Genomic DNA, 55,320 nt, shown 5'->3' with positions numbered 1-55,320 from the left:
AGTTTCTCCAGTTTCAAATAGCTTCTCTCTGCTTTTTGTCATTGTTCTTTTTTTAAAAAAAAAAAAAAAAAAAAGAATTTTCCATGCAGAATAGGTTCCCGATAAGGAACAAAAGGAATCAAGAATGAACAACAGGGAAGTTCAAGCCAGTTCTAAACAGAGAGTTGCCCAAGCAAGGAAGTCAGCTGCAGCACAGGAGGTGAATTTTTAGCTTGCTTGTAGCTTTTGCAAGGAAGGATCTGAGAAGTGTGAAATTACTAAGAGTTAATTCAACTGGGGGTTCATCCCCCAGCCAATTTATTGCTAGTCTTCTGAAGGGAAAACCAAGATGCCCATCTTGTGGGTACCTGACGCCTCTGTTTGTGTAATGCTCAGTGTGGGGTGGCAGGTGGGACAGGCACGTGTCACCATGGCTCGTGTGGGAGTCTTTGCCTTACATTTATTAAACGAGAAGAAACATTTTTCCACAGAGCAGCGCACACAGAGTTGGCAGCAGATCTGTGTAGGCTTTAGGTCTTCCTGGATCAAGGATGTTCTCCCAGACTGGTAAACAACAACTCTGTCTCTGTGCTTCACTGAACATGTCTGGGTACAGAGTTATTAAGCAAATGTCCTTTGATTCATGATGGGGAATATAAGTAGCTCTCTATGGATTTACCAAATGGCGTGCTATGTAAGAAGACTAATAATTTATCAACATACAGTATGCATTTACTGCCCATCAGGACTTAAGCTAAATTGGTCCCAGATCTGAAATAAAATATGAAAAGCAAACAGATGAGAATAAAAACAGTTTTAGTGCGAGGCTTCTGATCCCACGGGCACAAAGATGGGAGACTTGAAGAACTATCCACTGCTGCTCCCATCCGCTCGGGAATGTTTCACTGACCCGGGGAGCCCAGGAGGTATCTAATTGACTCTGCTTTTTTAGCAAATGGGTAATTGATGGGTTGTTTGCTAATGACATTCTCATGGTTGGTTGGATACCCAGTGAAATCCGTCTGAAGTGATGGTTGGAGGCACTGGTGAGCTCCAGTCTGTTCGCAGAGGAACTGCGGTAGGTAGAGCAGAAGTGCACATGGTCTCCTTGGGGGTGCCCGGGCAGAAACGTAGGGAGGGAGGGCTTCTTGGGCCAGTTTCACTGTTCTGGCAAGGAGAAGGTTTTTCACAGCCAGAACAGACACCTGCTGAGCACAGGCCAGTCAGCTCCTGTGCTGACCTCCCTGCGCTGCAGCATCCCCCGCCTGGCAAATGTTCGCTCTGTTGCGCTCTCTCACTGCCATCACCAGCATTTTTCACTCCCTTTCCTGCTTTTCCAACTGCTTATCATTTGTCCTTTTTCAGGGCATTGCTCTGTTAGTCCCCTTTCTTTTCTATGGTGCACAAAATTCCCTTATTGTTTGTGTTTGTCTTTCTACCTGCAGCATCATGACGCTTGAAAGGACCGTTGTGAAATCCTGCAGTTTTCATTAATTAAATGAAGTGATGGGAAAGCAAACGGATCCAGGCCTCTCAGAGCAATTGCTTGGCTTACAGCATTTCTTCGGCTTTCCAGTTCACTGTCTGCTGGACGTGGAGAGAGTCAGGCTCCCTGGATAGACAATGCTGGGTTTGGGAGTTTGCTGTCCTTGCACGAGATGCCTTGTGTATCTTCCAACAGGTATATTGGACCTCTTCTCCTTCAAGCTTCTCACTTAGTTGCTGAACTGAGTAGTCCCTTCCTGTCCTCTCTGCTCAGCCAAGGTGCTCAGGAGCATGGTATATTGGACCTCTTCTCCTTCAAGCTTCTCACTTAGTTGCTGAACTGAGTAGTCCCTTCCTGTCCTCTCTGCTCAGCCAAGGTGCTCAGGAGCATGGCAAATGGAAATCAATTTGGCCTGGGAATAGGTGCCAAGGAGCCTTTCCAAAGGAACAGAAACGCACGTGCAGACTCGTGTTTTCCAGCCCAGGCCTCCAGCAAGCAGGGCTGTGTGTCATGCAGAGACTCTGCAGGGTGATCTTCACCATGGCAAATGGAAATCAATTTGGCCTGGGAATTGGTGCCAAGGAGCCTTTCCAGAGGAACAGAAATGCATGTGCAGACTCTTGTTTTCCAGCCCAGGCCTCCAGCAAGCAGGGCTGTGTGTCATGCAGAGACTCTGCAGGGTGATCTTCACCAGCAGCTCTGAAAGGCCTCCTTTATCCAAAATGTACAGATGTCTGTGCCGTGTTGGAATTAAGAGCATTGCTGTCTGATTTCTGTACCTCATTTGTTGAACTCATTTATATGAGTCACTTGATTTTACTAGAGAAACAAGTTTGTCTACCTTCTTCCAGGTATTTTTCTATCAGGCAGGAAGAAAGGCTCTCCAGTGTTTCTTTCAAGAACAGCAAAACTAAATGGTGAAATATTCTGAAAGACTCATGGCACTTCATTGACAAGTTCATCTGCAAGTTCAAATAGCTCCTCACCCTTCTCTCTGGGCAATGTTGGTACCCTCCATGCCTACCACGTGCAATCAGAACTGCAGGTCCATGCAGGAGCAGCTCTTGTTGCAGAGGTACAGCCACCGATGTGGAAATCAATCTGAATAGAGCCTTGTGCAAGGAGTAGTGCAAAGAGGACCACTGTCCCACCAGCTGCTGCTGCTGCTTGGTCCTGCTTTCCTCCATCTCCACAACTCAGGACCTCTCTGGCTACTTCCCAGACCCCTTTGCACGTCTCCAGTGAGCCCAAGCTCCAGCCCTGGCAGAGCCGAGAATTAAAGACAGCAAATCCCACACCCCAGCCTCCTTTTGGGGGGACTCATGTCAGATAAAGGAGGTGTGGAAGGCTTGGAGGGATGGATGTCAGAACTCAGAAAGCAGCAAAAACATACAGATGCAAAGGAAGAAACAAAATTTAGGGAGCTGAAACGATGTAGAGTGTCTCTGGACAAGCAGAGTATGGGAAGGATTTATCCCAGCTTTGAAAATAGCAGAGAGTGAAACGTAGGGGCTCTTTGTACAGCACTCTTCACCTCAAACCACAGTCCAAAGAGGTTTTTACGTGCTTTACCCCATCCCAGGATTTTCTGGTGTTTCTAATATCTGGTCCACATGGTAACTTTCTCAAAACTGCAGATTATCAGCGCAAATCAAGTTGGCTCAAGCTCCTTATGTCAGATGTAGACTTTTTTGATTAGAAAGTAGAGTCAGAGAAAACCTCAGCTTCAAATCTGGCACACCGACAGACAAGTGGCTTCTTTGCAAAATGACTAGATCCAGTGAAATAATATTCATCTGCTTTAATTGTCATGCAGCTGGGTTACGCCGTGCCTCATTATGTTACCTTTAGGGGCATTAATATTTTTTTGACTAAGCTACATAAAAATGGTAGATTGATCTTGTGGTGCTGCGGAGACCATGCTGGTTTTCCAGAGTGCCTGGAAATGTAGTGCGTTTTGATGTGAAAGAAGATGAAAGGACTGAGAGTCTATCAGAGAGATGTCCTGTGTGGTACCACGCCATTTGGTAGCTGATGTTGTCAGGGAAGGGTTTGACATGCAGTATAGTGGAAGGAGTCCTTAGCCAGAATAAGTCAGGCTACAGTAGCAATAAGACAAAAGATACATAAAATGAAATGCTGCAAGTTCAAGTGACTTCAAATTTTTAATGCAAGATCTTTGATTTGTAAAAAGTCCAAAGTCTAGAAGTGAAGGGTGTGGTTATCATGAATTTCAGCAGTTGTCTGTTCTCCTGCATCCATACACCCAACATTGACTGAAAATCTGGCTCTCCGCAATAACTATGCGTACCAAAAATGTTCCCATGGTGGAATTTTATTTTTTTTTATATTGGGATGACCTTATTAGCTGGATTAGCAGATGGATCAGTCATCTTTTCCGAGGAGAGGGTGGCCAGGGTGCAGGGTAGTCCTGGGAACTCGGGAAGCTCAGCCTTGCGGTAAGCCCAGCTCCGCCTGGTAGTTATGGAGATTAACTTGAAAATCTGAAGCCACACGTAGGAAAGAATGATTATTTTTAAAGGTGTTGATTTGAAGAGGGAGGGCAGATTATTTGTACGTTTTTTTAATATAACTTTCACTTAGAGAAAGATAAGCTTTCTCAGAGATCAGCCTGATTGTCACCGTGGGGAATTTGTAGCAGGTTCCTTGATTTCTGGACACCGAGACGTTTTGTTCCTGGCTCTGCTGTACGAACAGCAGTGATGAGCTTTAAGAGTGCTTGTGAGTGGGTTTTAGCTCTCTTGACTTAGCCAAGGGAATCCAGCAAGGACTCAGCCTGCATTTTAATTACCATGGCACGAAATGTGTGCAGCAGCAACCGATGCAGAGTTTAGGTTTCAGAGCTGAGGCTGGTATTTGACAGGAGTCCACGACTCACTCCTCACCGTTGTGCCCAGAGCAGGTCTCCTCTCTCATGCTGAAGACACCAGTTGTACCTTGGTTTCATCTCTGGTTTCATTAAACATCTAGAAGCACTTTGTTAGCTGTTGTTTAAGGATGTGACTAAATATGGATCCAGCCTCTCATCTCTTGCATGTCCTTTAAAGTGCAATTTCTCATTGCAAAAGCTCCTTGACTGGGTGGTGTTTTCCCTTCTGCTCTGTATCCACTCCGAGCATCATTTTGGGTTCCTTCTTTCATGGTTGTGAACCCCAGTTCAGGTGCCTTCAGCACATTATTTACAACATCCACTGAGTGCTCTGTTCAGACTTGGAGAAAAAAAAAAAATCATCTCTTCCCCTCATAACATAATCTTTACTCCATTTTATCTGTTAAAAATTTACCTGACCAGCTGGGATCAAGGCTAGAATATTTCTAATATCTCTTTCTCCTATCAAGCAAATTCAAAGCTGCTGAACTCTGCGGGGCTGGCTGCTGATTGAAGTGCAATCACTCTTAATCATTGCAGCTGGTGGGCAATTGACTTCTGGCACTTCTGGGAGCCAATGGCCAAAGCTGGCCACAGGACAGGCTTGAAGAGCCCGATGGAGATGAGCATCAGGTGGCTTTGGTCCTCTGGCTCGGAAAGACTGGTGGAAAATGCAAGCAGCAGCTAATGGACTAAGGAAGAGCTGCAAGGAAGCAATTAATATGAGCCTGAGACACAGAGAGAAATTGGTGGTTGATGCTGTCGGGCTGGAGCAAGCAAGAGGAGACTGGGAGTGGAAAGGTGAGAAACAAGGGTGAAAAGAGAGAGGTGTAACAGCAATCCTTTTCCTGGGGAGGTGAAGGTACCCAGCTCTTTCTAAGGTTATTTGCTGTGTGAGAATCAGCGACCTGAGGTGCTGCTGGGTTTGCTCCACACCTTTAGTTTCAGGGTGAGCTTGAATCACCCTTGTTTTAGAGAGGAAGACCTTTCTTTGAGGCAGTACTTGAAGCAGAACTCCCCAGCCCTAAAAGCATGGCCTTTCCCTTTGCTGCCTTCTGGCATCACTCAGCAAGGGGGACAAACTGCTGATTCTGGCCCCCATTTCTCTAGCTCTGTGCCATGTAGACCCCAAGATTCGAGGGATATCGAGGTGATCAGGGACCTGAAGCCCCTTCCGTGAGTGTGGTGTCCAGTCTGGTGGTAGTGAAGACCTTGTGTGGTGAAATGGATGGTTTTGGTGCTGTGGTGGAGGCTGGCAGGGTGTGAGGGGGACACTGCCCAGCTTGGTGCTGGAGGGCAGCCTCCTTTGGAGGAGAATTAGCTCCTATTAGGACTGAGCTTCAACTTAATTATTTTAGCTACGCTGGGATAATTTCAATTAGCTCTTCACATCTGATGCTATCTCTCCTGTTTTGCTTAGGCAGCATTTGCCCTCATTTTTTTTGCTCTTGTGCGGGAGTTTGCCATGATTAAAAGTGTTGCCTGTTTTGTAGGTGCTTTGTATTTATGCTCTGCGTCTCGTTGTTTATCACATTGTTCAGGACACTGAAACAGCTTACTGGAAGCAGTTTCTTTTTGATTAAAGCTCATCCGTGCTGTGGAGGCTTGGGTTCATTTCTCTGCCTCTCTTATCGCACCCGAATCAACTTTGAGCCAGGCTCATCCTCTCAGATGATTACAAACATTCTTATAAAAACCCTGTCTGTCCCCCCCCTCCATGGTAGTCGCTTGGCAACTGCATCCCCATCATGTCACATGTGTGGTGGAGCTGATGTGCAGGTAATATCTCTTCATTTGGGGGAAGAGGTGGGCTTTGAAAAGGAAGAAGGTTAAATAGAGAAAATAAGCTCTGTGAGCTTTCGTGGAAGTGACTTTTTTCCCCAGGGTACAACATTTTAAAACTTCACCCAAAAATCCTTGCTGGGGTTTAGGTTGTCACCTGCACAAAGGTGATGGGAGAGTGGCTTCTTCTTGGCCAGGTCACAGTCCCTGTAGGGCCTCGTGGATCTGTTCTCTGTCCAGGGATGGAGCTTCTGACTCCCCATGCCATGGTTTGTCCTGGGGAGCATCCTGTTATGGGTACTAGGGTTAAAAGGAAAAAAAGATAGAAATTGTATTTTGTTTCACTTCCAGTACCATCTACAACTCTGGGATGGCTGTACCTCCTCTGTTTTATCTTCCTTCTTCCCCTCCTTCTTTTTTCTATTTATTTCAGGTTCTAGGATGATGTGTGATGGTCTCATTTATTTCCTTTTTTTTTTTCTTTAAATATGTTTTAGCTGTATAATTACATGATTTAAGCCACTCAGCCATTCCTACCCTGCTTTGAGGGGCCAGTTGTTACACAGATGGCTACGGCTTCTTTACCTCACAGAAGTAAAGGATCTGTTTCAATCTCTAATCAAGGACAGAAGCTCTGCCTGTGTCAGGCTGGAGATTCTGTTGATTTTATCCCAACCAATCTCCCCAGTGACTGGAAATGTCAGAGAGGTGTGACAGTGTGATCTGAAGGATCGTCTCTGTTCAATATCAAAGTAAACTTGTGGTTGACTTGTAATAATTAAAACCAGCTCAGCTAATCAATATGTCTCAGTTTAGCTAACTCTTGCTCAAGTTCAGACTTTCTCTTTAATTAAACTTGCCTCAGTGACCTTTTATTCCTCTGCTTGCATCAATAATGCCATCCATTCGCATATATTAATGCAACAGGAAGGATGCACTCAAGCCAGCTGCATGGGAAATCTTGATTAAACCATTTTATGAGGAAAAAGATGATTTGCCAGGAGGTTTCTCTTTTTCAAGAAAAAGACAGACTCAGCTAGGAGAAACTAGTTCAACTCCTTCACAGGAACTGGAAGGGTGTTGGCAGTGAATGCCCTGACTCCTGGCACTGTGGAATACTGCACGTTACCTCTGGTGACCTTCCATGGGATCTTGCTTTGTTTGCCCCACAAATAGATGCTCATTTGTTATGCAGTCAGCAGGGATCCCCATTCACTATAAATCTTCTAGCCTTTTCAGAATCTAAGACCCCATATGGTTAAAGCTAAGCAGCTCCATATCCAAAACCACGGAGTAGTTTCAATACCACATGGAAGGTGATCTACGAGTCTGCTCTGATGTGTTTCTTCTACCGCTTCTGGGAATGGCCTGGGTTTGCAGACTGGGAATTTACCATTTCTTAATTCTTTGCCCTGTGTGAAACTGGACAAATCAGGAAACCCTTTACTATGACTGTAATAAATATACATGTTAAATGCTTCCATGGTAAGAAGCTGAGTAATATAGGTGCCATTTCATCCGGCTCTGGACTTGCAGCCTCTGTTGGTGCGTGCCATCCTGAGATCTCTTGGCATTAATGAGACATCTATTCAGCTGTTTCATTTCCTCTCCCCAGTAAATACAGACTAATCTTTCTTGAATGCACAGCTGGAGAATTTCTAATAGAAATAAGTCTGCTTTGTGTGAGCCAGCACAAAAACCCCAGTTCTACATCGTGACCCACTAATTTGGATATGAGAGGTCAGAGAGGCTTAATAGGGCCAGAGGGGTTTGGGCAGGGCTTAACGCCAGCCAGCCCAGTGCTGGATTGGTGTTCTTAGCTGGTAGGCAAGTTCATCACACCGTGATTCATCCTCAAACAGGGAAAAGAGCTGAACTTTTAAATGACAAGAGGGTGGCCAGCTTCGAATTGTTTAAAATCACCGTTGCACGCGCACTGTCTAGTGCATGAAGCCAAACAAGTCCATCCACACTTTATCCATCTCCTGCCAATCTGGTCCCTGGCCCTTTGGCATTAAAGGTCACTGGGTACTCTGCAAAACTTATCAAAACCTTACTATATGATGTCTTTCTTTCAATCTACTCCTCCATCATTGAAGGAGGCTGCCTGGGAGCGGGTTATGGTTTCTCTGCACCATCTCTGCATGGTTCCTGGCAGCAGGAGCAGAGCTGGGCACAGAGAGGGCTGGTGGGGCAGCAAGGTTCTCTTCTGTGGGAGCTGGGGTTTCAAAAGCCACTTGTGTCCCATGCTGGGACAAAATGAGGAATACACTGAAATTTCTGAGAGTGAGAAAGAGATGTTGACCAGCTCCAGAGTGGCCAAATGGCTGGTGAGTGCACCCAAAATGAGCATTGGCTGTCAGCTCCCCTGAGCAGGGTATTTCTGCTTGGGGTGAAGTAGGACCTGGTGCTTGTCCCTTCCTGCCTTTCCTCTGCTGCTGCCCATCCTTCTACAACAGCCACCCAAGGTCGATTGAAAAGACCCCATTCTAGAAGCTTAATTGCAAAGACAGTGATTTTAATGTGTTTTTTGATGAGGTGGGGGTGGGACACAGGACATGCTGTCTTGTTCTTCTTGACCCTGACCTGCTGTCCAAGATCTCCTGCTCCTTATATTTTTAGATGATTATCAACGCTCTGTTATGTGGTTTCCTTACTGTCAGAGCTGCAGGTACTGACTGTCAGGGGCCAGAGTTCATGCTGTGTCACGAAATGACTGGCTTTGACACCTACAGAGTCAGGAGAACTGGTTATGAGGTTGCTGGCATGGGATGTTTTGTTTTGTATTGTTCCTGAGCGTGCTTGCTGTGCTTAGCTCAAGGTCAAGGTCAGAAAGAAGCATCTACCCTGCCTGGCTCTTCCCCTGGCTGCAGCCAGAGGGATGCTGAAACGGGAATGGAGATGAGACCCCCCCAGTCCCCTCACGTCAGCAACCTGCAGGTCTCTCCTGATGCTGCACATACACCTTTCTAAGTCTCCTGAATGCACTTTCTGATATTATGACGCCCTGTTCAGTGGGATCCAGCCAGACTGTGTGTTTTCCCCAGGGAAGGGCAGTGCGGTTGTCTTAGGTCTGCTGGAAACCTTTCTGCTTTTACAAAGCACTCAATCTGTTCCTCTAAGATTTTTCTGCTGTTGTTGCTTGTCAACTCCCTGTTCAGTGGGATCCAGCCAGACTGTGTGTTTTCCCCAGGGAAGGGCAGTGCGGTTGTCTTAGGTCTGCTGGAAACCTTTCTGCTTTTACAAAGCACTCAAACTCCCTGTTCAGTGGGATCCAGCCAGACTGCGTGTTTTCCCCAGGGGAGGGCAGTGTGGTTGTCTTAGGTCTGCTGAAAACCTTTGTTTTTACAAAGTGCTCAGTCTGTTCCTCTAAGATTTTTCTGCTGTTGTTGCTTGTCAGGGCTTTCTTCTGCTTTCTTCCTCATTTTCCTAGGCTTTGAGATCTTCAGTTCTGGTTTGCCAGACTGTGTGTTTTCCCCAGGGAAGGGCAGTGCGGTTGTCTTAGGTCTGCTGGAAACCTTTCTGCTTTTACAAAGCACTCAATCTGTTCCTCTAAGATTTTTCTGCTGTTGTTGCTTGTCAGGGCTTTCTTCTGCTTTCTTCCTCATTTTTCTAGGTCTTGAGATCTTCAGTTCTGGTTTGGTTTTGTTTTGTTTTAACTAGATGTTTCTCCAGTTCTCAGGGTTTGGCCTTAGGTTTTAAGGCCTCAGCCGAGGTGAGGCTGTGCAGTGCGATGAAGTCAGGGGACTTCTTGCATGTTTTAATTTGAAGCTGAGTATTGAGAAGAAAGTTCCTGATTTAGTTATTTTTAATCTTCTATCAGTATTTCTAAGTACTACAAGACAAAACAGCTGATTTCAGAGTGGTCACATTGTGTTCACATTATACCAAACTACAAAATTACTTGGCTTTGGCCAGGAGCTGGGTGAGAAAGGAAAAAGAAAGTATGAAAACATGTAAACTCCATAGTCCAAATGCATCTTCTTGTTCCCCTAAGCTCTGCTGTAAAATATATGCACTGTGCTGTGCTATTTTGTCTACCTGGTTTTAAGGTCCTCCAGAAACCAAGACCGTTTAGAAAACCCATGCAGCCATCGAAAAATCACTACTCTAATGCTGTACAACAGTTACCTTCTCCATCTAGAGATGCAGCCACCTGGGTGCTGTGTTCCCCTCACTGGAAGCTCTTGCTATGAGGTGCGCCGAAGATTTCGGGTGCCTAAAGCTAAGGATAAAACTCAAGCTTTCAGGGAATGTTCTGAAGATATTACTTGTTATTTAAAATTCGTAAGACATTTATTCAATTAGTAAAAAATTGGTTAATGGCCCCTTATATACAGCAGGGTTTCCAGCATTGAGCGGTGACCTGTTAGCAGTCCTGTCTTGCCCAGAAAGCTTTCCCATCTCCTCAAAAGCAAGAGCGTTTTCCATTTTGTAGAGTTTGGCCAAATGCTCATTGGGTTTGGCCAGGAGCTGGGTGAGAAAGGAAAAAGAAAGTATGAAAACATGTAAACTCCATAGTCCAAATGCATCTTCTTGTTGCCCTAAACCCTGCTGTAAAATATGTGTAAAATATATGTAAAATATAAAAGGAGTTTTTACAATGTCACTGATATATTTGACAGAACATGAACCCTTAGTGCTCCCACCTATAGAAAACCATTTTTAGGCAGCACTGGGAGCTATAAATAGGGTGCAGTTAGGGGCAGAGACCCCAGGGGAACTCATGGAATCCTCTAGGTTGGAAGGGACGTTTAAGATCATCAACCCAACTCATGACACAACTGAAAGCTTTTGAGCCCTAAGAGCCCCTGCAATCAGCTAAAAAGTAAAAGGAGTTTTTACAATGTCACTGATATATTTGACAGAACATGAACCCTTAGTGCTCCCACCTATAGAAAACCATTTTTAGGCAGCACTGGGAGCTATAAATAGGGTGCAGTTAGGGGCAGAGACCCCAGGGGAACTCATGGAATCCTCTAGGTTGGAAGGGACCTTTAAGATCATCAACCCAACCCAACTCATGACACAACTGAAAGCTTTTGAGCCCTAAGAGCACCTGCAATCAGCTAAAAAGATCTTAGTTGAAATTAAACCCAAGTAGAGATGACTATGGCTAGTCTGAAAGCGAAAAGGAGGCTTGGTTTTGCGTCAGGTTTCCAGCATTGAGCGGTGACCTGTTAGCAGTCCTGTCTTGCCCAGAAAGCTTTCCCATCTCCTCAAAAGCAAGAGCGTTTTCCATTTTGTAGAGTTTGGCCAAATGCTCATTGGGTTTGGCCAGGAGCTGGGTGAGAAAGGAAAAAGAAAGTATGAAAACATGTAAACTCCATAGTCCAAATGCATCTTCTTGTTCCCCTAAGCCCTGCTGTAAAACATATGTAAAATACAAAAGAAGTTTTTACAATGTCACTGATATATTTGACAGAACATGAACCCTTAGTGCTCCCACCTATAGAAAACCATTTTTAGGCAGCACTGGGAGCTATAAATAGGGTGCAGTTAGGGGCAGAGACCCCAGGGGAACTCATGGAATCCTCTAGGTTGGAAGGGACGTTTAAGATCATCAACCCAACTCATGACACAACTGAAAGCTTTTGAGCCCTAAGAGCCCCTGCAATCAGCTAAAAAGATCTTAGTTGAAATAAAACCCAAGTAGAGATTACTACGGCTAGTCTGAAAGCAAAAAGGAGGCTTGGTTTTGAGTCGGTCTGGGCCAAGCTTCCCACAGCTATTTCCTTCATAAATATCAACATACAGAAGCTGGTGTTTTGAGGAGAAGCTGAGAGCCTTTTCTTCAGGCTCCTCTGTGAGGACGGTAGGGTAGGGAAAAGTTTAATCCAGTGGAGCAATTCTGCTTGATCTCCTACGTCTGCTGAATTTCTGTTTATTTAAATCTGTGTCCGTAGATGCAGAGTGCAAAGGACACCTGCACAGCTCAGGGCAACAGCCCCCTCACACCAAAGGGGGTGGATGGGGGTTGCTGCCCTTTGGCTGCAACGGAGGAGTTAAGGGCAACGTTCACACGGTGGCACATGGACTGGCCCTGTTGAACCAGCTGGGGATGGACCATTGAAAGGAAATAATTACTGGGCTTCTCATTTGCATGAAATATCCTCTTTTCTAGACATGCCACTCAGGGTTGGTAAAGCCACTGATTATATTTAGCAAAATTGTACACTTCTTCCCCGCTTCTCTTTTCATTCTCTACCTCCTCTTTTTGACACTAAAATTAAAGCAGAGTAGGATCTCCTTTGTTACTGAATAGGGAAGCTGTAATTAACTAGTCCATCATGATTGCTTTTTATACCTGAGATCATTATAGGTAAGGCAGAGTCACCTCTGTTCCTGTGATACGCTGCCATGTTTTTGAATGCAGAGATACTTTTTGAACATTTTCCTGTGAGAGTGCTAATTTAACAGAAAGTTCCAGCAGCCATAGGCCTTTTTTTCAGCAGGAAGTTTCTATGTGTGCATATATATATAAAAAAATATATAATGTATCTATGTATTACCAGAATTATGCAAGTATATGTCAGTAGTTGCGTACTTTATTATAGGGTTGGGGGTTTTTTTTGTTTTGTTTTGGGTCATGACCTCTCCTTTTCACTCTGGATCACCACCAGTTTATTTGGTGCAATGCTATTTTTCCTAATCACAGACTTAAAAATCTTCATTTGTGTTACTACAGAAGTAAATGCCCTCTGGTTAGAAAAGACAAGATATTCTTCACAATTCTGTCCAGTAAATGCTGTTTGGACTGATCAAGCCATGCAAAGCAAACAAACAAAAAAAGATTGAATAGACTAAATTAAAAGATCCAGTCTGAAAAAGCCCCTCCACTCCCACAAGAAGTGGGAGGACTCGTTGAGTTTGTGGTTAATTTTGGATGACTGCAGTTTTGTTATCTTTATTGTGAACCCTGGGCTCTTGTGTATGTGTCTTTTAGCTGCTCCCTGAAGAAAAAACAAACAAACCAAAACAAAACTCTCCACCTCCCAAGAGCACCAGGGTTTCTCATTTTTGGTTAGGGCTGTGTTTCCCCAGGCTGCAGTGCAGCCAGGACACCTACCCCAGGTGTATCCCACCCCACTCTCCTCCTCCTGGCCTGTAGGGGTCAGAGAAAATAATTTAAAGAAATATCCATAGATGAATGAGAGCTGGACAGACAATTTTCAGCAGAATTCTGTTAGAAAATGACTATGTCACAAGCCTTTTTTTTTTTTTTTTTTTTTTTTTTTTTTTTTTTTTTCATGTTTTGTTGAAGCAAATTTGCAAAGCTTTCCTCCTGCTGGCGCTGCAGGTTCTAGGGCACTGAGGGTGCAGGACCCTCTCTGGATCCACGGGCTCTTCTCCCCCTATAGCAAGGAGACCCCAAAGCCTGGAAGTCCCAGGAGGAAGGGGGAAATTGTGAGGGTGCACCTCAAATACTGTGTCCAGTTTTGGGCTCCTCATGACAAGAAGGACCTTGAGGTGCTGGAGCGGGTCCAGAGAAGGAAAACAGAGTTGGTGAGGGTTCTGGAGAACAAGCATTTTGAGGAGCGCTTGAGGTGCTGTAGTGGGTCCAGAGAAGGGAAACAGAGCTGATGAGGGTTCTGCAGAACAAGCCTTTTGAGGAGCGGTTGAGGGAGCTGGGGGTGTTCAGCCTGGAGAAAAGGAGGCTGAGGGGAGACCTTCTTGCTCTCTCCAACTCCCTGAAAGGAGGGTGTAGCCAGGGGGGTCAGTCTCTTCTCCCAAGGAACAAGCAATGGGACAAGAGGAAACAGCCTCAAGTTGCACCAGGGGAGGTTCAGATTGGATATTAGGAACAATTATCCAATTAGACCTTATCATAATTGTTTCTATTACACCGGTGTGGGGAAGAGGATGCCAAAGGAGAGACGTGAAGGTTTTTCTGTAGGGTAGGAAGAGAGGAGCCATTAGGAACAATTATCCAATTAGACCTTATCACTAATTGTTTCTATTACACCAGTGGGGGGAAGAGGATGCCAAAGGAGAAACGTGAAGGTTTTTCTGCAGGGAAGGAAGAGAGGAGCCGTTGCAGGTGAATGCCCTGTGTATTTGATGAACGTGAGGATGGAGCAGGCTGTATGTCGGCGTGGGTCTTAGGGACAGGACTGGCAGAACCCTGGCCAACAGGGAGCCCTGGGGCCACCAGCCTAGCACAGCAGGTGAGGAGCAGAGCTGGGCTGGCTGGTTGGCTGCTGCTCAGCCCCAGACCACCGACACAGTGAAAGACTCAATAACCGGAGTTATTAAGCAGGCATTCTTTATTTGCGGTGTCGGAGATGTGGGGATATATCCTCCAAATACGCATACGGATGCTCAAGGGGTTCAGGCTTATACTTCAGCAGTACATGCATATTCATATTACTTCCCCCATAACTGTTTAATGTATTCGTTATCTTGCCCAGAACTCGTTATCATAGGTATTCACCCCTATTCACAGGCGTGTTGCAATGTCTAGGGTCACGTTCTGGAGTGGTCTTTGTAGTCTTGCCCCAGGAGATTCAGCCTAAAGTGATTTTGCTCAGCTGTGTCAGCTACTTCCCTTATCTCTCAGGATGTTGTGTTCTCTGCGATTGTGGCTCTTGCTCACCCCAGCCCTCCCTGTCTAGCAAGCACAATTGCCTACCTGATCCTCCACTAAGCCCCCTGCTCTATGCCATCACCACCCTTCCCAGAGACCTTCTGGCACCATTAACTTACCAAACCGAGAGTTTTCTGGCACTATTAGCTTACCAAGCCGAGGCTTTTCTTTTCTGGTGAATCATGAGACAGAAAGGGGCAAGTTCTGCCCTTGTCTTTCCTCCTGCCACAGCCACAGGGCTCCTGTCTGTGTTTTTGAGCTGGGCACCCAAACAGTCCAGTGCGAGCCCAGAGCCCTGCTGAGGCTTGGCAGTGTGAGTGTGCATCATTGAGTGCTCTGACGTGGCTGTGTTCATTAATGTTGGCCATCAAATGTTAACTAGGTCATAAAAATGTCTGTGGCTGTAATGAGTTTTCTAACGAGCTGCTATTTCAGTCCAGAGACCGTGCTTGTGAGGAGGATGACTTCAGAAAGGCTGTGTTTATGAAAATTGCGGAATTCTTGGAGTTAGAAGGGACCTTCTAGAGTCCAGCTCCCCTGCCAAAGCAGGGCTGCCCAGAGCACATCACTCAGGAGCATCCAGGCAGGGCTTGAAGATCTCCAGAGAAGGGGACTCCACACCCTCCCTGGGCAGCCTCTGCCAGGGCTCTGCCACCCTCACCCCAAACAAGTTCTTCCTCACATCCCAGTGGAACTTCCCATGGTCCAGCTTGTGCCCGTTGCCCCTCGTCCTCTCACTGGGAACCACTGGAAAGAGTCCGGCTCCATCCTCCTTCAACCCACCCTTGAGACACTTGTCAGCATTGATAAGGTCTCCCCTCAGCCTTCTCTTCTCCAGGCTCAAGAGCCCCAGCTCTCTCAGCCTTTCCTCATCAGGGAGATGCTCCAAGCCCTCCATCATCTCTGTTGCCCTACGCTGGACTCTCTCCAGCAGTTCCCTGTCTCTCTTGAACTGGGGAGCCCAGCACTGGAGGCAGGATTCCAGTTGTGGCCTCCCCAGTGCAGAGCAGAGGGGGAGAATGACCTCCCTCCACCTCCTGGCCACACTCTTCCCTCTGCAGCCCAGGATCCCATTGGCCTCTTGGCCACGAGGGCCCATTGCTGGCTCATGGATACGATCCACCAGGACCCCCAGATCCTTTTCCCCAGAAGTGCTTTGTTTTAGGGTTGTGTTTTAGGGTTAGTAATCATTTTGTTCTGAGCAATGACAATGGCTGTAGGCTGTGAAATGGTTTGTTTTTTAAGGCTTGCTTTGGTCAAATGTTTTCCTGTCACTTGGCATGAAGAGATGGTGTGCAGGATGGCTCGCTTCATATGCAGACTATTGCATTGGTCTTCTGAGAGCAAGACAGTGGTAGGATAATAGTCAAGTATATTTTCACAGCTCTTACCCCAAGCCCCCTGGATTTATGAATGATAGCATTCCTTTATGAAAATTTGTGGTTTAAAAAACCCCAACACAACAGCTTTTCTATGCTGTGGAGAGCTATACTGAGGTTTTTTGCAACCTGGCTTAAAGCTAAATAAATTGAGAAGAGCCAGTGAAAATGGTAGAAATGGTATTTCCTAGGCAGAAAACAGTGCGAGAATGTCTACGGGAGTCAAAGGTGAGAAGTTACTCATTTAAGGACTCGTTGCACATAAATGAATGTTTGCTAAACTGGCCCTTCCCTTGGGATTGCCCCTTCTGCCTTCCCACAGGTAGTATTGGGTGGTGGTGGAGAGGACCATGGAGGACATGGAGTGCCTGTTTGCACTGCTCACTGCTTCACCCGAGCTCTCCTCATCCTTCCCATGAAGCCATCACCCTTTAGCTGTTCTGCAACATGGGTTTTGCTGTAGCAGCACAGAACAACTGCCTGCAGCGTTGGCCCATCTTTCCACTCCCACCTGAGCAAACAGACTCCATGGTGCCAGAAGGGGAGGAGAAGTCAGCTGCTCATATGCTGACACCTCTGTTGAGCTCTGCTGGGAGAGCTGACTGTCCCTAAACAGAGTGGCCAAGCCCCAGAGTGGAATGGTCTGAATTTGAGCACCTGAGCCCAACACAGCAATTTGGGAAGGAGGTGGAATTCAAACTCCTGAGTGACCTGTTATGAAAGGGGCTGCGCTACTTTCACAAAGGCCAACTGAGGACAAACATGTTTTGCTGTTGTAGGTCACTGTTTTGCAAAGTATTTTGTTGTCAGTAGTTTTTTTGGTTTTGCTTTTTGGTTTTTTTTTTTTGTTTTCAAAAGTTTGCATGTATTTTTTGGTTTTTTGTTTGTTTGTTTGTTTTCAAAAGTTTGCATGTCTCACTGTTTTGCAAAGTATTTTGTTGTCAGTGGTTTTTTTGGTTTTGTTTTTTGGTTTTTTGTTTGTTTGTTTGTTTTCAAAAGTTTGCATGTCTATCAAGTGTGTTTCCATATCAAGGTCCAGAGGTGAGGTAGGATTTGATGGTGCATCCCTCCACTGCTCCCTGGCTTCAGGCAGCATCGCTCTTGAGCAGTGTGAGCCATTGCCCCAAAAGCCAGCCTCCTGCAGACACCATGGTCCTGTTGTCCTGTGCACAGCTTGGCCACGTTGCTCTCCTAGTGGCAACCATGTTGTCCTAAAGGTGGTGGGAGCCAGAGGAAAGCCAGGCCTCCTCCTTCCCTCCCTTCCACCTTGCCCCACAGAGGGAGCCTCCCGCTAACTCCAATAATTGAAGCCCTAATTCAAACCCAGTGAAAGCAGTGGGGGTCTTTCTGCTGACTGCCTGACATCTGCCTGCTTTGGGTTGCTCTGGGGACTCCAGGGAACTCTTGGTTTCTACCCTCATTGCACCTTTCCTGGCCTCGGGCAGTGCCTTGCTGTGCAGGGCTGCTATAACTAGACTTTAATGAAGCATGAGTTTGATTGAGGCAGGGACCATGTCCCTTTGCAGCGGAGCAGGGAGGAGGAAGCCTTGCTGTGACTGCCTCTGCAGACTAGCTGAAATGAGCTTCAGGTGGAGCATAAAGTGCCACCTATCCTGCAGGGGAGGCAGAAGGGAAAAAAAAAATATATATAAAAAAAATCTTTGGCTCATTGAATTCAGGAGTTTTTGTTCTCATGCTTGTCCAGATTCAGAGCATGTGTAGATTCTTGAGAGATGGTAAGTTAACCTCTGGAAAAAAAATCTGTTCTTCAGAACGGGAGTTTTTGTTCTCATGCTTGTCCAGATTCAGAGCATGTGTAGATTCTTGAGAGATGGTAAGTTAACCTCTGAAAAAAAAAAAAACCCTGTTCTTCAGAACAGCTCATAAAAAATATCTTTTGACAGGAGTGCAATTTCTGCCATTATTTAATTCTGCCTTTCCATCCTTTGGAGCTAAATGATCAGTCAGGTTATGTGCTGTGCTTCGTTACTTGGGAACACTGCAGCAACAAGCTGGAATAATGAGTGCAAATCTCCATTCAGGTGGTAGCTGAGATTCTCAGACCTTCAGAAGATCAGATTTATCAATGGGAAATACGGAAACATCCTTATTTAAGAAGTGTGTATTTTCTAGGATGGTTCTGAAAATTACAGCAAAATCAGCCGAGATGACGGGCATAAAAAGAGATACAAAGCCTGGAGATGGTATTAGTGGGAGTCACACGGTCCCTCTGAACTGTGTCTGTCTTGGCTGCCCTTTCTGACACTCAGCGTTTAAGAGCTCTAATTTCCAGCTCTTTATATAAACAGCTGGATTTGGCTTTATGTCTGAGTGAGAGCTCTCTCCACCAGCAGTGGGAACAGAAATAACTGGCATACTGGGAGCAAAATGTAAAGAATGTAATCAGCTTTGCAAGCTTTAAAATCCTTTCTGGAGGGGAGAAACGGTAGTACCCATCAAACTATTCTCGTCTCTTTCAGCTTCTAAATATAAGGTTTCAAGCACCGTGTAATCCACAAGAATAAGAACAATATCCATTTCAAATGCGCAAGGCTGCCAGGCTGCTTTTGTTCACCTGAGCTATTGTGTAAGGAAAGATTCAGCTTGCCCTTATCTCCTGCATCTTCTCACAGCTAAAATACTGGCATCACTTTTCCAAAAATCCATTTTATCTGTGCAGAAATGAATTTAAATGTATCTATAAATGATTTTTTGTCAGTTGTCTTTCATTATAGGCTTGGGAGAGTATCGTGAGCGAACTGGCTTAGTTTCCCTTCTTCAGACAAAGTGACACTAAGAAACTTCAGGCTTCATCCTGAGATATCTTGTGGCATTTGTGGTCTCTCAATGGGCATTTTGCACATAATTTTGTCCCTTCCTGAATTAGTCCTACTTTCCCAAATCACTCAAAGATTATCACTTGTACCTTGTGTCCAGTAAGACTCCTAATTCTCTGGTCTGTAATTCCCACAAAGTACTTGATGAACATCTTGAGCTATTCTGGATAACGTTTTCTTAACTCTGGTTGAATATCCTCAAAGCAGTTTAGCAAGCCTTGCTGCCTTCACAGTATTAATGTTCTCTAATGTTGCATTCTGATGATAAACCTTATTTTAAATAAGCCCACAACACTGAGTGTGCATTTTCATCAGACTAACACTGATCTCTCATGCATTAATATGAATGAGCAGGATTAGCATGGGAAAATTTGCAATTTCTGTAAACGCTGGAAGTCTGAGCCAGACTAACAGCAGTAACATTTTGCCTTGGCTCGTTCATCCTTAAAGTTTTGGTGGGTTTTTTTCCAAGTTATAACCAGGCATATAAACCCAGCCAAAGGCTGAGAACATGGAACATATTTAAGAAGGTGAAACTTTAATGATATAAGTTGGAGATGTGATAATCAGCAGGCATTTTTATTCTGAATTTCCCACATGGTTGGTTTGTGGGTTGGGTTTTTTTTTTGTTTGTTTTGTTTATTTTTTTTATTGAAATGCATATCCTGGGCCGTGGCTGGAGATGGGATGCACGGGGAGGGCTGAGGGATTCTCAGCCTGGAGATGAGGAGGTGAAGTAGGAACTAATTGCCACCTTTAACTACCCAAAGTGGGGGGCACAAAGAGAGAGGAGCCAGGCTCATCTGGAGGGCACACAGTGACGGGCCATGAGACACCCTCCCACCTAATTTGTTAAGTGGCTATACGAATTAAACAGATATTTGCATGCAGAGCAGTGCCTCCAGCCATGTTTTCCATGGAATCATGGAATTGTAGGAGTTAGAAGGGACCTCCTAGAGATCATCTAGTCCAACTCCTCTGCCAAAGCAGGGTTGCCCAGAGCACATCACTCAGAGCTGCATCCAGGTGAGTCTTGAAGATCTCCAGAGAAGGGAAGGTTTTTCACATGTCTCACAAAACCTCGGGAATGAGGATTGTTCACTGTCCCAAAAGACAGTGGGAAAGGGGATGTGCTGGCTGCAGATGGTGACGGGGCTCTTGTGCTACACGGGCTTGTCCACCCCGACGTGCAGAGGGGCTTCTGCAAAGGTGTGGGTTTTCATGGTCTGTGCATTCACTTGGACTTAGGGCCCCCTTCCCACATGGAGACATCAGGCAAGCTTCGGGAAACTGCAGTGACAAATGTTTTTTTTTTTTACTTTTCCTCTTTGAGACATCTTCCTCTAAAACTCTGAGCAGCTGCAGTCTCCTTGCCCAAACAACTTAATTGTAAACTCTCTGGTGAGCCAGACTCTCCTCTTTAGGCCATGACAACGAGGAAACAGCTTTGTCAGAGCATCATCCATCAAGGGTGAGCACAGTGTTGGTGGCAGCTTGGAAATGGAACGGGCTTCACTAGGGCAGCCGTATGAGCATCACTGCACTTCCCACTGCCCTGACACTGATTTATCAGGGGTTTCTCTGGCACTTGGGCCATAACACACAAGGAGCTGGAAATTGGAAGAAAACATCATGGATTATATTTGCCACTCGGAACTCTCCTTCCTCTGATGACTGCCTTCTGCCTCCCAGCATACGTTAACTTTTGTTACCAAATCCACATCAAAGCATTGTATGTTGTTACCACTCACAAATATTCCCTATCATTATTAAACAAATGAGGTGCAACTGCCAGATGAAGTTAGTGAGAGTGCCTAGCTGGAGGGAAGGGGGAAAAAATTGGGAGAAATTTCTCCTTTTTTGTTTTTTTTGGGTCTTGTTTACTGTTCTAGGGACACTGGATAATTAGGACATGGATTTTCTTGACATATCATCTCAGACTGCGCTGTCAGAAAGCGCTCGTCTCCCTCGGGGTCTGGAGCAGGAGTGGAAACACAGAGGCATACACCAGGTCTGCCAGGAGGAGGGCTGGCCCTGCAGCTCCTGCCCAGGTGAATCTGACCTTTCTTTTGTTGTTCTTCAGTTGTGATATTTCTTGTTTGCGGGGTTGGGGCTGATCCCAGAGCCGAGGACGTGCCGGGGAGCAGGGCTGTGCCACCTTTCCCGTGAGGGAGCAGAGTGCAGGGGATTTAAAAATCACTTCCAGGGATATTGAATATGTATCTCGTATGGAAACTAGGCTCAGCGAGGGGCTACAGTTGCATTAAACCAATATGTTATGATTTCACCACAGCTCTGTCAGTTTGACTTTCCACGTGTTTCTGCAGAACCTCTCATATACATATATATAATAATAGATTCAACTCCCAAGGCTGTTGCTGGGAGCTTAAGCCACGAGGAAATCATATTTTCAGACGGAAACAACACAAGAACAAGAAAATTCAGACACTGTGGGATCTGTTTTGGACTGAGCCTGCCGCTTTTTCCAGTTCCAGCTCTGTTTTGGGAAGCTCCACGGTGGCCCTGCTTGTGCAGAGCCAGCAGAAATAGTGTCTGATTTTTTTTCTTGCCAATTTTCTCCAGCTCAGAAGGGGCTGCAGATTTGCTTTCCTGCTCTTGGGAAGCGTTAGCTGCTGGGGATGGCTGCTCTCTCCCAAACCTGTTGCTTGCTCAGCCAGGAGAAGGCTGAAAGATGGTTGTGTGGAGGAGGAGGAGGAGGGTGCAGGTTGGCTCTTTCTTCATTCCTGCTGCTCTGTGTTGGTGCGTTGGGGTTTGCAGCAGCTCTGTAGGTTCCAGGACTGCAGGGGAGCTGAGAAATGCTGCAATCTCTCAGCAAAGCCTCCCTGAACGCTGTGTAACTCTCTCCATGGGGGAGAGAAATACTTACGGGCACCGTTACGGTGCTGGAGGCATCAGGTATTTGTGATGCTGACCTCCCGTGAATTTTTTTTATTTTATTTTAGGATACTGCAGCCCACAGGGAATCACCAGGCTCCTGCAGCACAGCAGCCCTGCACCCTGTGAAACCAGCCTTTGTGCTTAAAGGTTCCCTGGCAACCAAGGTGACATATCCGGTCCCCTTTTCTTTTAAATGTTAATATAGTTTTTGCAATTAAAGGGGAAATGCTGGGAAGCACAAAAAGCGAGGCGCTAATGGGTTGTTTTGCAGGATTTATTTGCTTGCTGGAGTGATGGGGTGGCTCAGTCTGGAGGCAGAGTGAGGGTTCTCCAATTGCTTTCCTGCTCACTCAGGGTTAAATCTCGGGTTTCTCCGGCATTTGGGGACTGGAAATCCCCAGCACTGGGTGAGTTTGCAGGTGGCTTTGCACTAACACCCCTGGTGACAAGAAGTCAGACACCTGTAAAGACCTGGTGGGACTGAAGGGACAGAGGTACAGCAAAGATCCCGCATTGCCCCTGTGCTGAACTTCGCAAACCAGTGACTTTAGCAGGCAAAATTTCCACCTTTTCGGGGGAGAACGGCCCTGCTGCAGAGGAGATGATGCAGACCCTGTGCCTTCGTCCCTTCGTGCCTTCGCTTTCTGCAGACTCCGTCACTCCAGGGCTGACCCCGGGTTCCCAGGCAAAGGGCAGGAAAGGTAAATTTGGGGATGAGCCAAGAGTGCAGCGATGTGGATTTACTGGTCAGGGCAGTTCCCACCCCCTTGGGTTTGATACAGAAGCCTTTCCCCATCCTCAGCAGGATCTAAGATCCTAAGGGAAACCTCTTTTGGTGGACGCCCAGCTTTGCAATCGACTGACTTTTCTGTGGGCTACTGGGCTGCATCTTGTTCCTCCTCTCCCCTTGCCAGGGCAGCTGTAATCTTGGTGGCGTGTTACGAGGAGCGTGTGTGTGTGTACATACACAGACAGAAAAAAAGCAATTTGGGACATTTATTCAGGCAGCGCAGTGTGAATTCAGGAAATTGGACCATGGGGTGAGAAAGCAAAGGCCTTGCAGAGCGTGAAGCAATGGGGAATAGAGCCTGAGGAAGGTGGGAAAGCAAGTAATGAGTCTGCTATCTCCTGGTGCAGAGTTCCTGCTGAAGAAGCAGAGCTGGGAGCATGAAAAGTGAGTGTAGCCGGATGGAGACACCCTCCGGTTCTTCTGGGCTTTTCTGGAAACAGCCTGGAGAGGGTACAGCAGAGGGTACCAAGATGATGAGGGGCCTGGAGCATCTCCCTTACAAGGTGAGGCTGAGGGACTTGGGTCTGTTTAGCCTGGAGAAGAGAAGGCTGAGGGGGGATCTGATCAACACCTATAAATACTTCAAGGGTGGGTGTCAGGAGAACGGGGCTGGTCTTTTTTCAGTGGTGCCCAGGGACAGGACAAGAGGAAACGGGCACAAACTTCAATATAACAAGTTCCATCTCAACATGAGGAGGAACTTCTTTGCTGTGAGGGTGGCAGAGCCCTGGAAGAGGCTGCCCAGGGAGGTGGTGGAGTCTCCTTCTCTGGAGACATTCAAACCCACCTGGACATGTTCCTGTGGGACCTGCTCTGGGTGGCCCTGCTCTGGCAGGGGGTTGGACTGGATGATCTCCAGAGGGCCCTTCCAACCCCATGTGATTCTGCGACAGGGAAAGCAGGCTGTCTTTCCCAAAGCTGAGGTGGGTTAATCAACACTTGACTGTAACTTTCAATTGCTCTAAATACTAGTAATATTTGGAGGCAGGATGGTACAATTTTTAAACGTGGATCTTGTAGACAGTGAACTATAACAAATACTAAATGATAAACATGTGACTGATATGAATTGACAGACAGGTAACTGCTAAGTCTGACAAACTCTGAAATTTGTGAGTTCTTCTAAAGGACATGCGAGGCAGAAGACCCCTTGGGAAGAGCTGGTTGTGCTGCCACCCTCCCCTCCTTGGAAGAGCAGTGGACCAAGGCAAAGAGCTCTGAGAGCCTGGGTGTAAAAACTTGCTCAGCAGAGACAGAAATTGCCGTTTAGAAGCTGCATTGGCGTTCAAGGAAAAAGCAAAATGAGGGTACAGAGGGTGTTGAGGGCAGAGCAGGAGATACATGGCGTGTGTCGGGCTACCTGTTCTGGTGCCCGTAGGTGTTTTGCTGTGCTTGGTGTCCACAGGCAGGGCTGCTGCTGGGTTACTTCAGGATTGAGGGTTTGCCTTGTATGAAGAGGAAGGGAGATTTCCCTGGATTATATCAGACAACACGAGCAGAGATTGTTCATAGGGCTGTTGTGGCAGAAAGAGCAATAAAAGTGGGATATTCTCAATCCCACTGCAACTACGAGCATCAAGGAACGTGGCGGTGGAAAGGGAGGTCATTCTGCCCCTCTGCTCTGCACTGATGAGGCCACAACTGGAATCCTGTGTCCAGTTCTGGGCTCCCCAGTTCAAGAGGGACAGGGAACTGCTGGAGAGAGTCCAGCGTAGGGCAACAGAGATGATGGAGGGATTGGAGCATGTCCCTGATGAGGAAAGGCTGAGAGAGCTGGGGCTCTTTAGTCTGGAGAAGAGAAGGCTGAGGGGAGACCTTATTAATGTCTACAAGTATCTCAAGGGTGGGCTGAGGGAGGAGGGAACCAGACTCTTTTCAGTAGTTGCCAGTGAGAGGACAAGGGGCAACGGGCACAAGTTGGAACATAAAGGGTTCCACTTGAATATGAGGAAGAACTTTTTCACGGTGAGGGAGACAGAGCCCTGGCAGAGGCTGCCCAGGGAGGGTGTGGAGTCCCCTTCTCTGGAGATCTTCAAGACCCGCCTGGATGCTCCTGAGTAACATGCTCTGACAAGCTCTGGGTGGTCCTGCTTTAGCAGGGGAGTTGGACTAGATGATCTCTATGGTCCCTTCCAACTCTAAAAATTCAGTGAAATTCAGATCTTCAAATTGATTTAACGTGGGGACCATCCAGATGCTTATGCACTGGGTGGCATAGCACGAGTGTAACCAGTGTGAAGCCCAACGGGGCAGCCTGGGCTGTCTCCTGTTCCTGCTGTGCTCGAGCAGCTGGAAAAAACCTCACAGCAACAAAAAGGATTTTCATGGTGTAACCTTAAACATTTCCAGTCCTTCCCCCGGAGTGCCACCCTGGGTTGTACTGGACTCTTAAGTTAAAAAGTTCAATTTATTCTTAGGTTTAATTTGAATTAAAACATGCTCTCTAGATTTCCACTGGGAATTCTCTGATACCTGATGTGGATGGTGAAAGATTGGAAAGGGGACTCATTGTGAGCGTTCTTGGATTTGTCAGTCACGCTGACAAATTCTCCCAAGTTTTTGATGAATGGGCTCATAAAAGTAGCTGCCTACGCAAATGTGGGATCTAGATCTCATCTGCTGGTGGAGAGACTGGCAAAAATATTGATGATGGGAGCGGTGTGGGGCAAGTAACTGGGCTGCCACCCCGGGGACAGCACTGCTCGATGCTTGTAATCTATAACTTGCACGTAATGATTTTCCTGCCAGGAAAATCCTGCTTTGTGGATTAAGCATATGAAACCAATCAATTTGTGTGCCGCAGGCGAGAATTCCAGTCTAAATATGGTCACCCAAAAATTATTTTCCTAGTAAGTGGCTTGTTTCCTTCTGGAGGATTTTAGAGGTGCATTTTAGAGGTATTAATTTATGGGTTGCTGTCTGTAGGAGCTGCATCAGTTGGGAGGGTTTGCTGGCGAAGCAACAGCAGAAAACCACCTCTGATAGCAGCAGATAAAGGCGGTGAGTGGAAAAGGGAAAGCACAGGCAGCAAGTAAAGACATACTCATTTTCCTCCACTACTAATAAATTAATACAGCCGGTGTCCTGTGAGGGCTTCACATGATTTCAGTGCGTGAGCTCACAGGGCATTAATCACAGAGCCTTTCTGCGTGTCACCGACGTGTACCGCGGGAGGAACAGCAGCACCGTTAATCAGCCCTCGTTCTGCAGGAGCCCAGAGCCTGGATAGTCAAGAGAGTGGGTTTTTTTCATATTTTTTTTTTTCTGTCTTCAAAACCGCAATTAAACTCTTGGAAGATCCGTAGGAGACAGTTCTCCTGCTGAGGAGCAGATATTTATGCTCTGAGAAGCTGCCCACAAATACTATTAAGTAACTAACAAAAATAACTTAACCAGTTACTCTCTCATGACTCCATTTCAGGAGGATTTCAATAATCTCTCATGACAGGCTCTAAACGCAACATGATTATCCAGACAGGAGTAATGTCCAATTTCAAATAACGTCCATTTCACTGCTGAATATAAAAATCTAAAGCTGCTGAGAGATAAGGAACACGTCGAGATTAGGTGGTGAATCGCTTTGCTACTGGAAAGCTTTTCTTGTCAGGTTTGCAGCCAGGAAATGTTTGTTTAGCTCCTTTGATCTGCAGATGCCGAGTCGTCTTAGAGTGGGAATAGCCATTTCTAGTTGCTTTAGAATTTCAAAAAGTGTTTGATCCGGAAAGGTATTAGAGATAGACTCAGTGAGTTTCAAGGGGTATAGATAATACATCACACGCGGGAGGAGACACCGCTGTTGTTCTCTGGAAGATTAGACAGGGCTGTGTCAACACCATGGGGGAATTTTAAAACAGGCATTGAAAAGTATTTGTTCTGTCACTTACGAGGAATATTTGATGAAGCTTGTTTGATTTGATTGTTTCACTACTGGGTGAGCTCGTTTATCTAATTACGGTATTGACCACTTTCTTATTGTATTGAATTTTAATAGTCCCAAGATTAATTAGATGTGCATAAAGAGCAGCTGCGAGAGATGTGAACCTTTTGTTCTCCATCTTTTTTTTTTTTTTTGTACTGTTTTGAGAAGAAAGAGACGAGAGATAAGTGAATGCAATCAGAATGCAGTCATGCTCTTGATTAACAACATAATTAGTTAAAATCTGAAAGTTTTGCAGGGAACATCTGCCTTTGGTATACAGGGCTCTGAACTGACTAGAGAGAAAGACAATGTTTGGGGTTTGCTTTATAAATATGACAACTTTTTAAATATGACTGAACATTTTAATAGCAAAACCTGACTTTTTTCCAATAGTAAAATAAGTAAATAATAAACAAACAGCCACACCAGGCAGGTGTGTTGGTTTCATTGCTGCTATGCTAACCCCAGAAGGGAAGGTTTGGTCCCTGCCTGCAGCTATTTTGCAGTTCCAATGCACGCCCAATCGGATGTTTCATAGAGAAATGCCATGGGAAAGGGGGTTTTCCTGGGATTGGGGTCTTCTCTTTGCAGTCTTCGGTCTGGGTGGACACTGTAGACAGGCACAGATGGAGGAGGGCTGGTGCCCACGGGAGAGGGACAACCTGGGCTGGCAGCGGCTGGCTAGCTGCCACTTTTACAAAAAACAATGATTTTTCTGTCATATTTAGCAATTAGAATTAGAAAAAAAAAATCCCTCAGACTCTTGGAAATTAAGATTTTTTTTCCAAAATATTCTCCTGCTTCAATGAGAACCGTAATGCCAACAAACATTTGGAAAAACCTATTTAAACACTGAGTATAAATCATATCTAACACTAAAAAAAAGGCATTATAATCACTATTATTTGTGAATACTCTGTTTATTTGCAAAGGTAACGCACAAGATAGAGAACTGCAAGTGATATCTTATTTACATTTCATGTAATAATATGCTTTTACTTTCAGCTTTAAACAGAATGAGCTTCAAAAAAAAGCCTTTGAAATTGTGGGATGGCACAAACACGGTGACAATGAATCTGTATGATCTCGCCAAACAAAATGTATGTTCTTGTTGTTCTGGAGGTATATGCTTCAGGATTTAAGTATCTCCACTCCAAAATTTCTCCTGTATGAAGCCCTGAATCCTCTCAGTGCATTTGTGTGTTTGCAGGGCATTCCTTACAAGCTTCTCACCTGTCAGTTTTAACTTATCAAATTCCACTTAGCCGCACTGCCGAGAATCATAAAAAATGGTAGACTAGAAAGCCAGCAAATTTATTTTGTTCTGCAAGTGAAATAATTAATTTCAAAGTCTGGAGGAAATCTGGCTCGGCTATAATTATTTTCCCAAAAGTTTTGATCTTATTTTTTTAATGAGAAATTGATTGATTTTCGTTCAATACGCTTTCAGTGCACATAAATCCCTATTTTAGGTGAAGTATTGCTTTGCAGAAGGAAGTAATGGTACAGATTTCCTCCTTGCACCATTCTTATAGCTTATAAATGCGCAGAAGTAAATTCCAGTAAGGAAATGATGATACTTTTTAAAATAAATATCTTTTCTGAGAGTAATGCGCAGAAGTAAATTCCAGTAAGGAAATGATTATACTTTTTTAAATAAATATCTTTTCTGAGAATAATTTTGGGTAAATCATCATCTTCATTGATTCACCTTGTAGAATTGCAAACCAGAAAGGGAAGTCTCACCACACCTCAGGCAGGGGATTCCCTGGGGGCAAGATACACCATTTTCCAGTGGGGATCCAGGCGGATGGGAGCCAGAGTTTGGGGTCTGGAAAAGCTGTGGAAAATGTGATTCTGTTTTGCTGTTGATATTTGTTGATATTTAGGTTCAAAGCCTTTTCTCATCCCGGTGTGCTGAAGCCCAACACAGAGGGCTTGTCCTAGTCATGCTGGATGTCTGATAGTGAGAAATTAACTGTGCTTGCAGCTACTTCTTGGGGGGCTCATACAAATTCCTTTTGACTCTGTGCAGCCCCTCAGAATGCAGAAATTCTCAGGTGGCCCATCTGCTTGGGGTCTGTGGACACCTGCAAGTTACTGCTCTGTGACAAGGGTACCTGAGAGCTGAGCATCTTCAGCTTCCAAAGCCCAAACATTCCAAATCTGGTGAGAATGCAAAGAGGATTCTAGCACAAAATGAATGTGTGCTATGACATAAAATATAGGAACACACTTGCAACTGTTTACCTTCTGCTAAGCTTGTTGCGACTGAGTTAATTCTGGAAACATGATCATTTCATGCTGCTAAAACTGTAATTAATTCATGCATGGAATGTGGTTTTTTGGGGTTTTTTTGTTTGGTTGGTTTTTGGTTTTTTTTAGAGCTTCAGATCATCTGAAAACACTTACTTTTCTTAATTTATCACCTGTTTTCCAAAAATCTTAATTTGTAATTTTTCTACTGTGCAATCAGAAAGCCTATTATGGAAGAGTCTTGTCACTCAAATTTTCTTTCTTCCCTCTTGTGATGTGCATATTGGAAAATGAGTTCTGTGTCAAATGTGCTCGTGGAATTCACTGGGGCCAATTCTGGTCCTACTTTCTCAGCCGGTGCATATTGGAAAATGAGTTCTGTGTCAAACGTGCTCTTGGAATTCACTGGGGCCAATTCTGTTCCAGGCCTGATCCTACTTTCTCAGCCATAAAGCAGGAGATACTCCTCTGAATATTCACTGCAAATGATCTGCTTAGCTGTTATCCCGTCTCCCAGTTAGCAAAACCAGAATGTAAAACCTGCTGGGGTGGATTTACAGGCTGCTAAATAGCCTCCTCCTTAAATCATCGTGCTCCTAGAATTCTAGGAGAGTCTCGTAATGCAGGAGCAGAGATGAGAGGAGGATGCCCTGACTATAAGGCACTGAAAGGCCACTGTTATACTTTCCTTTCGTGGAGAACAGATCATTTGAGTTGTGTAATCTGTTGCTGTTGATAGCTGACCTAATTTCTGAGTGCAGAAATGACTGAGTAGCAATCCCATCTCTTTGATAAAGGCAGTGAGTAGAAGTGGTGTGCTGTTGAAGGGCCGCTGCCAAGAAGGTCAGCAAGTTCTTAAGGGAAAATGTTTGATAGATGCTATTAAACGTACAAGGCTTCTGCCTATTGCTTATCGACGGGTTCTAAAATGAAATGATTTTCTCTCGAGCTTGAAGGTCATTTGTGATACGCGTGTTGGCACTAAACTCGGGATCACTTCAAATTAAATTCCAGGAGCAGAAACGAAAAATTAAAAAATCTTCATATGCTGCAATTATAAAAACCAAACAAATCAATAAAGAAAACTCATTTAATGAGACTCACAAATGTCAGGATGCAACTTCAGGACACATCCCTCTCCATGGCTGAGGAAGACTACTCTGTGCCTGCCCACGTTGCACAGCTGATAGGCAGAGAAAATTGAACCTCCCTGACACCCTTTATCTATTTAAAATAATTGCTCCCAATACATTGCAAGGGAGAGCAAAGTGGATGTATAATTAGACATCTCCCTTGGTGGAAAGTCAGTCTATAGGCTTGGATGTCTTTTTATTTTTAACATCCCCAATGCCATCTGGAGGTTACTGTAGCCCCAAAAGTAGGACTCCTGTTGGTGAGACAGCTCTCGAGTGGCTTCCACAGGGCTGGGCCCTGAGGTGCAATTATCATGCCTGGTGTAATGTCATAACTCATTACTTTTCAGAAATATAAATTTCTAATGTAATACAGCAGGCATAAATATTTTTTGGCATTTGATGTTGGGGGGGGATTAGAACACAACCCGAGCAGAGCTGTACTTGGAGAGGTCTTTTTGGAAACATCAGTGCGATGCCTGCTCATTAAGGGAGCAGCCAACTGCCAGACGTGGTTGATTGCTTTGCTTTGTGTCTCTGGAAGGTATTTTTCTCTGATTCTACAGGCTGTAAAAATAGCCCCTGTGAGTCTGGGTTCAGACTTCATGCCATTTTTGCACATTTCATTAGTGAAATAGGAAATCTGGTATTATAGTATGGAAGGTAAAATAGGGTAGCACTTTTTGCTCTTAATGTATTTGTATGCATCTTTGTAACGTGTCCTGCAAAGCTGTAAGTGGTTTTCTGTCGGGGTGTATACAATTCACCTCTAAACATCCAGCTATCCTGCTACCCAGAACAAGAAAACTAGATTATACACTAAATTTAGTCTTATTGTTACCACACTTCATTTTTGGGGGACTTTTGGCTATCCCTTAGACCTTGACTCTTTCCCTGCCACTCCCATGAAGATGTAGCCTCCATTTCCCCCTCTTTTGCAGCTCTTCCCAGGTGATCTTTGTGTGTGGCAGTAAGGGAAGAGAGACAGACAGCCCGAGGGACAGTCAGGCACAGTTTGGTGGGAGTCCCCTGGCTGAGAGTCTGCAGGGTCCATCCACAGCCTTCCTGCCCCTTGTGCTCCTCCCGTGGGTTTTTCTAGCAAGGAGCATTTGGAGCTGCAGCATGTGGTATTCATGGGTCAGCTCACCTTCCTTTTGAATGAGACTGGTGACTTGGAAAGCCCTCATCAAGAGTGATAATGCATTCTGGAAGATGGATGGAGAAATTCTTGTTATGCATAATGCATGTTCCCCCCCCGCCCAAGGACAAAGCTGAAACTAGTTCTTGTAGGATGCTAATGATGGGATGGAAATTCCCACCTTGAATTCAGATCCACAGTGCCATTTAGCAGCTGGTAAACCCTGGAAGCTGCAAGGCTGGAGTTTCCTGGTGGACGCTATGCTGAGTGCTGCTAGGATGAAGTTTTGGGGCAGGATGGCTATAATGTAGGGTTTCATTCATTCAAGGCATTCATTCAACCCTCTTGGGACCTGGGACCTTCCCAGAGCTGCCAAAGCATTCTGGCTGTTCTCTGGGCATCAGAGGCTAATTAGCACTTGTGCAGGGGAGATGATGGCAATGGTCCCATGAATAGGCTCCTGCACCAAAACCACCAAGTACGTGGTCTACAGGCCTTGGAGCCAGATCGCAGCTTCGGGTGACAGGGGTTGGCTGCTGGACTGAGAGTGTTACATTGGAAAGGGCGTAAATCAGTGCAGAAGCAAAAAAGACTGTGGGAAAGGGTCATTAAAAATTAACAAAGCAGTAAGACCTGTTTTCTTTGGTGGCGCTGAGAGGGTTGGTAGATATATGGGCTCACTTGTGGGGGTGTACGTGGGGCTGGCACCAGCACCCGGGCCTTGTGACATGCCCTGGAGTCCATCGTTTGAGATGCTGCTTTCAAACAAATGCATCTTTAAGTGTGCTAAAAGTACTCAGGGAAGGAGTACTTATTCTGAGGCTTTTTGACAAATGTGCTCCTTGTGTTCAATGGTGTGTCTCAGCACATGCTGGTGCTCGGCAGCTGGAAGCGGCTGTGTCAGAGCCCTTCTCTGATTTACCAAAACCTACTTGCCTCTTAGGGGCAAAACTTGCAAAAGGGTCCCTTCAAGCAGAGAATCTTGACATAGACGTTTATGTGTCCAAATACATTCAGGGCTACTTTCATCTGTATGTAACAGATGTGAATTCTTCTCCAACATGTGATACAGAGTGGTGCTTAAGGACGTGGTTTAGTGGTGGACTCGGCCATGTTCATGCTCAGTCTTGGTGAGCTTAAGGGTGTTTTCCAGCCTAAACCATTCTGTTAGTGTATATAGAAAACAAAGAATGCGCATTTGCTTTCTTGATAAGGGAATTGTCCAGTGCAGCTCTCCACCATCCTGAAAAACACGGGTTATCTTCTTCTGAATAACATTTAATGAGCTGACAATAGAGATAGAATATATTTTTTGCTGTTAGGTGCACAACATCTTTAATCTCCCCGTGCTGATGGGTGTCTGAACAGGAACAGATATGTATATACTGCTCAACTGCTGAAAACCTCTGGCTGCAGCACTTGAGTGTGTGTGAGATCTGCACAGAACGGATGAACTGTGGGACCGTGTAACAGGTTAGCAGATGGCCAGCAGAGTCTCTGGCATCATTCTGGGCTGGCAGTCCCACCTGGCATGGATGCCCATGTGGGTGACAAACTGGAGGGATGATGCACTGGCGTGTGATGGATGAGTGTGCAGCCATGGCATCGCGTGGCTTCTGCCAGCGGTGCTGGTGAAACAGCGTTTGGATACTTTATTAGCAAGAGTGACTACATGGATAGTCCTTCCTTGGGTCCGTGTTAAATAGGTTCAAAAGTACAAAGCGATTTGCAATTACCTCTTGGTTTCCCTGTCCTGAGAGCAAAAATAGCCCTAGCTGTGGCCTTTTGTGTGGCTTGTCCTTGGGCATTGCTTCTCCTGTGGCACACACCCTCATCTGTGGCTTGTCCTTGGGCATTGCTTCTCCTGTAGCAGAGACCCTCATCTTGGCCAAGAAGCCCAATGGCATCCTGGGGTGCATCAAGAAGAGTGAGACCAGCAGGTCAAGAAAGGCGATTCTGCCCCTCTACTCTGCCCTGGGGAGGACCCATCTGCAGCACTGGGTCCAGTTCTGGGCTCCCCAGTTCCAGAAGGACAGGGAACTGCCAGAGAGGGTACAGCAGAGGGTACCAAGTTGATGAGGGGCCTGGAACATCTCCCTTACGAGAAGAGGCTGAGGGACTTGGGTCTTTTTAGTCTGGAGAAGAGAAGGCTGAGGGGGGATCTGATCAATGCTTAGAAATACTTAAAGGGTGGGTGTCAGGAGGATGGGGCCGGTCTTTTTTCAGTGATGCCCAGGGACAGGACTAGAAGAAATGGGCACCAACTTGAATAAAAGAAGTTCCACCTAAACATGAGGAGGAACTTCTTTGGGGTGAGGGTGGCAGAGTCCTGGAAGAGGCTGCCCAGGGAGGTGGTGGAGTCTCCTTCTCTGGAGACATTCAAACCCACCTGGACACGTTCCTGTGGGACCTGCTCTGGGTGGACCTGGTCTGGCAGGGGGTTGGACTAGATGATCTCCAGAGGTCCCTTCCAACCCCGTGTGATTCTGTGATCTTCATCCCCTGCCCCTGGCTGAGCTGCCACCTGCAGTCACAGCTTGGCAGGGGGGTGCTGGTGCTGTGGGTCTGTGCCTGTTCTCTGGGGATATACAACCCATGGGACTGCTCCCAGGAGTATACCTATAAAATGTGGCACAGGAGGCTTTTGGCACAAGCAAGGAAGGGAAGGCAAGGGCCCACAGGTCAGCTGTGAAATGCTGGGTTTGCACTACAGCAGGGAAGGCCATCCTCAGATAACTGTGTGGGCAGTGAAGCGTTTGAACAGTCTGAGGAGGTGGTTAGGGACAGATGAGAAGTATCTCGTAGGTAGAGATTCAGTTGATCCTGCCCGAGGCAAGAAAATGTATGAGCTGGACCTCCGAGGTGCCTTCCAGCCCTGTTCTCTGTGATTCTGCAGATCTGTCATTGAGGCTCAGACGGTGTTGTCCAGTGTGCTCTGATGGCCCGGTGGCTCTCCTGGGTCCCTGTGGTGTGCTCAACACCGGAGCATCTGAGAGCCCAGCGCTCCAGGGCACGCTCAGCCCGAGGGCACTGCTGGGGGCAGAGAGCCCTTGTAAGAGTAAAGCCAGGAGGAATTTTCTATGCAGATAACGTGGCTGAGGCTGAGCAACGTGGTGGCACCATGTCCCTCAGCAAAAGGGTAAATACCTGTCCTTGCAGGGTGAGGGATCCATCACTGCACTGAGCTGCGCCAGGGCTGGTGGTCTCCAGCTCACTGTAGCTCACCAGGATGGACAACTCTACTCAGGAGTCAGCTTTTATCCTCAGAGTGGCTCCACCACCTTGTGAATAGAACAGCTGATTCACTGCCACCTAAGCGTAGTATCGCTTTATATTCCTCAAAGCATCAATAAGCACTAATTAGCCCAGTTCAGTGGCTGTCAGGCCCAGATGGGCCTGACTCAAAGGCCCATCTCCTTTGTCCCTTAGAAATCCTATTCATGTCACTGGGACTCCCCGTCATGGCATTTGACGTGCTGCAGCAACCTCATCTGAAAGGAGATTTACTCCAGACCAGTTGCTGCTTGCAATGTGGAGCTAGTAATCCTGCCTGTATCACCCCAGGTTAGAAAGCCTTTCTGTTTGTCTTCATAACTTCTATTGCAATAGAGATACGGATGTTCATTCTCCTCACAACGGTGGAAAGAGAAGTTGTATTGGGTTATTGAGAAGCACTGCATGTGTGGTTGGGCTATAATACGAGAAAACTGCTCTTTCCAGGCTGCTTGGATCCAAGACTTTGATCCATCACTGTCATTCTGGAGAAAGGATGTGTGTAGAAACTGAAATCTGGCTCCAGATGTTTCCCAAACAGTCAGATCCGTGGCTCTGGTCAGGGCTGAATGCTGGTCAGGTCTCTGCTCTTTTTCTGGGGTCTGCTTTTGTGGACTTTGAGCTGCAGATGTAATTTTTTTTCTTGGTCATCAGCATTGCCAGAAGTAAAATGGCTTTTGATGAAATCACTGATTTGAGGCAGGCATGCTAAGACCTGTGATAGGCTGTTGCTCGCACCTAGATTCAATTTTACCTCCTATGAAATACAGATTTCATAAAATGCTCCATGGCTTCTCCGAGCTGCTTCAATTTTCTTAAATCAGTTTTGAAAAAACATTTTACCTTCTTCAGCCAGTCAATTTTCTTGACTTTTTGACCTTTAAATTCAATCTGTTGTATCCAAATTAGTTGGCACAGAGCAAAAATACAATACTGGAAACGTAGCTGCCTCACAGAAGCAATGGGCAAAATTCTGCTTACAGTACAAATTTGGAGCAAATCTAGTGGTTTTATGTCAAATCTGAACTGAAAGCAAAATGAGGCCATTTATTTTGATGCCAAATTATATACAAATGATGTACAAATTGTGTCCTTGCAGAACATCACTTTTTCTACACACAAATGTTTATGTGACTATATAGCAGAGGTACCGTGGCACTGAACTCTAGGGCATCTCTGCTGGAATGAGTATGTAGCATGATGGTATTTTAAAAGGTGCTGTACTTGTAAGTCTTTGCATCTCATTGTTTTTGTAGGGCAAATATGAGTATGTAGCATGATGGTATTTTAAAAGATGCTGCACTTGTAGGTCTTTGCATCTCATTGTTTTTGTAAGGCAACTTCCATTATTTCTAGATAGTTATAAATGTGACCAAATCTGTCTACAAGGCCACTTATAGGTGCAGACTGATGGCCTGAGGGGGTCTCCAAACTCCACCAGGCCATTACCCCATTTTTTGGCCAGTGGGAGCCAAAGTGATGTCTAAAAGTGGGATGCAGGTAGGGGCTGGCTGTCAGCCTCTGGAGCATCCTATAAAACATCCAGATCCTTTGGGAGAGCTCTGTAAGAACTGATGGATAACACATCGCTGGGAAAGTGCTGCTGGGAGAAAACATTTGTCCTATTTTAAATTACATTTATTAATTGTCTGTGCGATTTTGAGCTTGAAGACAAAATGTTAGTGTAAGAAATGGCAGTGTCATGGGTGTGTGTTATATCAGCAGCTCGGAGCTCCTCCAGCTCCATCCATGGACCAGGTTCTGCACCCGCGTGGGGAAACCTACAGGGAATGATATTTTACCTGCCTTCCTGCCCCTTGAGTTCAGAGCTGGGCTCATATCTCATCCCTCATCATCAAGGCAAATCTATGGGATTTGCTATGTGGAGCAGCCCGAAATTCCCAGAAACACAATGCTAATTTTTTTTGCCTGTTTGCCTGCGCGTGGTGCCAGCGCTGTGGCAAGGGTCTGGGCATTTGGATTGTGGGGACCTGGTCATTTGAATTGTAGGGGCAACATCTGCAGTCACCCTGCTGATTTATAAAGAAGAAAATAGTGAACTAGGCAAAACAAGGGATGAGATAATAAATATTTCAGATTTTCCCTCCTAAGCGTAGTAACTTATTGAACATTTAAAGCTCCTAATTAGGTATATAAAACAATCACTCCTCCTCCCTCTTTCTTTAATAAGGTTTTTAGAGCAAGGCAGAGGTGTGAAGTCGGTCAGGTTCTCCTCAGAGGATTAAGGCAAATTGTGCAAGTTATATTTAATTCAATTAATCTTTCCAGATAGGTCCTAAATCATGTCATCAATCTATTTGATTCCACAGGCATAATCCTTAACATTCAGCTGCCTTGCACAATAAGCCAGGGAGATGCTCGGTTGCATTCAAGGGAAATAAATTTAATTATAAACACATCATAGAGTCAAACATTTCCTGAATTTGGAATTCAATGGCTTGTCAGCCTTCCAGCCAAGAACATCATCAAACTTTTATAGGGAAGCTGACTCTGTCCGGAATGTATACGTACTGGCAAGCACCTTAACCAGAGGAAAGAATAAAAAATATGTTTTCTTTTCTTAATGTTTTTAAACTTAAAGTTACTTTCATCTTCAGTAGAACTATCCACAGCATTAAATAAAGCCAGGAGTGCAGTTATTAGAACTTGTCAGAAAAGGGAGAAATACAAAAATCTGCCCACAACATCACACTCAAAATCCTGCGGGATGCAGGGGGACTGGAGGTGAGGGGGGGTGGGAGAAGGGATTCACAGTCCCCACATACGGCCAGAAATTCAATCTTGTACTGTATTTAAAACCTGGGGGGCTCCTTTCGGTGCTGGTTGCGGCTCAGCGATTCTACCAAGGGCCATAAATGCAGGGTTGATCTCACTGCCATCACCGTGACTTGGTAAATTGGGGGTTCCATGGGGTTTATCCATGGGGATAAAGCCCTGGATGGGGACAGAGAGGGTCAAACCCCCGCTGAGAGGGGCATCGGGCTCCCCTCGGGGGGGGATGAAGCCCAGCCCAGGGTGTCCACAGCAGGGCTGGGGGTCCCCAGCTCTGATACAACCCTTGCTGGCCAGCTGAGTCCTGTTAACGCTAATCCAGCACGTCACAGGGCTCCTGGATTTACTAGAGCATGAGTAATTCTCTTTTTTATTTACTTGTCACAATAACTGAGTATTGTCTCCTCACCCACACCGATGCCCAGTTCTTCCTGCATTTCTTTAAAAGGAATGATTGACAGTTTTTTGCACTGCATGTTTTTTTGTTTTTTTTTTAGCATAACTCCAGGTTATGCTAAATATTCCATGGTTTATAATGGAATATTATATGACAGACTTTTCAAGGAATTTTATACTTTGAAAGTTCCATGAAAAAGGGCAGAATAAATAAATAAATTTGAAATTCCTGAAAATCCCCTTTCAAGATTGTCTCGCAATGTCCCAGTTAGGGAGTGAAAATTAGCTTTCCTTTTGAACCTTGAGGTTGTTGTACTTCAAAGAATTAACAAAAGGAAGTGTTTTCATTGCTCTTCCAGGGTTACAGTGGGAGTCCAGACAGTAAAGATGTGAGCAACGGGGAGCAATGGGGTCTCGTGCTCTCAAAAGACGGCGTCTGTGTTATTGTGTTATATGTCATAAATGTATAATGGGGGAGAACTGTCCTGCATCATTTAGTTCAGAATAAATTTTTAATCTTCACTTTTTGCAGGCTTAATTATTAAAGCCAGTTTGACACTAGCTGGGGTGTTTCACGCTAGCTGGGGTGTTTCACACTAGCTTTGGCCCCTCCTGGGGAGACAACACATATTTATTTATGTGGCAATTTTCCAGTGACCTGCCAGCTCCCATCTACCAATTTAGCTTCTCCCATCTTCCGTGGTTTGCTTTTAGCTTTGTTGTTTCTAACCACGCAAGGATAAACTGGTTTCATTTATAAGCAAACCAAAATTGTGCCTGGTCTCAAGGGCTTGCAGTTGCCTCCACGTTGCCCCTTTCCCGGTGCCTGTGTGGGACGTATCGGTGTGGGTTTGTATTTTCCTTTCCTCAGCTGTTCTGCAGGCTGTTTTGTGGTATTTTGTCCTCCACTGAGACTGAGAAGTTCTGAGCTGAGGAATAAGAGAGCTGAGGTTTTCTTCCTGCCGAGTCCAGACAGTAAAGATGTGAGCAACGGGGAGCAATGGGGTCTCGTGCTCTCAAAAGACGGCGTCTGTGTTATTGTGTTATATGTCATAAATGTATAATGGGGGAGAACTGTCCTGCATCATTTAGTTCAGAATAAATTTTTAATCTTCACTTTTTGCAGGCTTAATTATTAAAGCCAGTTTGACACTAGCTGGGGTGTTTCACGCTAGCTGGGGTGTTTCACACTAGCTTTGGCCCCTCCTGGGGAGACAACACATATTTATTTATGTGGCAATTTTCCAGTGACCTGCCAGCTCCCATCTACCAATTTAGCTTCTCCCATCTTCCGTGGTTTGCTTTTAGCTTGTTGTTTCTAACCTCGCAAGGATAAATTGGTTTCATTTATAAACAAACCAAAATTGTGCCTGGTCTCAAGGGCTTGCAGTTGCCTCCACGTTGCCCCTTTCCCGGTGCCTGTGTGGGACGTATCGGTGTGGGTTTGTATTTTCCTTTCCTCAGCTGTTCTGCAGGCTGTTTTGTGGTATTTTGTCCTCCACTGAGACTGAGAAGTTCTGAGCTGAGGTTTTCCTCCTGCCAGGGAGAGGCTGGGAGGCAGATGGTGGGAGGCAGCGGGGCACCAGCCATGGGCTACCTCCTCCTGCCCAGGGGTGGGAAGGTGGCAGCTTCTCCACTTGGTATGAAGCCACCCCACTGTTTCTGCACCACAGCAGCAGAGAAAAAGCTATGGAACAATCAAAACAAGCAAGCACAGAAGCCCAGGGGCAAATCTCAAGGGAGGAAAAGGCAACTTCATCTCTGGTGTATAATACCTGCTTTCCCATCCAGCCCACCGGACGTTTTCTTTTTGTAGTACATTTTAATTTAGGTTGTGACTGCTTTTTCTAAGTGCCCTTTAAGTATGTCTGCTTTCCCATCCAGCCCACCGGACGTTTTCTTTTTGTAGTACATTTTAATTTAGGTTGTGACTGCTTTTTTTAAGTGCCCTTTAAGTATGCTTATAATGCAGAGGAAGAGTCAGAAATAGAGAGCAATAATTAGCTGTCCAGCCATCCACTGCGACCTCATGCATGAACTAGAAAATCTCAGTGTAAGTTGGAGGAAAGGGAAGCCCAAGCACTGCTTATTGGCTTTCCTTAATAAGTAGCATTGGGCGGGCACAGTAATTTCACCTGCTATTTTATTACGGTTTCCCCACCACCGGGGTGGTGGCAGGGCAAGAGCAGGGAGCAGAAACCCATCTGTGTGTGGGAGAGGCACCCGTGGTCCCTGAGCTGCATCAGGAGACATTATTTTTTGATGACATCTTTATCTGTGCAGGGTTTGCATCTATCTCACGTAACCCTGAGACATCCACCAGCAAATTCAGCTGCTTTCAGTTTCTACCCTTTTTTTTTTTTTTTACATACGCAGTAGCTTCTTAGGAAGAGTTAAGCTTTCACTGATGAAACACTCATCAGTATTCATGGTCCTTTTTACTAAAGGTTCTAGAAATTCTTTTGTCACTCAAATTCCAGGATATTTTTTATTTACCGCAAACTAGATGCTTTTAATGAAAACTAGGTGACGAGTATTTCAGCGATGGTTTGAAAGTGCTTTTGTAGGCATCTCACTAAATCTCTAGAAGCATGTTGCTAATTTTTCTATTTCAATTAACACAGAATATTTTTGCAAACTCTAGGTGATGCCTGCAAGTGCGTAAAGCTAAAGATAGCGTATATCGAGGTAAAGATACCACTGTTGCTGGTGATTAACCTTTTAGGCTACAGTCTGTTTATCTTCACAACAGCAAGGATGACCAGGTGGCTCTTGCCAGGGACAGCAAGGGAGGGACAATGGGCACAAGCTGGACCATGGGAAGTTCCACTGGGATGTGAGGAAGAGCTTCCTTGGGGTGAGGGTGGCAGAGCCCTGGCAGAGGCTGCCCAGGGAGGGTGTGGAGTCCCCTTCTCTGGAGATCTTCAAGCCCCACCTGGATGCTCCTGAGTGCTGTGCTCTGGGCAGCCCTGCTTTGGCGGGGAGTTGGACTGGAGGATCTCTAGAAGGTCCCTTCCAACTCCGACAATTCCATGATTCTGTGACCGTGGCTGCGTGGGGACACGCGTTCTGGGAGATGGCCCAGAAACGGGATGCTGACCACTGCTGCTGGCCACCAAGTCCCACAGAAGTCCCACCATCCTCTCATCCGTGGGGAGAAAAACTGAACTTCATGAGGGCTTCAGCCTGACTGACACACGGAGGTCTCAGGCTGCCAGTGCTAAAATGTCCTTGAAATATTTCGTAATTATAGATGACAATCTCCTAACTGAAAAAGCGTTTCATTTGGCAAAGGAGAAGTCTGTATTTGACCTTCTCCTGGTGGGGAAAGAGGAAAGATATGTTTCTAAGAACTGAAAACGAGTGATTTGCCAGGGTAGAAATAATTCTGGGTGGAATACACCACCAAGGCCATCTTTGCTTGCCTTTGTGATGGCGGGCGATCTGGTAACGGTGGGTGCTGCAGTGTAGTAGACCAAGTAGAATAAGATTCAGTGGAAACTGAAGCTAGTTCAAACTAGAAAAGAAAAAAAAAAAGAAAAGCAGTGGTTTTTTTCTGGAGTGAGGAAAATTAACTCTGGGAACAATTTGCAGGAGAGTTGTGGTCAAATCGTTATTACAGGAAATTTTCCCAAACATGACCAGATTTTTCTCTCTGAAATCTCTGCTCTGGATCCCACAGCAATTGGACTCACGGCAGGAATTAATGGGGGTGGCGCTGAGGGCAGCCGAGGCACTGTGTCAGGAAGGGTAATCACTGTCCCCTCCGGGTTGGTAATTTCTGAGTCTCTGAAAATACCCATCCAAGCGGGTGTTTTACCCTCTTTGGCTTTTGCCTGTTTGCTTTTAAAACGATGTATTTAGGCACAGTCATGTGGCATGGCAAATGCTTCTTTGGGTAGAAATGAAGTTAAGGAGAAACAAGAGCTATAACAGAAGGGAGAACATTTTCTGATGCTCCTTTGTGCCCATGTGGTCCCTGAGAGGGTCAGTTCCCCCCTCAGGGCAGGGCTTATTGGGGGTGACAGGATTTGGTGATGGGATTGTGTATGTGTGTTCTGGGTGCCTCACAGCCCCACTTTCTGCTGGGCAGGTGTAATCTGGAGAGCTAGTTTGCATCCCCTCTTATTTTTGGGCCACCCAGAGCCGAGGGAAATATCTTCAGGCCCCAGTTTGGCAGCCAGGGTTGGGGCTGGAGCAGGTCCAGTGCCTGTGATGGACAAGCCTGGCTCTAAGGCTTCGTTTTCAAAATAACTTCTCCAAGTTATCCTACAGAGCCAGGGCAGAAGTGCAGCTTTCCTGCCCCTGGTACTTGCCTGGGGACAGTCTTTGGGGTGAGGTTTCATCCGTATGTTTTTGGGGGAGTTGGGGTCAGAGCAGATAAATCAAGGTTAAATTAAATCTAGATGACAAATGTAAGTAGATGCGGCTCCAGTTTCTGTGGCATTTCATTTACTTGCAGCAGCAGAATTTTGACCCCTGATTTGGAGGAAAATTAGAGTCTTTTTGTCTTCAAGATTCACTTTGCTTTACCTGGGTAGTACAGCAAAGTCAGAGTGTTAGATATATTGTTATGTATTTGCTTGTGCTTTAATAATTGTGAACAACCCTGGCCTTTGCGTCATGTAACATTACCGCTCTCCTTGAGTTTCTCTCTGCTCTCTTGGAGACAGCAGCATGCCAATTAGTGTCTCTACTGGTAATTGCTGCTTCAGAAAAGGTGAGAAGTCTGTCTTTCGGAGGGCTTCAAAGTCCACAGGCAGTGGAAAGTTTTCAGTGTGTGTTTAGCAGGAAACCACTCCACAGAGAAAACCCAAGGAGAGAAAGTCACCGAGCTGGGGAATGGGCTTTGGTGGAGGTAGAAAAAAAGATGGAAAAAAAAGAGTTTCAAATGGTATGAGGCACGGACACATATCTAGGTGGAAGAGGTGGTGACTCAGCTCATCCAAGAGGGGTATTACTGCCAAAATATTGATGTAACTGTGCAGAGGGCAGTTTGAATGGCCTTAGTGCTGGCTATTGCTGCTCCATATCCTTCGAGGTGTTAGCAGGGGTGATGGTGCACACATTGTGCTCCTTCTAGTAGGGAGAGATGGAGACAACATGGTTTTACTCTGCAGCCTGGCTGGAAGGTTCGCTGGGCTCCCGGTACAGCAGGAGGGAGAGGAAGTTCTTTGGCTGAGGAACCAGAGCAGGGCTCTGACTTGCTCCAGTCTCGTTAGATAAGCCGCCCTGGGAAGGGTCTGCCATGCCTCACAGGAGCCCGAGGAAAGCACCAACAGCCCTTCTGCAGGCAGAGACAGCAAAAGCTGTGGGGTCACCCCATGCTTGGTTACAGCCACACTCCTGGAGACCATCCCATGACTGCACATGGAGTCATCTGCAGGAGAAGTGCCCAGCCAGTCTGGGTGGGGAGGAAGAGGGTTATAAATGTGCCTAAAGGTCTTCCCTCTGTGGAAACCGTCACCAGTAAACACTTGGTTTTTTTATCAAGGGTGAAGTGCAATTTAGTCGCATTCTGCTGCATTAAATTAACATGACAGATTAGCTCATAGCAATGGATCGTTGCGGGGGAAGATGTCTGGAACAGCTCACTGGGAGCAAAGTTCTCTAAAGGTCCTGCAAAAGGCCAGCCTTTTTGACCAGTAGAAGGCCAGCCTTTGACCAGTTTTGAGTGGGGTCCTTTTTGTCCATGACATTTTAGCCCAAAGACATGACACATCGTTAAATCCTCCTCCACGCTCCATCCTGGTAGTCCCATGGCAAGAGAAAAGATGTAAATCAACTCCCACCCCATCCCAATGTGTAATGTGATTATCCCTCTGCTTGACAAGCCCCTGCATAGTCTGGAAAAAGGTGTGTGCAAAGGAGATGATGCTTCTGAGGTGGAATTGAGCAGTGCTGGTTTGGGGCAGAGCTTAGTGCTGAGATGATTACCAGTGGCACACCAGGGATGGAGAATTAGCTGCAAGGCAGTAGTTTTGCCAGCTGACGAAGGCTATGATTAAGCATAGCACCTGCATGTGGAGACTGCCAGAAGAGGCTGCTGAAAATACCTTCCAAAAAAAGCTTCCCCACCCACGAGGCAAGAGCTCTCTCCTGTGCTCCCCTTTGGAGTGAGCACGGCTCTCAGTGGATTGGGGAGCACAGAGGGATGGGGGACCCCATCCCTGGTAACTCAGCACCACCCTGGCATGGGGTGGGGTTGGGGTCCAGCCTCCCTGTCTCCTCTTCTGCTCTCCCTTAGCAGTCACAACTAGCAAACAACTCTGCTTTCATCCCTTTGGAAAAAAAATGTGGAGTGCACTGCTGTGATTATGGCCCTTTCCGCTCATCCACACCTCTGGAAATGGATCTTTATTAGCATTACTGTCAGTCATAATGAATTCATTTCCTTTCCCATCACTAAAACAGTTTTGGTGCCTGGTAAGTCACATTATTTTCACTTATGTTCAGAGCTAATTGTTCCCCCGTGTTTATTTATTTTCTCAGGAGCACAAAAAGCATCGCTCATTGCCGAGCAGAACCTTCCTTCACCCTCAGCCCTGCTCTTCCTCCACAGTGGGGTGGTCTCTCCTCTCTTTTCCAGCTCCGTTCAGGACAGGTGAAGACCATCACACAGTGCAAGCTCCCTCTCTGCCAGCTCAGAGCACACAGGAGGAGCAAAAATCCCCCCCAGGTTTGTAGGTGAGTATTAATTATCCCATGGATGCTGCACAGATACTTGCTATTCTTTGCCTAGAAAGTCATCATCTGCCAAGTCTAGGAGGAGGAAACTAAGACAGGTCTGAGATGTTGCCCCTGGGCAGCCGACCTTGCAAATAGTGATTTCTTTTGGCAGGAGAAAGGAGAAAGAATGGATTTTGCTCTTGGATGTCTGTGTTTAGAAAATGGTCTGGTTTCCTTATAGTTCTTCCTCATGCTTTTAAGTCCCTCAAAACCTTATCAATGTATAGATATAGATATATAGAAGAAAAAATGTGCCTTTTCCCATGTTTTCTACCTAAGCAGGATAGGTCCTGAGTTTCCTCTTTCAACCAAAACCGTCAGAAAAGCCAGTGCCATGCTACAGCCTCTTCAGAAAAAAGGCTGGAATCATATCCGAGGCTTTAATATTTGTCAGACGATGGTTTCTTATTTTTGTGTCAAAGAATAGAATGGAAATCGAAGGAGGGGCACATTTCTTTTAAAATCTAAGGGACAATATGTTGAATTTTACATTTCTATAGCAACATACACATTGGTAATATGCGCACAAGAAGCTGAAAAACAATTATAGCAATCTAATATTAGAGATCAAAAGTAAGGCAAAGCAGGGAAATCAAGCATGTAATTTGTTCATTGTTCATTTATCAGACTCAACATGAATATTTTTGTATCTGAGACTTGGACTCAGGGGAGTTACATCATGCAATCATGGAGCCTTTCTTTGAAAAGAGCGTTTTATATTAAAAAACAATAACAGCAGCAGCATTTTTCTAACAGATCACAGCTGAAGCAGAGCAGTTTTACTTCCAGCAATAGAAATTGTTAAAGAGAATTAGCGGCTGTCTGAGGCATCAAGCTGTGTGTGATAATGAGATGGGTTATAAATAATGTCATTAATTCACATGTCCTTCTAACACATGCCACTGCAGTTAACGTACAAATCCCAAATCCCTCAATGCAAAATACACTGACCTCCTCATTAAGGTATCTAACGGCGTGAAGCCTGCTCTGCACATATCTGCTGTCTAGTGCTCCACATCGGGACTAATTACAGGGCAGCAATTTTGCTCTTGAGCTAAGAGGCAGAAGCATTTCTGTCACCAGAAAATAAGACTTTCTTCATGTTTCCTGTTGCCTTTTCCAAATGCTGGGGGGTGTTATGGGGCAGCGTGTCTCCCTGCACCTTGCAAGGAGATGCTCCCCCAGCACCACTGCAGGGACGCTCCAGCATCCTCCAAAATCTCCATCTGGCTCGCAACATCCCTTGACGTAGAATCACAGAATGGTTTTGGTTGGAAGAGACCTTTAGGATGATCAGATCCAGCTGTGAACCCAGCACTGCCAAGTTCCCACTAACCAATGTCCCTCAGCACCAGGTCTACCTGTCTTTTCAATACCTCCAGGAATGGTGACTCCACCACTTCCCTGTTCCAATGTTTGACAATGCTTCAGTGAAAAAAATCCTCCTAATATACAATCTAGATATCTTGCTGCCTGGCCCCTAAAGCTAAATACACCTTCTGCATCCCTCTGCTTACTCCAGAGGGATAGTTGCAGCTTTTCTGCCAGGGAAGGGTCACTGCTGATGGCAGCTGGTGTTTGTGTCTGCTGAAGCCTCAGCCAGGTTCCTGAAGCCATTGAACGAAGGGATTTCCAGCAGAAAGTCCCCATCCCTTGCAGGCAGCCCCGGTTTGTCATTTGTTGGGAAAGAAACACTCTTTATGGGGAGCAGAGATGGGGTACTTACTCTTCCTGGGGTTGCACAGAAAGGGCCCAGCACCCCAGTATGCATCATTGCTGAAGAACAGACTTAACGTCATAAGGGAAGGCAGAAGCAACTGTTCTATCAATATTTTTTTTTCACTGTCTTTCTAATAGACCTCTGGAGAAGTAAATGTACTTCTGGAAGGTGCCTGGAGAGAGCAATTTTCCCCAACACAGTCCAGAGTATCCAGGGAGTGCATCCCCCCTCACCTCTCGGGATGTGCTGGGATGCTGGTACAGCAGAGGCGCTCACAGCTGGTGCAGAAGCCTGAGGACACCCAAAAACTGCTCTTCTGTTCCCTGCCAGCATCACATGCAACCCAAACGACACGTGTCCTAGTTCCATATGAAGAGAGAGAATGTGCTGGGTGTTTTCAACATGTGGGCGAACCACCTCTCTGCGGCACTCCAGCTTTTGTCAGCGACAGTTTCCATGGTGTTCGTGTTCTCAGTCCCAGAGTTAGCACACTTTCATTGTCTCCAAAGATAGTGTTTAAATTGCCCATCTTGTTAATAAATTAAACCCTGGTAATTACGGGCTTTTCTAAATAATCTAATAAGGACGCTTCTGCTTTGATGGGGGAGCTGAACTATCAAAGCATTATTTATAATGTACTTATAGAAACTGTGATGAACAGGAATGCCTTGCCTGGAGGATAAAGGTCCTCTCTGCCCTGCACAGCAGATTCTGACTTCTTGATGGGAAAAGGAGCTAGCGGTTTAAAGGCAGGAACCATTGAGCCAGTCATCATTTCATTGTGGGATTCAGAGGATCTTTGGTTAAAGCTCTCCTTTCCCACTCCTAACCCCTTCCCCAGCTGATCTGATCCCGCTGCAGCCACACTGGGCTCATGGGACATCTGTGTCATGGAGATACGGTGTGGGTTTGTTTGGTTTTTGTTCTTTTTGCTAGCAACATTGCTGATTTGGATGGTGTTAGGGTGGATCTGCACCGTAGCAGAGCATGGGGCTGTGTCAGAGAGGTCCTGCTGCTCAACCCTCTCTAATGTACAATATTGACAAAAACCAAGCTAAGGTGCAGCTGGAGACTTGTGCTGTGTGTCCCTCTCGTGCACCGGCTGCAGTGCTGAGGCTTGGAAAATCCCATTCAGAATGAACTTTAATTAGCCTGGCTATTGTTTGAAAGAGCTATTGAAATGCACGCGTGTAAGCATTGTAGTAATAGGGTGATAAACAGTAAGTGGGATGAGCTCTGCCTCCAGCTCATCTTCATCTGGGGGGATTTCATTCCTCGAGGCATCTTCCTGGAGGTTAATCCAAGGAGCCAGAAAAACCTGAAGGACCTGCAGGGACTGAGGTTACTGCTTTCTTTCCAATGGCTTTCCTGGCACTGAACTCTCCATCCCTCCCCAGAGAGACCTGAAGGGCCATCTCCTCATCCTTCCCCAGAGAGACCTGAAGGGCACCTCCTCATCCCTCCCCAGAGAGACCTGAAGGGCCATCTCCTCATCCTTCCCCAGAGAGACCTGAAGGGCACCTCCTCATCCCTCCCCAGAGAGACCTGAAGGGCACCTCCTCATCCCTCCCCAAGCTGCTCCTGAAGCACTGACAGTCTCAAACCCCTCTGCACTAGGGGATCACTGCTTTAGCCAGCAGTTACTGCAAAGCCTAATCTGGTGGTCACCAGGTCACTGAAACCAGCAGCATTTCCTTGTGTAGGGACAGAAAGGTCAAGCCCGTGTTGGAAAATCTCCTTGTCCAGGCTTTGCGGGGTGGAGGATTCAGCTCAGAGACTGCTTACCAAGCCCAAATGCCCTGAAACCATGATATTGACTTACAAAATCATGAGAATTAGAAAGTAATATAGCTGGTGTTATTTTTTTTTTTCCTTCTAGGATTTAAGTCTTCAGAGTGCACATGCTCAGGCTTTATTCTAAGCTTTTCAGGGAAGCAAAGAAGACATGAGATACCCCCTGTAATCATCTGCCTCTGGGAGCTGATACCAGGTATCAGAAGAGGTGGTGAAATCACGGTGTTCAGAGCTGCCTTATCCAGCTGTGGTGAGTAATGTGTTTGCTGTAGTGACAAGCAAGTGTCACTGGAGCTGTGTGTGAATATTCTGCATAATTCCCAGTGCACATCTTCAGAAAAAGAAGCCAGAAGTCCAAAGCAGAAATGTGGAGAAGAGGGGTCCAGGTGGCCTCTTTGGGCACCTCCAGGGCTCAGGGGGACTCGGGGTGAATGGAGCAGAGAGGGAGCTGCGCTGTGCTTTTGGGCTGAGGAGCCAAAAGTTGTCCGAGTGGTTCCTCAGAACAACAAAGTTGCACAGAGCTCATGTCTATGACACCTCTACAGACGCCTCATTATGTAAAATTACATCCTTTTGAATCTATGCTAAAATAATCTCATTTTATAACACAGTGTTGCTGGCTAGCCAGCTCCAGCTTGCAGTGTCTATGATGGTGTTTCTTGTCTGGTTTCTGCACGGTTGGGATGAAGATGAGCCTGAGCATCGGGCTTGGGATGTCTGAAAATCTGATTCAGTTCCGGGTCTGCCCTCAGCAGTTCCTCCATGGATTAGGTGAGACATTTTGCTTTTCAGTGTTTTTAACCTGGTCCTGAGGATACTGGACTTTGCCTTTATGTGAGCCGTGAGCCTGCCCTTGTCCACCACTATTGCTGCGGGAGCTGCCAGTCCTGGGAGTGGCATAAAACATATATAGCTTTTTATGGAAGAAATCAGAAGTGGCTCTTTCATATTTGTAGGTGTCACACACCAACTGGCTTATAAATGTAACTTTAATGCCTAAAAAGTTGATAATCACCTTTATACTTGCATACTAGCATCGTTTTAAAGTGAATTACCGACATCATATATTGCCTTATTCCCCCACAGTAAATGTTCTCTCCCTGCTGTATTTTATTACTTACTGTAAATTCATTCAAGCAGTATATTTTGCTTTCAGCAAGGTATCCTCAGTTACTTTTTCTGTCCAGGATAAATTGAGATGAATTTTGCCCGTGCCTGGGTTTTGCTCGTGGCATCCATCTTTGCCCATGAAAAGTTACAGCTGGAGTTGAAGAGGACCTGAGAAATGATAATATCATACTGCAGAAAGTTACAGATCACCAGTCTGCAGTCAAGCTGTACACAGAGGGCTCATTGAAGCAGCCAGGAGTTTAATAGTAAGTGAAAAACATAAAGAAATGCGATGTAGTCTCTAATGTTTATCCTGATAAAGTTCTAAGTGTGTTACAAGAAAATGGCACTAGTTATTTACCATGCCATCATAAGATTATACAGTAGCATATCACCCTCGGCACCACTGTTTACCACTAATTGGCATCTTTACCCTTGGAGGTCTGTGAATTTCTTGCTAACACTACAGAAATGTAATTTTTTTTTTTTTTGGTGGGGGGAGGGATGGGTAAGGGAAGACTTAAAAGAGATCTCCGTCCTTTTGCTGACAATTTTGTGCTCCTAAGGCTTCACAAATCTCATTGCTGTGGCCACTGTACTGTCAAATTGAATAAAACTCAGGAGGCTGCCAGCGGTCGCCTTCCTGCAGAAGTTGTGGAGCCCCTGTGAAAACTGCTTGACTGAAGGCTCTGGTTTCAGAGCCGTGGGAGTAAGATGTGACCCCAAGGTCGGCCAAGCTTTGCAGAACCTTGGGGAGATCTGCCTGTGGCAATGAAACCTCCATTTTTGGATGCCTTTTAGAAAAACCTACTGAGTGCTGTAAATTCACCATGTTTGGGCGTCCATCTAGCCCTTGGTTTGTGCTTCCAGCTCTAGAAACCCCAGGATGGGTCCATGGCAGGGTGTGGGGGCCGTGTTGGGATGGAGGTTGGCAGATACAGATGCTTCTAAGTATCTAAAGGGTGGTTTGAAGGAGGATGGAGCCGGACTCTTTTCCATGGTTCCAGTGACAGGACAAGGGTCAATGGGCACAAGCTGGAACTTGGGATATTCCACTCCGCAGGACAAGGGTCAATGGGCACAAGCTGGAATGTGGGATATTCCACTCTAATCTGAGGAAGGACTTCTTTGGGGTGAGGATGGCAGAGCCCTGGAACAGGGGATGAAAGGGCAGGGCAATGTGCTGGGGGGGACCAGAGCACACGAGGAAGGAGATGCCTGGCCACTGATGGGCTGTCTCTGTTGGCCAACCCCCGTAAAACCTCTGAGGTTTATTCTGTCCACACAAGGAGCTGAGAAGAGAGGAGTGTTTCCTCTGGAGGTTTTAGCATTCTGTAAGTAAAATCAATTGATTTTTAGCTCATGGGGCCAAGAATTGAAAGCCAGTTGGGATGGATTTTATTTAACTTCCCTGTTTAAATAGCTCGTGCTGTTTGAATACTTACACTTGCCTTTTTATTAGGCCACCTATGTTAGTGATTTGTATGTCTATATCTCATGTCTTTGAAAAAAAAAATAAGCAGCTGGCATGTAGGGCTACAAATAAGCATTAGCCAACATCTGGTGTAGAAAGAGTTGATGTTATGGCTCTCTACACAAGCAGGGCATGAAAACTGCAGCCCATCAGGTGCCACTGGGACATTTTGCCATTCTTGCCAGCCCTTCTGAATGCTGATTTCTCCTGGGATCAGTGTCTTTTGGGCTGCCAAAAGCACGAGGATCACCACTGTGCTGTTGTTATCTTGCAATAACCCTGTGCACCACTGTAACAGCCAAGCTGTGAAGGGCAAGGTCACCTCTGATACTTGCAAAGCCAATTAAGACTCACAGAGCACTAAACTCAGATTTCTTCAAGCCATTTCACTTTATTGATCAGACACATTTTTATTTCCAGATTGCTCACTCTTGGGAACCATCCAGGTTTCATACTGCGAAGGACTGTGTAAAATGTAATGACTCAGCACTCCCAGTGTGGCCGTCTGTGGATTTTGTTAACCTTGCAGGCTACATTTAAGATGCAAGACAGGGCTTGAAGAGCACCACCATATATCTGATGCTCTTCTGAAAGAGTTCTCCCATTTACATTTCCCTCTTGTCCTCTTAAATATCAAAACACATCCTTCACCTCTTTCTTGGTTAAATCCTAGGATTTTCCTGGAGGGGAGATTCCCAGCATGGGAGAGAGTTCAACAATTCAGACAGTGCCTGGGCTGATACTTCACTAACTCTTCCAAAAATTTCTGTAGGGGTTGGTAAGTTTTCTCTGTGGCTGATGGGTCTCAGATCAGACAGCTGGCACCTTGGGCAAGGAGCTGGAGCTCACCCTCACCAACAGAAAGTGCAGCACAGCTCCTCTGCTGTCCCTACCATGCCTGTGAGGGTTGGCTCCAGGCACACAAGGGCATTTCTTGGAGACTCCAGCCTAAGCCTAATGACTTTACTGGCAACTTAATGCCTTTTTGCACGGGAAAGATATATTCTTTTTGCCTCGTGTGAATGAGAAGCTTAAAATCCCAAGAAAGGAAATACAGTGATTCTAGATCAATAAAGAGAAATAGACAGTAAATGCTTTAGTATGTTTTGCAATAAAAAGAGCCCTCATGCCTTATAAATACAGACACTTAGATTGTCATGTGCATGCAGTCAGCCCTCCAGTATCCAGAAGCTTGCTTGAAGGGCAGAGAGCTGAGCAGGTCTGAAGCCACTGAAACTGCCTTTGTACGTGTTTCTCCCACATGGTGAGATATCTCAGACCCAGAAGGAGTCTGAGAAGAGCCACTGTCACCACCCGGACCTGGGTGTACTGGGGGTTGCCAGGCAGAAAACTGTGCTGGTTTTGTGTGGGTCTGGCTTATGTTTAAAAGCAGCAGCAGGCATTCTCATCACTCGAGGTAACACAGAAGTCCCTCTTGCAGCGTTGATGACACACAGGTTGCCTCTATATAGGGAACAGCAACAAAGGGCTGTAGAGTGACTGTAGGAGCATCTCTGTGTGAGGGATCTGCAGAAATATCTGCAGAGCTGAGAGGGTTGAGCTCTCTGCAGAGTTATTCTCCCAACCAAGCTAGCTGTGCCTTTGGGGCTTGCAGGTTCTCCTTGCTGTGTAGCCGAGTAGTCCTATACTTCAGTGAAATTCAGCTGATGGAAATCCATGCTGTCGTGCTTCATTAGAGACACGGGGAGAAAAAGAGTGACTGTAGGAGCATCTCTGTGTGAGGGATCTGCAGAAATATCTGCAGAGCTGAGAGGGTTGAGCTCTCTGCAGAGTTATTCTCCCAACCAAGCTAGCTGTGCCTTTGGGGCTTGCAGGTTCTCCTTGCTGTGTAGCCGAGTAGTCCTATACTTCAGTGAAATTCAGCTGATGGAAATCCACGCTGTCGTGCTTCATTAAAGGCACGGGGAGAAAAACCTAGGCTGATTGCAGATGCCTCATTTCCTTCAGAAATCAGACTAAAAATCTTCCCAGCACACACAGGCTGGCTGCAAGCAGCTCTGAGTATTTGTGAGATGAGAACAGTGGCCTGCAAAGTCAAACAGGATCAGGATGCTGAGAGCTGCTAAACTGTAGAGCTTTTCCTCATCAGTAGCCCAGCTTGAGTTTTGTGGATTTCCATGTTGGTTCTTTACAGCCTTCAGTCCCTGTCTCCTCCTTTGGGGTGTTAAAGGCTGTGTCCCCGTCCCCAGCCCATGCAAGTTCAGCCCAGGGAAGCACCAAGCCAAGAACTTGCACAAACCCAACCGGGTGCTTGTGGAGCCACCAGCACTGGGCTCTCAGAGACCCTCCATGAGACCACAGGCCACCTCACCTCTAGAAAAAGTACCACCAGTGCCTTGTATTTTGATGTGAGATGTTGTATTTCTGTACATCACAGAAACATAGAAATTAGACATTTGTTTGAGTGGCAAGTGCAAGTTGCAAATCACCACACTTTCCAAGTGTTATTCCCCTGGCTTTTTCTACAAGCCAAGAAAGAACTCATCCAAACAGATTTCTCCCCTGCTCGCCTGAGGCTCCCATTCCCCCTTCAAAACACATTTCAAATTTCTTTTGAGAAACAATAGCTCCAAATAAGTTAGTGGAGAATATGTAATGAAATATGAGAAGATTTCTGTGCAACTCATCGTATTGTCACGTTCCCAGTTCACCTCCTTGCCTCAGATTCCCTTTGTTCCCCCTCCACCCTCCCACTAGCCTCCCTGTTTGTTCTTTTTCCTTTTGACTGCCCACTTTCACATGCATTTTGGCTTCCCTTCAGTCTTTTAGTGCTGTATCTATTCCTTGAATTTACTATAGTTTGACATTCTGTTTCATGAGTCACCACTGGGGATAGAGTTTGAAGTAGAGCAAATCACAAAAACTAGTTCTTACAGCTCCCTAGAAATAATTTGAATTCATGCTCTTTTTTCCCTTGGTAAACCTTTGTGGATTCTTTCCTCCACACACTCCTCCTCCAAAAATGATGAAGTAAATACATGTATTTATTGCACGTGGTGCTGACTGTAAGGAGGAGACCCACAACTTCTTTATTTTTCCCTCTGCACGAGTGCTAAGCTAACACACCACAGAAAGTCTGAATCACATCTCCTTCCTCAGAAAGTTTCTCTAATCCATTTTCTTCCCCAATTAATTCAACTTTATGACCCACAGTGAGGAAATTCTGTGGTAGCAAACTGAGTATGCATCCCTGTTTACAACTTTGCTAGCAAAATGCTGCATGGCAGCAACATGGAATTCCCAGCACTCCTCTGCCCAAAAATTACTTTCCACACCTTTTCTTCCATCGTGCTTTATTGAACTTCTTTTCTCTACACAGTAGGAATAATGCCCACCAAGCAACAACTAAATTCTCCATACAACTCCACTCCATTCTCGTATTTAATCACCTTCAGAAATAGTTCCTAAGCTTGTATATGCTACTAAGAACATTAGTCTTTAAATAACTTAGTGCTGTGGTGGTGTGAGATGATTAGGTTGGCAAGGATTTCTGTTGTGGTGTCATCATAATTTTCATTAGTACAGTGAATTATGACAGCTTGTTCTCTGCTCAAATTGATGTGATTACTACTCTGAAACCCTGGCACATCTCACTAACACCTGACATCTGGAAGAGAAAGGTGGGAGGCAATGCAAGCTCTCAAAGTTGCGGCAGGATGCGCCCTGATGGTCTCCTCATTTGTTCCAGCAGCTGCTGCAGACAAAGGTAATGGCCTCTGTTGGTCAGCAGAGCTAATGCAATTCCTGCAATGATAAAACAAATAGCTCTTGTGATTAGTGATGGAAAATAACATCAAACGGCGTGTTGTGCTGAACAGGCAGCAGCTGGAATTAGCAGCACATCCCTATTTAAACGAAGGTAATGTGTCAGAAGCAGGTGGGGAAGTTGGAGAATTGTTTTAAAAAGAGCAGAAAGCATGCATCAAGTGTACAAGTGCACATCAAATTGAAGGCCTGTACCAGAACAGCAATGATTGTTATAGCTTGTTACAGGGAAGATTGTTCTATGAGCAAAACTGTGCAGGGACAAGTTTCTAGTTCATCTACTAAAGGATAAACTGTGGCCCTTGCATCATTATGGTCCCTAGCAGTACTGCAGAGGGGACATTGCTCTGATGGAGCTGTGCAGACAACTTCACTTTGTGCCCACTGCAAAGGGGCAGACAGAGGTGCCTGCTCTTCTCTGCTACGGGTACAGCCCAGCTGGATATTAGGAAAAATTTTTTCACTGAAAGAGTTATCAGGCATTGGAATGGGCTGTCCAGGGAGGTGGTTGAGGCCCCATCCCTGGAGGTGTTCAAAAGACGGGTTGATGTAGTGCTGGGAGGTCTGGTTTAGTGATGATGCTCCTTGTTTGTTGTGTGGGTGTCTATTTTTGTCAGTGAGGTTGACGGTTGGACAAGATGATCTTTAAGGTCCCTTCCAACCTAGAAGATTCTGTGATTCTGTGTTCTGGAATGGGAACAGCCACCACTTCACCCTTGTCCTCCCTTTTGGGGAGGTCAGTGACATCGTTGGACCCCTTCTCACACCATAGCAGAAGCCCCTTGGCGTGGGGTGGCCAGGGATGCCCAAGCTGGCCTGGCCACAGCCCTGCCCATGACCCTCAACAGCCTGCACTTCCCCAGGGGGCATCCAGTGCTGAAGATAAAAAAAGTCATGCTGCCAGCCTGCCGTGCTTCATACCTGGAATTTAACAATGGTGTCACCGAGAATAAGGCAAGTTCAGAGTGGAAGTGAAATTTTCTTTGCATTACAAGAGAAATTCCTTTCCCGCAGCGTTAAGCCTCTCACCAGCAGCTCGAAATGCAGACCGTTGGCAATGTTTTTTCTGTGCAGACATATATATTCCAGCACTCATGGCTGGTGATGGATCCTTTCACGGGGATCTTTCTCCCTGGGGAGTAATCAAGCCCCACGCGCTGCCGGTGCGATG

General features: G+C 45.9%; 1 long non-coding RNA gene across 1 annotated transcript; it reads left to right on the top strand.

Moving 5' to 3' along the window:
* Positions 1–23,001: 23,001 nt before the first annotated feature.
* Positions 23,002–48,538, top strand: LOC106895575. Its single transcript, XR_001413448.1, has 4 exons — positions 23,002–23,131; positions 44,029–44,223; positions 47,865–48,029; positions 48,391–48,538. It is a non-coding gene; the product is annotated as an uncharacterized LOC106895575 (long non-coding RNA).
* Positions 48,539–55,320: the final 6,782 nt, after the last annotated feature.

The sequence above is a fragment of the Calidris pugnax genome, unplaced genomic scaffold (genome assembly GCF_001431845.1).
Source record: "Calidris pugnax isolate Ruff unplaced genomic scaffold, ASM143184v1 scaffold38, whole genome shotgun sequence".
NCBI lineage: Eukaryota > Metazoa > Chordata > Aves > Charadriiformes > Scolopacidae > Calidris > Calidris pugnax.
This window is presented reverse-complemented; position numbering and strand designations above follow the sequence as displayed.